General features: G+C 39.1%; 1 pseudogene; it reads right to left on the bottom strand.

Moving 5' to 3' along the window:
• Positions 1 to 41,953: 41,953 nt before the first annotated feature.
• On the bottom strand, positions 41,954 to 48,577 carry LOC127557509 (serine/threonine-protein phosphatase 2A catalytic subunit beta isoform-like; annotated as a pseudogene).
• Between the last annotated feature and the right edge of the window lie 23,512 nt (positions 48,578 to 72,089).

Below are 72,089 nucleotides of genomic sequence, written 5' to 3'. Positions count from 1 at the left end.
TTTATCTACTATGTCAAGCTGACTCTCTGTGAATCTCTTTGCCTGCCTCCTTTGGAGGCCAGTTCTTGGCCTTTGCTGTCCTTATGTCTTTTGAGGTGAATACTTGTTCCCTGAGGGTCCGTAGAGTTATTCCGAAGGGCAATAGGAGTTTACATGCAGATCTATAAGTAAGCAAAGAAGCTTGCAGACTGAATACTCTCACAGAAATAAATATTCCCATATTTCAAATTTGTATAATGCTATTATGGTTGATAACACACAAATAAATTAATTTAAAAGTATAACATAATGCATAGAAGCTCATGGAATTATATATCTTATTGTATATTTGCCAATAGTTATGTAAGGCAATACAAACATCTTTGATATTCAAAAGGGATACTTTAATATTCTCTCTAAAATGTAATATTCTCTGTTTTTTATTTACAAGATTTATACATGGGTAATTTTCCAGCATTGACAGTTGCAAAACCTTTTGTTCCAATTTTTCCCCTCCTTTCCCCCTATCCCCTTCCCCAGATGTCAGGTTGACCAATACAAGTTAAATATGTTAAAGTGTAAGTTAAATACAACATATGTATACATGTCCAAACAGTTATTTTGCTGTACAAAAAGAATCGGACTTTGAAATAGTGTACAATTAACCTGTGAAGGAAATCAAAAATGCAGGCGGACAAAAATAGAGAGATTGGGAATGCTATATAGTGGTTCATAGTCAACTCCCAGAATTCTTTCCCTGGGTGTAGCTGGTTCAGTTCATTCCTGCTCTATTGAAACTGATTTGGTTCATCTCATTGTTGAAGATGGCCAGGTCCATCAGAATTGATCATCATATAGTATTGTTGTTGAAGTGTATAATGATCTCCTAGTCCTACTCCTTTCACTCAGCATCAGTTCATGTAAGTCTTTCCAGGCCTTTCTGAAATCATCCTGTTGGTCATTTCTTACAGAACAATAATATTCCATAACATCCATATACCACAGTTTATTCAGCCATTCTCCTATTGATGGGCATCCATTCAGTTTCTAGTTTCTGGCCACTACAAAGAGACCTGCCACAAACATTCTTGCACATACAGATCCCTTTCCCTTCTTTAGTATCTCTTTGGGGTATAAGCCCAGTAGTAACACTGTTGGATCAAAAGGTATGCACAGTTTGATAACTTTTTGAGCATAGTTCCAAATTTCTCTCCAGAATGGCTGGATGTGTTCACAATTCCACCAACAATGTATCAGTGTCCCTCTTTTCCCACATCCCCTCCAACATTCCGCATTATCTTTCCCTGTCATTCTAGCCAATCTGACAGGCATGTAGTGGTATCTCAGAGTTGTCTTAATTCTCATTTCTCTGATTAATAATAACTTGGAGCATCTTTTCATATGGCTAGATATAGTTTCAATTTCTTCATCTGAGAATTGTCTGTTCATATCCTTTGACCATTTATCAATTGGAGAATAGTTTGATTTCTTATAAATTAGAGTCAATTCTTTATATATTTTGGAAATGAGGCCTTTATCAGAATCTTTGACTGTAAAAATGTTTTCCTAGTTTATTGCTTCCCTTCTAATCTTGACTGCATTAGAAAAACAAAAATTTTTCAATTTTTCTCCTTGTCTGTAGCATGAAGATCCTCCCTAATCTGGTGAATTGTTTTTTAATATTTTTCCCTATCCCTTGGAGATTTCCAAGCTCTCTGGGGCAGCCTTAGAAATACAGCCAGAATTTTCAATTCTCCCAGCTCTGGTGGTCTGTATTGTAAATTCTCTTGTAGCTCTGTTGAAGTTGGAAATACCATAACCTCCAACATTCTCAGCTCTAACATTTTTTGTTCTAAGATCCCTCCTAGTTTTGACATTTTACCTTTCAATATATTTTCAACTTGAACAATTCAAATTGATTGGTATAATCAACATTTTCTATTTTGTGATCAATGATGATCTCTAGTTCTTCTTTGGCCATAAATTCTTTCCTCTTCCACAGGTCTGAGAGGTAAACTATCCTATGTTCTTCTAATTTATTTATAATATCATTCTTTATACCTAGGTCATGAACCCATTTTGACCTTATCTTGGTGAATAGTGTTAAGTATGGGTCAATGCAGAGTGCTTATTGTTAAAAAAAAATTGGAAATCACTGTTCTATACTCTGTGTTCTAAGGCCCCTTCCAGATCTGATATTCTTTGTTCTAAAGGTTCTCCTAGTTCTGATATTCTGTGTTCTAAAATCCCTCCCAGCTCTGACATTCTGTATTCTCAGTTCTAATATTCCGTGTTCTAAAGGCCCTCCTGGTTCTGACACGCTGTGTTCTATGGACCTTTCCAGCTCTGACATCTTATGTTCTAAGGACTCTCCCAGCCCTGACATCTTGTTTTCTAAGACTTCCCTTAGTACTGTTCTACTCTGTTCTAAGACCCCTCTGAGGTTTGACATTTTATGAAACTCCTAGATTTGACATTTCACACTCTTCAGCCTCTCCCAGCTCTGATGGTCTGTATTGTAAATTCTCTTGTAGCTCTGTTGAAGTTGGAAATACCATAACCTCCAACATTCTCAGCTCTAACATTTTTTGTTCTAAGATCCCTCCTAGCTTTGACATTTTACCTTTCAATATATTTTCAACTTGAACATTCCATGTTTCAATGATCTTTTCTGCTTTGACAAGTTCCCAAGTCCCTTCTAGTTTAAGTATCAATGTTCAAAACCATTTCACGATGGGTTTTACTCTCTTCTTGACTTGATCCTCTCTTTCTGTGGGATGGGGTTGTCCCCCTCTTTCTGACTCACTTTTACATGTGCCTTCTCTTGTTAGAATATAATCTCCTTGAAGTTAGGGAATGGCTGGCTTGCTTGCATCTACTTCCTATGCAATTTTAATACAGTGCCTGGCACATAGTAAATGCTTAATACATACTGCATTTGTATTGTATTGTTTTCTATTTTATTCTCCTAGTCTGTTCTTCCAAGACAGCTCTTAGCTCTAACATTTTATATTCCAAAGTCTCTCTCAAATGTGACAGTCTGTTTTTAGATGCCTTCTAGTTTGAACATTTTGTTATTTTCTGATTACATGAAAAGTTGGAAAATGGCACTCGGATAATATTCAGACCTCGTAATCCTTTCTGTCTTGACCTGTTTCTGAGGCACCTGGGAGATTTCCTGTTTTTAACAAGGAGGATACTCCTGTCTGCTACCCCATATGTCAGCTGGGGAAAAGTAAAAGCTGGAAAGATCTGTCCCCATCCCAATCCCATCAAACTTTTTGGAGGAAGGGTGGTGACACAACCATATTTCATTTTTAAGATATATATATATCTCAGGAAATACTCTTTGACCAAGTAATTTTTTCTCCTTGCTTGTAGCATGAAGATCCTCCCTACTCTGGTGAATTGTTTTAATATTTTCTCCTATCCCTTGGAGATTTCCAAGCTCTCTGGGGCAGCCTTAGAAATACAGCCAGTCTTGGTGATCTATTCTAATATAAGGGGTGAGTGAACAGTGTTTAAGGAGGACAGATAACAGCTTCCCAGGAGAGTTGACTCCTGAATGGAAGGGAGAGAGAAAGATGGGAAGAGGGTGAATACGAGCGATTCTCAGGGGGCTTAGGAGAGAATGTTTTCTACTGATTTCTCTCATATAATGTAGAGAGCAGAGAATGGTATAGATTGGAAGCTCTGAAAAATTTATTTGAGTGATCTGGCTTCTTGACTGTTAGAATTAAGAAAGGAAGGGGAGCCTGATGGACTATCTCATTCCACTCCAACTTTACCAAAAAAGGTAGTTGAGGCCTAGTGAGGAAGGGCCTTGACTCAAAACACACAACTTAGGGGATCCTAATAGATCTACTTGCGGAGATTTCCACACTTTCTTGCTGAGAAAAAACATCATGAAGTAGTGAAAAAATATTTTCATGATCCATTATAATTGGTTTACTTTGTAATCTTGGATTTTATTTTATGCATTTGAAAATGTTATTCAGTAGGCTTCATTAGACTGCCAAAGACACACAGAAATGGTTTAAAGATTCTTTAAAGTCCTAAAGGGATGAGTGTCAGGGGAATCAAATGAAATAATGTATATAAAGAAAATTATAATGATAATAGCTGATAGCAAAATGCTTTAGTTTAGATGAATGGAAAAGCCCAAGAGATAGAATTTCTGGGAAATTAATAATCAATTTATTAATTAGACTAGCAAATCAGCAAATTGCTGATCAGAACCAAAGACAAAGACCACAAAAATCTTTGAATGTTTAAATACCTTTGGAAAAGTGGATGCCTCTGATAGGTGCATATAAAGCCTGATTAATGAACAATTAATGAGGGAGTGGACATATTAATGAGTAGATGGGCTAAAAGTTTTCAGCTCCTCTAGCTGATAATGTGATTTGACCATGATATTGAACCCTCCAGAATCTAGATTACTACCACTTTTTCATCTCTACCCAGATCACTCAATTAGAACAATGCAGGGGGAGGGGGCAGGGTGAAGGTTGGTTTGGAGGGATGGTAAGATGAGCAGCTTGGGGGACAGGGTGGTTTCAAGAGGTGATCTTAATACTTTTTTTAAGGCTGGAATTCACTTAGATTAGAGTCTATTTATACTTTAATTAGAAATAAACTGTCCTAGTTAGGTGGGGTCCTACCCAAGACTGAGGAGAATGTTCCTAGAGAATTAAGGCCAAGCTTGTCATTAGCTTTGTCCCTTAGAAAGAACTGGCTCCTGAATGAGGAAAAAGAAAGGAAAATATCTCAATCCTAATTTTGTTGTTAATATAATCAAAATTATATTGTGATTATATAATTACATATAATATAAATTTATAATAAACAAAAGATTTATTTTAAATAAATAAAACATACTTATATAATCCATATGATATAATTATAATATTCATAATACAACAAAATAAATAATAAAATAAAATAAATTTAAATAATATAAAATTTTATATAAAATACTAATATAATAAAATAATCATTTCTCTCAATATATAATCCCATTTGATCTTCACAATAACTGTGTAAGGGAGATGCCTTCATGTTCCTATTTTACACATGAGGAAATTGAGGCTGTAGTAAAAGGGCCACATAGCTAGAAAATATCTGAATAGATGAACTTTACCTTCATCACCTTCTGGTCTCCCCTTTCTGTATCTTTCCATGTCTCTTGGTGATACCCATAGACTCATATACTTGCTAAAGTTGGAAGGGATATGAGATCTAAGTAGTCTAGTCATTTATTAAAACTAGTATTTATGTACCACATTGTGGGAATGCAACAAAAGGCAAAAAAAAAAGTGCTCCCTGAGAAGCTAAAGCTGAGCAAGGTCCCACAGCTAGCAGGTTGCTGAGCAGAGACTATATCACCTGACTATTTTATCTCCCAGTTTACAACTAATCCCATTCTATTATTCTTCATGATTAGTGTCTATACCAGCTTTCCTTGCCTTTAGGGTTCTTTTTCCTGAATTGTTTTCAACATAGATTCTGAAGGTCCATTTTCATCAACAGCTCTGTGTCTCAGCAGGTGACTCATTTCCATCATTTCTTTGACTATCCTGGTCCTTACCTATGCTTGCAGTAGCCAGCTAGGAAACTGGACACACAACATATAAAACCCAAGGCTTTTCTTGAAGGCCTTGAATACAAGGTGTAAGATTGACCATTTTATGCATTAGATTTTAGCCTGTTTAACTACACAAAAACTTCCCCCTTATGGAAAATAAGAGAATATTACAGCCCTCACTGAAATCTTTTAAACACCACTTTAAACTGTGGAGGTCCTAGGGTGGGGGACTCAATGGGACATCAATCAATATTTTATTTTTTAAACTGTATTTTAAACTGTATCTGAAAAGGCTTTAAAAATGCCTTGATCAAAAAATTGCAAGAGGTCTGGTTTAATGCTGAATGGAAGAAAACACTTTGAATTTTCTCAGAAGGAAAATGTTACTGTCTCTCCAACAGAAAACCCCATCCTAGAGCACTGTTTCCTGCCAAAGCTGAGAGTGTTTTGCAGATTGACAAAAAATTTGAACTACAGAAGTCACAGCTTAGCCTTCCAAGCTCATGTCTAGGGTAACAGATAAGAGACTGTTAGTAATGGAAAGGACCTTAGAATGTAGAATGTTAGAGGGAATGGGGTCTTAGGACACAGAATGTCAGGATGTCAGAACTGGAAGGGAACTTAGAACACAGGATGTCAGAGCTGGGAGCACCCTCAGAACACAGAATGCCAGAGCAGTGAGCGTTCTTAAAACAGAGGATGTCAGAACTTGGAGGGTCTTTAGAAGAGAGAAGGTGAGTTCAATGCAAAGAATGCTAGTATTTAATATGTAAAATGTCAGAGGATAAGGATCATTAAAACAAAAAATATCAGGCACAGTGTATTGATTAATCCTTCTCCAATAAAGAGCAGCATCTTATGCAAATAGATTTGAGCTCTGGGTGATAGATATAAGTACTTTAAAAAGGGACAGGAGAAAGTGCTTGGCAATACCTTCTGAGACCCCTGACCTTCTGTAAATCATGTCAATATTAAATGTCACAGCATCTTGACACTTTCCCAAGACTTCTCATACTGAGGTGGTGGCCCTGTCAGTGGATAATGAGGTTGAGACCTATGTGGTTGAAAGAACAAGAAGGGTACTTTAATTTTAAGTTTTGGCCAGCTGGGATGGGATTGAGCAGAAAAGCCTGTGCCCAATACCTTTGGACGTACAGCTGTGAAGGCAGTTATAGACAAAGGTCCCTCTTGGTTTTCTTGTTCATTATAAATCCTAGAGGATCTGCTGATTTAATCCTTTAGACCTAGTTAGACCTTGAAATTGTCACAGAGACTCCTCAGATATGGCCTCTGATTATGAGACTTCATCTTACTTTCTTTCCCCTGTTTATCCCTGCTTTCATGGCAACTGTCATTGCCAACCCATACGTGTTTTCCCCAGAGAGTTGAGCCATCATGATTTGAACCAGTCACGTTGATATGCCAGAACCCAGATTGGCAGTTTTGGAGATAACAGGCTATTTATTTATTTTTGTGAAGCAATGGGGGTTAAGTGACTTGACCAAGGTCACATAGCTAATTTGAGGTTAGATTTATACTCAGGTCCTGACGACAGGGCCAGTGTTCTATCTACTGTGCTACCTAACTGTTCCAACAACAGGTTATTTTTGAAAAAAAATTCAGTTTATGGTTTGGTTCACATCTTGGTATTAACATTTATTAATGTCATATCAACACTTAATGCCTTTCATCTTCAAAGAGATTTACTCCCACAATGAAATGTAGGCATTTATAAAGTTTTTGAAGTCATGGTAACACTATAAAAAAATAAATTGCAGAAGCTTGATCAAATAGAAAAGTTTTTAAAGCAGATGGTGATAAATGAGGTCTTAGTTTTGATTTTTGGCCAATGAGCCATGTTTGAGGCTGGGGGAGAGATGTGATGAAACAATAATAATTATCATTATAAGATAAAACCAATTAATAATATGGTAGCCTATACTCCTTTTGCTTAACCCCACAGGCCAGAACCATATCAATGGTGAAGTTATAAGGAATCAGATTTTTATCTTGATATAGGGCAGAACTTTCTAATAATGAAGATCAGAATGGGATGTCTGCATGAAAAAGCTGAGTAGCCACTGGTCATTGTGAAGTGGAGGGAGTTTCTACTTGGCTAGAGAATAGACTAATTGACCTTTGATATGAGTTTTAAGTTGAGATTTTGGGGTTCTCCTTGAATTCTAAAATTGGGATAGAGGATATCAATCTTGTAATAAAACATTTCCCTTCCCTGCTATTTGTGGATGACATGAAAGAAACACATATCTTCCTATGGAGACAACATTTATTTATACTAGCATATTAATGTAGTATAACATGAAAATGGCAACATAGGCCAGTAGATAGAGAGGTGTTCTTGGAGTTAGGGTCACCTAACTTTAAGTTCAACCTCTCACACATCCTGGCTGTTTGATCCTGAGCAAATGACTTGGCCTTTCAGAGCCCTGAGACAACTTTGAGATTGAGAGTTGTGAAGTAAGTGCCAATCCTAATTGGTGGAGGAAGTTTCTTCACGTGGAAACTCATATTGTAAAGAAAGAAATTTCAAGTCATGACCAAAGAAAAAAGAGGAAGATGAAGAAGGGAAGGATTCAGTGTGAGATGAGAGAGTAATATATAGATAAAAGAAGAGGAAGGGAATATAGTCAGCCATGACATCCTCCTCCAAACTATTCAATAATTTAGCAAAAATACGTAGGACTAAACCCCAGATTTGTGGACTAGCCTAGGTAATCCTAGCAAATGTTTGTGGGTCCCTTAAAAATTTCCACGGAAACATGACTCTTTTTAGCAGTGAGATAATTCAGGCCAGTTCCAATGGACTTGTGATGAAGAGAGCCATCTGCACCTAGAGAAAGGAATGTGGCAACTGAGTGTGGATCATAACATAGCATTTTCACTCTTTTTGTTGTTGTTCTCTTGCATTAAGTTTTTCTCATTTTTCTCTTTTTGAGTTGATTTTTCTTGAGCAGCATGATAATTGTAGAAATATGTATCGAAGAATTACACATGCTTAACATATATTGGATTAGTTTTCATCGGGGGAGGGGAAAGGAGGGAAAATACTTGGAACATAAGGTTTTGAAAGGGTGAATGTTGAAAATTATCCATGCATATGTTTTGAAAATAAAAAGCTTTAATAATAAAAAGGAAAATTTCCACAGAAGGCTAATGAGTTTCTCTGGAATTTGAGTGAGTTTCCATGGGGCCCCAAGGAGCTTTTCCATGAAATTTCATGGGTTCTTGAAGAAAGGAATTCTGTGAGATGGAAGTGAGGAAGAAGTGGAGGCATGGAGATAGTAGATGGGATATTGTATATGAGGAACAAAGAAGAACAAAGGCGGATGGACGATTGTGTGTTTGTTTGAGCAATGTTCAGTGAGCCTGGAAAGATGGCTTAAGGCCAAGTTATTTAAAAGCTAAACAGAGGAGTCCACTTAAAACCCGCTTCTGTACAAGAACTATAGTTTTCATGCCTGGCCTTCCCTTACATTCCCTTTTGTACCACATGCCTTATAATCATAGAGGTTGCTCATCCCAACTTTGCTGGGCATTCTATGAGTATGTGGTGGGGCACACTGTTAGAAGCTTGGTCATTTTACCAATTTCCCTGATGCTGAGAGGATCAGGTCTGACTTTTCTCCCCAATCCACTCTGATGGACCTCTTCAAAGTGTCAGCTGGAGTCAATTGCTCTTTCCTGTTCATGGTGAGGTTCTGATTAGGTAGGATTATTATTTTTTTTTTAGTATATAGTTGACCTATGTGCCTTTTGTGGCACCTTTTGTGGTTCTGGGCTCATCTTCACCACAAATCATGCCCACTACGTCCTTTCCTACCCTTGCTTTCCCACCCATAACTATATGGAAGGATGAAGGAAATTCAATAGGTATAGAATCTTAGACTCATCGAGGCAAAAGTACAGTTGCTAGTACCAAGAAGACCAGCAGCATTAGGGCTTGTAAAGATGGTAACAGGTTCTTAGATGTGGATCTGGGAGGGTCCTCAGGAGCCATCTAGTTCAGCTCCTAAATTTTGCAGAGGAGAAGATTGAGGTCTAGAGAATGGAAAAGTTTTGTTCAGACCCACACAAGAAATAAGTGCAAGAATTGGAAGAAATCTCAAGTACTGAGAGGAAAAGTTCAGTACTCCAAGTTTAATGCTTTTCCCACCACACTTTACTGTCTCCAAGGATATGCATCCCATGCATTCTCTGGATTCAGTAGAAGCTAATTTCTTTTTAGGGTGAAGTAATTAGGGTTAAGTGACTTGTCAAGGGTCACATAGCTAGGAAGTGTTAAATGTCAGAGGCTAGATTTGAACTCAGGTCCTCCTGATTCCAGCACCAATGCTCTACCTATTGTATGTGAGGTTAGATTTATATTCAGTTATAACCATAGCTACCATTTTGCATAGGTCTTTAAGTCTTACAAAGCTCTTATGGTAAATTGCTCTTCAAAACAACCCAATGAGGTTGTTATTATGTTGTTGTACACCCATTTTCAGTCATGTCTGACTCTTTATAACTTCATTTGAGGTTTTCCTGGCAGAGATATTGGAGTGATTTTGCTATCTCTTTCTCCAGCTCATTTTATAAATGAGGAAATTGAGACAAACAGGATTAAGTGACTTGTCCAGGGTCACACAACTAGTAAGTTGTAACTCAGAAAGATAAGTCTTCTTGCCTCTAGATCTGACACCGTCCACTATATTAACTGCCTGTCTAGATTGTTATAAGTATTATTATTATTAATATTCTCTCCTTTTCATTGTGAGGAAATTGAGGTTTAGAGAAGGTTAGGGTGACTTGGCTAATGTCTCTCAGTTTGTAAATGTCTGAAGTAGGATTGCCTAGTATACAACAATAGAACATTACTAAACCACAGCTTTAAGATCCAGAGTTGGGCTTAAAGGGGAAGTGGTAGTTAGTTGGGGGAGTGACTGGAGTACTGGTTTTAAATCCTATCTCAGACATTTGTTATATGACCTTGGACATACACCAATATTTCTTAGCTTCAGTTTATTCTTCTATAAAATGGAGATAATCATTAATTAATAAACATTTATTAAGCCTCTATTATGTGCCAGACACTGTGCTAAGTACTGGATAATAGTACTTATTTCATGGGATTGGTTTAAGGGTTAAATGTGTTAGCATATGTAAGAACTTTATTAATTTTAAAGTGCTATATAAATGCTAGAGGCTATTATTATTATTGTTATTTCCTGTTTTTCCACTACACTGGGATGCTGGTTTATCTTGATCTGAGATAAACCCTTATCTCAGGGGCGTCTCATCTTCCTGCTGATTGCCCTGACTGGGCTGGCTGATGTGTCTGACCTTAGACATGATGATGAACTTTTCCTTTGCCCTATCTCCTGTTGTCCTAGGATTTGGTTACCGTGTGAACTTGAAACTCTGGCTTGAATGTCTGGCTGCCTTCTCAGCCTCTGACCTTACTGCTTTTCCCTGGGAGGTCCTCCCCTCCAGTCTTGTAAATTGCCCTGGCAGGCAGGCTTTAGCTTATGTTCTCGCTGGGAGGTGAAGATCCAATATATTGAGCCCACGTTATTCATTGAAGATATTAACTCTAGTGAGAGGGAGCACAGTTTTCTGCAGACTTTTCCCTGTCTGTGTTAGGTCTAGACAAGATCCATGTTCTAAGGGAGCTCAGGGTCTCTTTAGTGTTTCAGCCTGTGTATCCACAGCTTGTACATGACAGAAAAGATGGAGGGAGAAGTAGAATGATTGTATTAGGTTGTATTAGCCCTCACTGGTGATTGGGAGTCATAGAGACAAATATAGAGGGAGAAAAAGAAAAGGAAACAGGTGCTGAGATGGAGAACTAGAATGAAAGATAGGGGAAAATAGAGAGAAGAGGGAGAGAGACAGATATGGATAGAGGAGCCATAGAGACAGTCTGAGAGGATGAGGGAAAAAAAAGAGGAGTTATAGCCACAGACAGGAGCCTCACCAGCATACTCAGGTGCCTAAATCTAGTTCAGAATGTTGGGCTGGGATTTTATCTGAGTTTACTTTATAAGCAGGTCTGGAGTGAGAGTCATTCCCAGATCCTGGAGTTGGAAGGAGCACCAGTGATGATCTGAGCTAAAGGGCCCATGAACTTGTTTTAAAAATATCTTGTCAATTATATTTCAATATAATTGATTTTCTTATAATCTTATACTTTCTATTTTATGCATTTAAGAAGATTATTCTGAGAAAGGGCCCATAAATTGTATCAGACTTCCTGAAGCATTCCAGATAAGAGATTAAGAAGTTCTGATCTAGTCCAACCCCAACCCCAACTGAAAAAGGATCTCTGATGCTGTATCATGTTATCTTCCACAATATGAGTTTAATAGGTATAAAATTGAATACTGTCTTCCTGCGCTTCCATGAGTCAATGTTGATCTTGTTTCTCCAACTAGATTTTTCAAGGGCCAGGTCTTAGCTTTTCTTATATGCCTGGAGGTTCCAAGGCAGAACTAGACTCCTAATGGGTGCTCAATAAAGACTGGTTCTATTTGAATTAGTTGGAAATCTATGGGAGGCAGAACCTTCAGGCAGGGAAAGTTCTAGAGACCAAGATGGAAGAGCTGCCTTGGAATCATAGTGCTGGTGAATAGCTCCAAATGGGGAGTGAATGATCTTCAGCAAGTTTCTGAGCCCGTGTTTTCACTAGTGAAAATCAGAAATGTAATACCTTTCTTTATAAGGTGATTTTTAAAGACCAAAGGAGCTAGTTTATAGAAAATACTTTGTAACTCTTCAAGAGCTACATAAATGCAAGATACATTCATGGTTTTTCTTTGAGTCTTCTTGTACCAATTAAGTTCAATTTTCTCCTTCTTTGCCTTTGCGCAGTCTGGCTTCCATGCCTAGAATGTAATTTATTTTTTCACTTCTGTCTCCTGGAAAGACCCTCACATTCTTCAAGATGCAGCTCAGATCAAACTGATTTCAGAAAAGTTAGCAAAACCTATATGAATTGATGCTGAGTGAAGTGAGAAGAAACAAGAAAACACTCTACAAAATAACAACATGATTATGTGATGATCAACTGTGACAGACTCAGCTCTTCTGTGATCCAAGACAATTCCAATAGACTTGGGATAGAAATGCAATCAACATTCAGAGAGAGAACTATGGAGACTGAGTGTGGATCAAAGAATAGTATTTTCACCTTTTTTTTTCTTGCTTTTTCTTTCTCATGGTTTTTCCCTTTTGGTCTGATTTTTCTTGTACCACATGACAAACATGGAAATATGTTTAAAAGTATTGTAGATGCATAACCTAGCTTGGATTGCTTGCTGTCTTGCGGAGGAGGAGAGGTAACTGAGGAAGAGAGGAAACTTTTGGAATCTTACAAAAATGAACATTGAAAACTATTTTTACATGTATTTGGTAAAATAAAACACTATTGAGAAAAAGATACAGCTCCAATGCTGTCTCCTGTAAGTCTTTCTTGCTCCAGCTGTTTGCAAATATTACATGTTTTAGCTTTTTATCAGTAGCTTTGTTGTTTCTTGCAGCAGAATAAAAACTCCTTGAGGGCAGGAATTCTTTGTCTACTTGGAGGCTAGCATAGAGTTCCAAATGCAGTAGGAACTTAATAACTCTTGCTGAATTGAATTGTATTGAATTGCCCTGCCGGTCCCACAAGGATTCATGAGGATCAAAAGAAATAATAGATGGGAAGTACCATAGAAATGATGGCTGTTTTTCTTATTACTGTGCTCAAAGGGGCAAACTACATCAGTCAAGGTCCATTTAGATGCCACTTTGGACTGGTTTAAAAAACCCAAAACCAAAACACTATTATTTTTAGTGACTTATATTGGCATATATTTTAATGTTTCATGAATGAAAAAAAATTTCCTGGGGCTCTTGTACATGTAGAGAACAAAGTGAAGAAATAAATGATGACAATTTAGCTGGCCACCTAGAGTCATAATTATTTAGCCTCTAAGACCATTGGATTGGAGAACAGCAGAGGTCCAAGAGAGCGTCCTCCTCCATGAAGGAATGTCCTGATTCATGGAACTGTCTGATGGTGATCTAGCCTTTGCTTGGCCTTTTGGGAAATATATATTTTTAAAACTGATTTTCAGGGGCAGCTAGATAGCACAGCGGATGGAGATCTGGAGTCAACAGAACTGAAGACTTCAGACTTTTAACACTTGCTAGTTGTGACCCTGGGCAAATTACTTAAACCTGATTGCCTCACCAAAAAAGGAAAAAAAAAAGAGTAAAACAACTGATTCTCTTTATGTTACTCAGCCTGAAGGTTCAGGGGTCACTTAACTGTACTGCCTTATTCTGATTGACATGGGAACTTAATCCTGCTCTGGTTTTGATGTGGATGGGCTTGAGGTATCTCTCATCTCCTTTCCAGGGTGACCTGGTGGTTTGCCTCCAAGTTAATATTACACTTGCTAGTGAACATCTAATTAACTTAGCTTACTATAGCACAGAACATCTGAGCTCAAGACATCTGCTTTCCTTGGCTTCCAGGTACCTGGTATTACAGGTCTACACCTCTATTGCTCAAAGCATTTTCACAAACATTAGCTTTCTTACTCCAAGGATCAACAACCTCATTGTTGATGAGAGAGAGTAGGTGTTATTCTTTCCATGTTATAGATCAGGATACAGAAGCCAAAAGGACAACAGGGAATGACTAATAAGCAGCAGGATGTGGTGGAAAGAGCATTGGATTTGAAATCAGAGGACCTGGGTTAAAATCCTGACTTTGTCACCTCTTGGGTGAACTTGGAGAGGTGACTTTGCCTCTCTTTTTCTCACTTGCAAAATGAAGAGGTTAGATGAGTGTTCTAAATCAAGTATCATCTATTTCTAAATTTGGGATGCTATGTTCTAAAGTCCTAGCCTCTACAACTAGAAACCTGGTCTCCTGCTTCCTACTGGAGTGCTGATTCCATCTCACTTGGTTGCCCCAATTTTCCCCAAAGCTTCTTTCCCTACCCCAGGGCAATGCCAAAGCAAAAGCAGGCCGATCTATTTTTGGGGGGCACCTTCTTCTACACATCACTGGCAAGATTTCTCATCTACCTCTAGTGCATGAGTCCTACCACTATCACTACTATTGCCAACGCTACCACACGTGCAGGAGAGGTATAGATGGAGAAGGAAGAGTGCTGGTAATATAAATTCTCTTTTCTCATGTCCCTAACTGGAAAGAGAGGGGATACTAAGTTCTTGCACATGGTTAATAGCTACCCAGGGAACAGTCTCCCCCAGGGACTGGTTTTTATACGGGGCAGGAAAGTTATAGCATTATACATTTGGAGCTGGCAGATACTTTGGAGAAAAAGTTCAATCACCAAACTTTATAGAAGAGAAAATTGAACCCTAGGGAGATTAAGTAGTAATAATAATTGCTAGAATTTATATGGCACTTGAAAGTTCACAAAACACTTTGCATATATTATCTCATTTAAGTCTCACAACAATCCTTTAAAGTAGGCATTATCATTACAAATGAGGAAACTGAGGCAGACAGACATTAAGTGTTACACAGCTAATAAAGTATCTGAAATAAAGTTTGAAGCCAGGTCTTCTCAGCTCCCAAGTCCAGATCTCTATGTATTCATCACACTGCTTTTTTTGTGATTTTTTTTGTAAGCATTTGGAGGAAACTTTGAAAAAGCTTTGCCATTTATCTAGCTTTCCTCCCCAAACTAGCCATTAGGCAATGTGCAGACAACAGCTGGGTAATTGACTGAATATTTTCAGTCTCTTTTCAGATGTTTAGTGTCACACTGATTTAGCCTCTGTGCTGGGTTGGTAAACAGCTGCTAGAGCTCTGTGCTGTCAGGGAATCCCCTCAGAAATTGCCCCAATTCTTCCCCTTTTACTCTGGGTTCCAAGTTGCATTCATGTTCAGAAAAGTTTGCAGAGGGTCAGGAATAGCTCCTGCTCTGAAAGAGTGGACAGGAGCCTGCCTATTTGGTATTACTGTTATGCTTAGAAGTTGGCAGTAATAACAGCTGCCATTTACAGATTGCTTTAACATTTTTAAACCTTTTATACATGCTATTATATTTGAGCCTCAGAGCCACCTTGTGAAGTAAGAATTACGGGTGTTATTTTCCTGTGTGTGTGTATGTGTGTGTGTGTGTAAATTGGAGCATTCCCCATAGAGCTGGGTATGTGCATTGTGTGCACTGGTTCCATGGGGAGGATGATGTCCTCTGGCCTTTTGCCAAAGAGCCTGTACGACATGTCCTGTATGACATGTCTCTTCATATGGAAGAGCATGGTACCTGGCATATAGTAGATATTTGATAAATATTTATTGACTGATTGGCTTTGGAGCCAAAGTTCACATGCTCAGTTCCATGAGCAGTGTCCCAATGCATTCCTGATTTTGATACATATAGGTGGGGAAACTGAAAGTCAGGGAGCTTAAGTGATCTGTCCCTGGGCAAGGGCGAGATTTGAAACCATTTTTCACAATTCTTGATACATCATTCACTAATCATGACATCACGTTGCCTTTAATTAAAAAAATTCAGTTAGATGGCTCAGTGGATAGAGAACTGGCTCTGAAGTCAGGAGGACCTGAGTTCAAATCCAGTCTCACATACTTAATAGTTACTAGCTGTGTGACCCTGGGCAAGTCACTTAACCCCAATTGCCTTAGCAAAAAAAAAAAAAAATCAGCATCAATGACTTGACTCTCAGAAATAAAGTCAAGTTAGTTTGGTGTGGAAACAAACACAGACTTGGAGTGCTAAGCCAATGATGGATCTTGAAATGTGAAATCTGGAGTGTACCCAAAGGAAGGTGAGGAGATGGTGAGAAGTCTTGAAACTGCATTATAGGATGAATAGTTATTGGAATTAGGGTTATTTAGCCATGGGTAAGCTAGGTGATACACTAGATGGAGTCCTCTGCCTGCAGTCAGGATGCTTCCTCTCCCCAAGTTCTTATCTGGCCTCAAACAATAATAATTATATGATCCTAGGATAGTCACTTAATCCTGTTTGACTCAGTTTCCTCATCTGTAAAATAAGCTAAACAAGGAAGTGGCAAACCATTCCAGTATGTTTGCCAAGAAAATCCCAAATGGATCATGAAGAATTAGACACGATTGAACAACAAAAAGTCAGAAAAGAAGATATTTTGAGAGAAATGTGGTGTTCTGGCTTTGAAAACTCAAAAGCCTCTTTGGGAAGAAGAATTAGATTTTTTGTGGGACGGTCTCTGTGTTAAAATGATATCTTTCTAGGGTGTTCCTGAGTACTCTCCTCTTTCTTTTCTTCTAGTCAGTATAATAAGTTATAGTCAATAGAAAGGGCAATAGGAGGAAATAAGATTGAAAAGGGCAACCTGGAAGTCATGTACACATCATTTCAAAGACCCAAAGAGAATAATTTACAAATTTTATCACATATTAACCCAAATCCACATCCTGATAGCAAGTGCTGAATCAGCAGAAACTCTCTAGGCACTGTTGTCAGGATTCTGGTTCTAAGAGGTGTAAGTTCCAAACATGTTCCAGACATTCACAGTTCTAAACCAGCAGGACATCAAATGGTACAAATAACTTTGAGATGATGTAGATATGTTGAACATAAAATTTTACCAATCATTTTAACATGATTTAGACCTATTAATGAATTCAAATGAACATTTGGGTATGTTAATGGGGTTCCAAGATGGCATAGTTTGGATTTGGTCTGGTTTCCCCCAAAACTCCTTGAAAATGAAACTTTAAAATCCTGCCCCTTCCTCACCCAGCATTTTCCATCTCCATTGGTCCCATGTTGCCAAGTGCTCCCAATTCTTTTTTTTTTTTTTGCTTTTTGCTGAGACAATTGGGATTAAGTGACTTGCCAGGTCACACAGCTAGAAAGTAAGTGTCTGAGTCCAGATTTAAACTCAGGTCCTCTTAACTTCAGGGCTGGTGCTCTATCCACTGTGCTACCTAGCTGCTCCTGCTCCCAATTCTGATCCATATTTGCATGAGCAAAACTCTGCTTCTCTCCTATCCTCATCCACTTCCCCATGTCACCTGCTTTCCCCACCCCATTCCTTTTCAGTATATCCCTCCCCACTTCTTGATCTTCTCTCTTTTTTTATACTGTCTGCCCTGATGCCCTTTGTGTTTGTTAAAAGAGTGATTACTGCTTTCCATTGCCAATAGCCATCTTTTCAGGCAAAAGAATTGAGTGTGCCTGTCCCCATTTAATAATTTCATAAATTAGTTATCAATTCAGACTGCCTTGGGGCTTAGTAGCTCTACTCTTTCAGAGATTTTCAATTCAATTTAAGAAATATTTGTCATGGGGCAGCTGGTTGGTACAGTGGACAGAGCACCAGCCCTGAAGTCAGGAGGACTTGAGTTCAAATCTGGTCTCAGACACTTAACACTTCCTGGCTGTGTGACCCTGGGAAAGTCACTTAACCCCAATTGCCTCAGCAAAAAAAGCAAAAAAAAAAAAAGTAAATAAGAAACATTTGTCACATGCCCACTGTATCCCAGGCACTGGGGATAGAAAGACTAAGTGAAACAATACCTGACCTCGGGGAGCTTACATTCTGCTGGGCTGGGAAGACTGGATGAGTCATTGGCTGGATATTTGTAGAGCAGATTTTGGTACTGATTAGGGCTGATGCCCTCTGAGACCCCTTCACATCTCTTGGAGTCTTTGGTTCATTTCCACTCTGGAGAAAGGAACAGAAGGGAATGGAAAGTGAACTGGGTTTGGACTCTGAAGGCTTGGGTTTGAACGGCAACATAGCACCCATAAGATGTCACCTCATGGGTCTCATTTGTAAAATGAGGGGCATGTGGGATGGGCAAAGTAAGCTGTAAGGTTTCTTCTGGCCAGAAATCTATGATTCAATGAAAGCTGTAGTCAGGAAATCCTGCTTCAAGTCAGAGACAAGCACCGGAGAGCCGAGTCCTCCACCTCCTTAATTACTTCTTTCTTTGCAGGCCAGCTCATTTGCTTTCTGGGGCAGATCTTTCTGGGATGTTGTCTCCCACTGTTTTATGTCATCCTGCTTGGCTGAGGTCAGGAGAAAGCTGATGAATAAGAAGTGAATGCTGCTTTGGAGTTGGAGGAGAAAGGGGATAGGACCCATCTGTGGTTGTTGCAAGGTTGTGAGCTTAGTGAAGGGTCTCCTGGTGTTCTGGAGCTTCCTATGCTCCCTGGTCCCCCTAGCAATCCCTGTCCTGGTACTCAATCCTTTCTGCCTAATCATGTACTAGCCATTTAAACACTAGCATGACTTGGATTCTTAGAACTGAGAACAGAGAATGTCCGAGCTGGAAGGACCTTCGAATAGGGAATGTCAGAGGTGGGAGGGGATTTAGATCAGAGAATATCAGAGCTCGGAGGGGCCTTAATGGGCTGGGAGGACATTTTGAATGGAGTCAGAGCTAGGAAGGTCTTTAGAAATAGAGACTATCAAAGCTGGAAGGACTTTAGAGTACAGAATATCAGAATGGAAGGGGCCTTAGAACACAAGAGTGTCTTAGCTGGAAAGGGACTTCGAACAGGAACAGTCAGAGCCGGGAAGGGACTTGGAACAGAGAATGTCAGAGTTCGAAGTATCTTATAACAGGGAATGTCAGAGCTAGTACACAGAGTATAAAGGACCTTAATATAAAGGATATCTGCAATGTAAGAGCCTTAGAAAAGAGGATATTAAAACTAGAAGGAATCTTAGAACGGAGACTGTCGGAATTGGGAAGGATTTTAGACTTAGAAAGAATCATGGAGCCCAAAATGGTATAGCTGGAAGGATCTTAGGCCAGAATATCAGAGTTGGGAGGGCCTTTAGGATATAGTCAGAGTTAGAAAAGACCTTAGAACAAAGAATACCAGAGGAAAAACTTGGCACAAAGAAGGTCAGAGCTGGGAGGGGCTTTAGAATATAGGATTTTATAGAAAATAGAATAGAACTGCAAAACAATTTAGAATGTTAGAGCTATAAGAGATGTTAGGACACAGCATCTCAGAACTGAACATAGAATATGTTAGAATATAGGATGTCAGAGAAGGATGACAACTTAGAACATAGAATGTTAGAGCCACAAGGAACTTCGGGATCATCTAATTTGACCCCTCCTTTTAAGAGATATGACTTGAAATGACTTGCGCAGGGTCACATAGCAAATTAGTGTTGGCGTTCCAGTTCCAGTCTTTCTTTCCATTGTACTTCCCTTCCTGAAGAAGGGAAATCTTCAGTTCTCTGCCCATTTTTCTGTGTTCCTGGGTGATGTCATCTAGGCTCTAGGGAAATGTCCATCTTGAGCTTCTTTCCATTGTAGCCAGCACACATACATTGCATAGACTGTAATAACTGTACACAACAATTTCTATTGATGGCAAAGGAAGGGTCATTTCATCAGCAGGAGCAGAGGTTGTGAACAAATATTTTAGGACAGCTCTTTGTGTAAACACATCTGGCCCCAAGAGCAGAAGAAAGGAAAAAGAAATCTTGGGTAAATGCAGATGAATTCCCGACAAGTTTTCTTCTTTATAGAGGGCACATGCATGGAATGCTGAGTGAGTCTTTGGTAGCCAGACTTGAGGAGAATTAATTTCTCCACTCCTGGGCTTACATTTCAGGATCTTGTGAAGCAAGCAGGGAGACAGCTATACAGAGCAGCGGTGGGCATGGGGGAGGGACTGAGGAGGTGTCAGATCTGTGGGTTCTTTCTCTAGATTTTCATGCTCTCCTGTGATGCCCAACTGACCAGTTTCCTCTCCTCTCTTCTCCTCTCCTGTCCTCTCCTCTCCTGTCCTCTCCTGTCCTCTCCTCTCTTTTCCTCTCCTCTCCTCTCCTCTTTTCTCCTCTCCTCTCCTCTCCTCTCCTCTTTTCTCCTCTTCTCTCCTCTCCTCTTTTCTCCTCTCCTTTCTTCTCTTCTTTTCCCTCTTCTCCTCTCTTCTCCTCTCCTCTTCTTTCTTCTCTTTCTTTTTCTCTTTTCTTCCCTTCCCTCTGCCCAGAGAGGGTATCATACCCTTACCTGTGGGTACTCTTCTCAAAGGAATACAAATTTTGGTCACTTATGAGAATCTCATAAGAAATCTTGGAGTTAATGGGCTAGGTTTCATTAAGCTCATTGACTGGCCAACATTAGGTCCCAGGTCAAATCTCACTTGGTCATTGTTTGGCCTTGATAATCTTGGAGTGAATGTAAATAGTAATTGTTTCTGTTTTGGTCTGAAACTCTAAGGGGCTTTCCCTCTCATATGCGTGTATGTACATATACATGCATATGTAATGCACCTATATCCATTATATATATATAGTCACAGATATATGTCTATATAGATATATATGACTAGGTAAAAGAGGTCATTCTCTACCTCATTTCATACCTAGCCTTAATCACTGTTAAAAATGTTAGCTTTGGGGCAGCTAGGTGGAGCAGTGAATAGAGCACCAGCCCTGAAATCAGGAGGATGTGAGTTCAAATCTGGCCTCAGATACTTAACACTTCCTAGCTGTGTGACCCTGGGCAAGTCACTTAACCTTAATTGCCTCACAAATAACATAAAACAAAACATATACACACTCAAAACATGTTAGCTTAAAAAGGGCAAGGTCTCCCACTGCATCCAGGGGCATCTGCCATCCTCCTGATCTATATCTGGCCATTGGACCCAGATGGCTCTGAAGCAGAAAGTAAGGCAGGTGACTTTGAACAGCCCTCCCTCATTTAAATCCAGTTCACTCGCATGTCATGGCATGTACTCTTTGAGAATGAAGGACAAACAATAACATGCTTTTCCTAAAAAGCAAAAAGAGATTGGGGAAGGCTACCTGGGGAACTCTTGAGTGCCCAACTTTTTTGGATTAATTAGAGATGGTAGTCAATTAAGTGATTTTCTACAGAGCCATACTAAATTTGAGGAGCAAAGAGGAGAAATTGGGCTGAGATTTAATTCAACTCAGTTCAACAAATTCAGTATCAAGGAATATCTGAATGAAGATCTAGCTCAGTACAACTGCCTTCTTTTTACAAATGACTAAACTGAGATCCAGAGAAGGAAAGTGAGTCCTTTATGATCTTTTTTGACATTGTTTTATTGTTTCTTGACATTGTAAGGAGTCATTAGTTTATATTTGTTTAATTCTAATTTTTAAGGAATTATTTTCTTCAGTAAACTTTTGTATCTTTTTCCTCATTTGGTCAATTCTCCTTTTTAAAGATTTTTTTTCTTCAGTGCCTCTTTTATCATTAGGTCAATTCTGGTTTTAAAAAAAGGAATATTCTTTAATTTATTTTCTACCTCTTATCAAGTTGCTAATTTTCTTTTCATAATTTTCTGACATCACTTTAATTTCTTTCCTCAATATTCTTTCTATTATTCTTTTCTGTTTCTTTAATTCTTTTAGAAATTCTTGTTAGGCTTAAGTCCAATTAACATTTGTCTTTGTTTATAGATGTTTTTATATTGTTTCCTTCTGAATTAAAGTCTTTTCCCACTGTAATAGCTTTTTATGGTCAAACTTTAAAATTTTTTGGTTATTGTTGTTTGCTCATTTTTCCAGTCTATTTTTTGACTTTGAACTTTATGTTAAAATTGGGCTCTGCTCACTTTGGGATGGAGAGGCACTATCTTAAACTTCAGGATTTTTTGTGCTGCTATTTTCAGAGGTATCTCTGAGGGTTTGAAAAATTTTGGTGCTTCCAAGTATGGTCCAGGGAAAGGTATACTTATCGCTCTCCTGATCAGTGCTCTGGTCTTTACCACCCCTGCAGCCATAAGTGATAGTGCTCCCCTTGGCAATGGAAGTGATATCAGACCTCCTTATCTCTTATGAGTGAACACAAGTACTCTTCTCCACATGTAATTGTAACCCAGAACTGTGTATATAGGCAATAGAGTTATGACTCAGCATAATCAGCTAAATCAGTGCCAGCAAAGGCACCAGTTATGCCCCAGTTTATGTACAGAATGCCCCCATAGCTGCCACTGTCATTGTGGCCTCCAAGGCTCATAGCCCACAGCTGGTGTTGCTGTTGAGCTTTGGGTCAGTCCCCATCCTGGTGTCATGGACTTTTTCTGCTGATCTCCTAAATTATCTTAGACTAGAAAAAAATCTTACTCCAAACTTGTTGGCTTTGCTGCTCCAAATTCAATTTGAGGAAATAATTTAAAGTTATTAAGAGGGGAATTCTGGGAGAGTTGAGCTGGATGGCTGCTTGTACTCCACCATCTTGACTCTGTCACCTAGATTAGATGATCTCTAAAGTTGTTTCTAAGTTCTGATGTTCTGTATTTTGAAGTCCCATTGAACCAGAGCTTCTTTGTGTCATGACCACCTTGGATAATCTGATGAGGGGTTCAGAGATCTCTCCTCAGAATCATGTTTTTAAATGCATAAATGGATAAAATAAAATCTACAGGGTTTTAGAGGAAGACAACTTATACAGGAGCTTCCAAAAATCTTAGTACATTTTTAAGTTCTAGTATTACAGCCATCAAAATATTTAATTAAAAAAGTTCTCAGACCTAGATTACAGATATTTTGTGTTCCAATTTCTCCCATCACTGACATTATTCTAATATTTTATGTTTTAAGGTGCCTCCCAGTTCTAGCATTCTGTGTTCCGGTGCTGCTTCCAGCTCTGACATTTGATGACTCGGTGAGCACAGTGAGTTTGGCTTTCATTCCTCTCAGTAGTAAGCCTCTCAGTAGTAAGGCTCTCTTTGTTCAGATCTTCACATTCCCCAACTCATCAAGCGGTTCAGCAAAATATGGCCAATTTTGGTCTCTTACTGTCTGATCGGCCCCTCTATCTGTGCAGTCTCGCCAAAGTCATATGTCATTGGGGACTCAGTATTTTCGAGTGCAATTTCTCTGGCAGGAAAACTGCAGCCAATCAATCCTATTCAGTGGCAGGAGTGGCGGAGATATTAGTGTAAGTGCAGCCCATCTCAAAATCACATTCTCTGTGCCCCTCAACTGCTGGCATTTAGACAAGGGGGAGGAAGTTGTTGACCTAGTGACAATGGAAAGACAAAATGGAGATTCATAGGTGCAGAAAATGCTGCAGCTGGAAGGGACCTGGACACTATATAATCCAACTCTTTCATTTTACAACAGGAGAAACTGAGGTCCAGAGAGGAGGGGTAGCTTGCCAGAGTTGATGGGTGAGTAATTCAGGGCTAAGACATTAGTGTCTTTGGAGAAGAATAAGGAATAATGGCTCAAAGAAAGAAACATGATGAAGTCATTTCTTTCCTTTAAATTTCCTCACTTGCTCAGTTCCAGGATTTTAAACTCTCTCTCTGGACTCTCCTGAATCAGAAAGTAACTTTCAATTAAATATACCAAGCAATTAAAAAATTTCTTTTATTTACAGGACACTGTTTATAGAAAGGAGCAAACAAATAAAAATGAAAATATCATTTTCTCTCAAGGAGCTTACATTGTGAGCAAAGAGCATGTGCACAAATCATAGACTCTTAAATGTAGGGTTGGAATGGAATTTAAAGGTCATTTACTCCAACATCCTCAGGCCTTGAGAGATTAAATGATTTACCCAAGATTATACAGGTAGCAGGGCTGGAATTTGAATCTGAGACCTTTGCTTGGAATCCAGAGCCCTCCCTACTATATCTCTCCAATAAAGGTCCCTAAAGTCTCAGGAAGAAGAGACATAAAAGTTGTAGAACTCGCTAATCCAAGCACAATGTTGATCTTCATATAAAAGCTTTTAGAGAATATTTTCTTTAAGAGTCTTTGAGCCCAAGATGTGGGCACTTCTGCTTCCCCAATTAACTCACCTAGAAGAGAGACTATCGCTCCATGAATCTCCACATTTGGAATCAGTGTTTTTCAATTGGATGTTAAACATCACATTTATCAAAAACTGCTTATCAGCCATATGCCCCAAATTTAAGCTTCAGGTAAAACGTTAAGCCTCCGAGGTCCCAATATTGATTCTGCCAGATTATCCCTTTCCCCCCAACAGGGCCCAGTTGGAGATTGTAGAGCTTTAAGTTTTGCAAAGTGATTTCCATAATTTTATCTCATTTGGCCTTCATGAGAACCATATGAGGGAGGTGCTATTGTTATCTCCATTTTGTAGATGGGGAAACCAATGCTAGGTGAAGTTAAATAATTTCTCTGAAGTCACACTGCTAATAAGTATCTGAGGAAGGATTTGAATTCAGGGCTTCCTGAGCCCAAGTCCCCATATATTTTATTATATCCCCATACTGCTTATCTGATCTAACAGAGTGGCTGAGAATTAGAAGGATGAAATTATTTAAAGTCCCATAGTCCCAATTAAAATTTTACTTCTTTCAGGAAATACCCTCCTTCTGTTAATTATGTCCTATTTATCTTTTATTTAGTTTGTTTTGTATATATTTGCATGTTGTCTCTCTCCTTAGATTGTAAACTCTTTGAGGGCAAGGCCTGTCTTTTGCAGCTTTTTGTATTTCTAGTGCCTAACACTTAGTAGATACTTAAGAATTATTGATTAATAATTACAATTATTTGTAATTACCAATTTGATTAAATTGGTCCCATTCTCCGTCCCATTCTTACGTGCACATCATAGCCACTTCTAGCCTAATGTACCACTAGGTTATGTATCCCAAACTCTTCTCATGGTCCTTCATCTATGTATGTTCTTCTCCTTGTCCTCTCCTACCTAAAATGTGTTATCCCCTCCTCCTATCTGGTCTGCCAGTTCTCCCAGAATGGCCTTACTCCTGGACTTCTCTTAGCTTAGAGCATCTCCCTTCCAATAGCTCTTCCTAAAAATTCTCCCCGTACAAGTCCTCAGCCTGCCCTCCCTAATCTCCCTTCCCCTGTGACCCTCAGGAGCATCACCCCCAAGACTTCCTAAGGCCTTTGCCGCCCCATGCTTGCTGCCCTGGCCACCAGATCATCTCCATTACTGTTGTTTTGTTTTGTTTGGCTTCAAGGGGCAGAACTTAGTCCAAAAGGCAGAACTGGCCACAAATGTCATATTGTGTGAATTTTGACTGGCTGTAAGGAAACCTTATTAACAGTTAGAACCACCATCCACAAGTGGACTAGGAGGCTTCAGGATTGTGAGCTTACAGCAAAGGCTGGGGGACTATTTGTCTGATCTGTTACAGAGGGTGTTTTCATTCACGTAGGAGCTGGAGTGGAGGGCCCCTGAGTTCCCTTCCCATTCTGGCATTCTGGTATTCTGTTCCTGTTCCTGGATCTCAGGCAGCCTGTCAAGATCTGGAGGCTCTGACAGCAGAGCATCTGACTTCCATCCTTCTCCCAGAAAAGCCAGATCATCTTGCTGTCCCCAGGGCATCCCTGTTGTTCTCTATAGACATCCAAACACCGTCCCGCAGCTTGGCACTGGCTGCTAGGTGGTAGGAAGGGCTTTAAAATTCAAGCAAGAGAGTTAGAGTTCATCAAGCATTCCCATTAAGACCAGTTTTCTTCTCTGCTATGGTTGTTTCCCCGCCAAGGAAAAGTGGATTGGAAAGACAGTGCTAATGTAATTTGCCAGTCTGAATAGAGATCAGACAGTAAAGAATGGTAATGAAGCCATGGGAACAAATCATTCACATCCTCTGCAACACAGGCCTCTTTACATCATGATTGCTTTCTCCACATTTGGAACTGATTAAGGCAGAATGATAGCAGTTAATTATCTTTTCTTTCTTGCTTGCAAAAGGCGTGCTTCCCTGGCTGGGCTGCAGGCACTGCGGGTGTTTGTAAATGGCCAAATTAAATTAAGGAAAGGGAAGATCAGGAACATTCGGTTGCTCTCGGAGTAACCTGGGGAGAGAAGAGAGAATGTGGCTATGGCATCCGATTACGTGGGGAGTGTGGTCATTTGATGCAGTGGAACTAAGCAGTCATTCATGGAGAACTTAAAATGGGGATGAGGCAAACAGAGCTGATGCCAGAGGCAAGAAAACCTGGGTTCAGGTCTGAGCTCTGCATATGATGGATGTGTGACTGTGGGCAAGTCCCTTTGCCCGAGATCAAGGTTGTAGGTCCTATCTACACTGAAAGGAGGAGTTTCTTCACTCTAAGGTAATCACAAATCCAATCCAAGGAACAAAACTGAGTAAGAGGCAGATTAATGTACTGGGTCATATGCTGAGCCAGGAACCAGGAAGATCTGAATTCCAGTTCATCCTGTGACTTATAATTATTATGTAAGTGTGGGGAAAACCATTTGCCCTCTATGTATCTTAGACCACTCTTGGACTTATCTATTGAGTCATAACTAGATTTTGATTGGCTTTTACATAGGGAGATCCTTAAGATGATGAGATTACAGACTCACCTTCTATTCATTTATATGTGAGACACATTGACCTTATATAGAATATTTTTCAATGAATATGTGCTCATCAGTGTTACATAGGCAGGTGTGAGACTATGCTGGTTATTATACAAGGAATTATAGCTTTTTATTTTCAAAATATATACATGGATAATTTTTGACATTCACCCCTACAAATCCTTCTGTACTAATTTTTGGTTGGTAAGTGATTCAATATTTGTTAAATATGTGCAATTCCTCTATACATATTTCCACAAATATCATGCCGCTGCACAAGAAAAACCAGATTTAAAAGGGAAAAAATGAGAAAGAAAACAAAATGCAAGTAAACAACAACAAAAAGAGTGAAAATACTATATTGTGGTCCACTGTCCTCTCTGTGGTTGCAGATGGCTTTCTTCATCACAAGACCATTGGAACTGGTCTGAATCACTTCACTGTTGATGAGAGCCATGTCCATCAGAAATGATCATTATATAATCTTACTGTTGCCTATACAATAATCTCCTGGTTCTGCTCATTTCATTTAGCATCAGTCTCTCCAGGCTTCTCTGAAATTATCTGGCTGCTCATTTCTTATAGAACAATAATGTTCCATAACATTCATATACCATAACTTGTTTAGCCATTCTTTACCTGATAGGCATCCAGTTTCTTGCCACTAAAAGAAGGGCTGCCACAAATATTTTTTGCACACGTGGGTCTCTTTCCCTCCTTCACAATCTCTTTGGGATGTAAGCCCAGTAGAAACACTGCTGGATCAAAGGGTATGTACAGTTTGAGAACCTTTTGAGCATAATTCCAAATTGCTCTCCAGAATGGTTGAATCAGTTCACAACTTCACCAACAATGTATTAGTGTTTCAGTTTTCCCACATCCCCTCCAACATTTGTACATTGTCTTTTGCTGTCATCTTAGCCAATCTGAGAGGTGTGTAGTGGGACTTCAGAGTTGTCTTAATTTGCATCTCTCTGATCAAAAATGATTTAGAGCATCTTTTCATATGACTAGAAATGTTTTTAATTTGGGAAGTGCACTTATTGACCTAACTTAGCGAACATGGTTATTACTAAGTAATAAATATTCCGTAATAAGAAAGTGTTGTTCAGTCATTTCATAGATGCTTTGTGATTCCTTGTTGATTTTTCTGGGGGGCAGATGCTAAAGTGACTTGCCATTTCTTCTCCAGTTCATTTTACAGACGAGGAAAACAAGGCAAACAGGTTTAAGGGACTTGCCTAAGAGTCACAAAGACAGTAAGTATCTGAGTCTAGATTTGAAATCAGAAAGATAAGTCTTCCTGACTCAAGATCCAGTTCTCTATCTATTGCAGTACCTAGTGTAGTAAATAAATAATAAGCACAAAATGTTAAGTAATTTTAGTAGTACTAATGTACTAGCTAGGGGTAGAGAGCAATGTGTTAACTGATGTTCCTTTCTGCTTTTAGCTAATGTGATCATACAATCTTATACTTGGACAATTGTAAAGGATCTCAATCATCTTATTAAATTTCTACACAAAGGAACTCCCCGCCATAATATACTTAGTCTTTTTTTCTGGGGGGGGAGGCAATTTGGGTTAAGTGACATGCCCAGGGTCACATAACAAGGAAATGTTAAGTGTCTAAGGCCATATTTGAATTCAGGTCTTTCTGACTCCAGGACTGGTGCTCTGTCCACTGTGCCATCTAGCTTCCCCACACCATAATATATTTGACAGGTGATGGGCCACTCTCTGCCTGACCACCTCCTGAAGAAGCCTCATTCCTCTTTGAGACAGACCCAATTATTAGAAAGGTTTTCCCAACATCAAACTTTAATTTGTCTCTTGGCAACTGCTCTACCTGCAGCTCTTGCTTCTGCTTTTGGGGACCAGAAAGACCAAGACTAATCCCTTCTCCACATGACATCCCAACAAGTACTCAAATACAGCTATCAAGTTCAGCCCCCTGCTCTGTAAGTGAAATGTTCCTAGTTCCTTCAATTCATCTCCATGTGGCAGGCACTCAAGGCCCTTCATCCTTGGCCTCTGCTAGTTGTTTTCAAGGCTTCTCAGAATTTTTCTTAATCTGTAAAACCCAGATGAAGTCGGTCTGATAGGGACATAGTGCTGAGAGTCTTTAGTGCATTAGACTCTGGCATCTCCTGAATAGAAAGACAGGTACAAAGAAGGTCTTGGAATGAACAAACCTGAAAATTCTCTGGCTATATAAAGAGCCTTAAGGCATGCCTTTGATGTTCCAGATTCAGGCTGTTTAGAGTAGCAGAACAAACTCTGACTCCTGAGTTCTGGACGAAGGATAGAAGGGGGTTTCATTAATACAGACTACGTGAGGGCTGGGAATGTGCATTGTTGAATCAGGGTACACAGGGTAAGAGTTGAGGTGCAGCCCATGTTCAGTCCGCAGTTTGGGAGTAACTAAAGGAGAAGCTTTGCTTCTGGATTTCAGGAGCATAGGAAGGGTTCACTGGGGCTAGTCAACATCTCAGCATTCTCATGGAGCTTTGTGTCCTGATATAGCATCTCCATTGGGTTCTGGAGCCCTTACATCTAGTGTTGTCAGCATTTGGAGAGCAGAGAGGAGACATATTGGCAGAATGCTAAACCTCCAAATCAATGTATCAAGTAGTTATTGAGGGCCTACTATGGTTCAGGTGCTGTGCTTGATACTGTGGATGCCAAGATAAACATCCAATGACTCCTGTCCTCAAGAGGGAAATCATATATTAAGAATATATTCAATGTTGTCGAAATAAAGAAATACAAGGGATGACATGAACAGGGAAGGCAGAAGTCAGGCAAAGCACCATGTTGGTATCATAAAGAGAATACTGAAGGAATAAGAGATGTGGTATCCGGGCACCGGGGAAAAGGGATGCAAAGGCATGAAAGTGGGAGATGTCACGGGTGAGGAAGGAGAAGATCCGCTTGTCTGGACTGCAGAGGGACGGATTCTAAGTTTGGGAAGGGAAGGGGGAGATGTATCCCACAAAATGCATCGCACAAAGATCCCAGGAATGTATTTCCCATAAAGGGAGCTATGTATGTATGAGTTTGGGGTCAGACCGAAGGGCATTAGAAATGAGTCACAGGAGTTTCTTTTTGATCGCAGAAGTCATTGGAGCTTATTGAGTAGGGGAGTGATGTGGTCAGAGCTACACTTTAGGAAAATCTGCTTTGGTAGTTGGTGGAGAGTGGATTGCAGTGGAGACAGCCTTGAGACAGGTCTTTATTCTGAGAAAGAGACTATCTTGGGTGACTTGGTCTTGGGCAGAGAAAGAAGACCCAGTGTTTGGAAAGCTCTTGGGCTTGTCTGTGGTGTTGGACTGGGGAAAGCATATTCACCACGGGAAGCCCGTGTACTGGTGTCCTGTGAGGGGGTGTTTGCTTACCAGTGAGCAATGGTTCTGTTTATCCGGATGCTGCCTGGTGAGTGTGTCCATTGAAGCCCACAGGGATGACGCTCCCCAGTGCATTTTGGGAGTATACTCATTAATGTAAAATGGTGATGGTGAGGGTGTTCATTAGCATCTGCAGGCCCATGCTCATTGATCTCTAGAGGAGGATTGCGCTTCTCATCAGAAAAACAAAAAAGCACAGAATCCACAATGCTGGCTATTTTGCTTTCCTCTGGGCCCAGATACTGAGGGATCCTAAACCTGCTTGAGATTCCAGGGGAGAAGGCGGGGCATCTGTTATCTCCAAAGGCTCTTCGTGACCTGGACTTCAGATCCAGAGAGCTGAGGGACCACTTTGCGGGGCCCAGAAAGCAATTTGTAAGCAACAAAAGGATGCATTAGAGAGAGAGCTGAGCAGGCTGAGCAGGTGGGGATTGGGGCTGGGGAAAGAAAGGGAAAGGAACCACAGTGAATGGAGAGCAATTTCCAAAGCAAACCGGTTCTGCAGAGAAATTGGGCTTCGGTCTGGGGCCAATGATCTCCAATCAAGTGAAGGAATGATTAGAGATGTATGTGGGTTTTGACTGGGCCTGGCAAAGTTGCTGCCCAAAGCCGGATGCCCGAGGCTGACAATGAGACTCCTACATGATCAGCCTCCTGCTTCTTTCCCACTCCTGGAGCAGAGTTGAGGAGGCCTAAGAAAACCATGTGGGAGTGAACATGGCAGATTCCCTTGACTAAAGTCCCTTCCAGCTCTGGGACTCTGATGCTTTAATAGCCACTTACATTCCCGAATTTAGGTCTGTTGGTGTTTTGGAAGGTCATTTAGTCCATCTCCCTGCCTGAGGCAGGCCCAGTGTGCCCAACCTTGATCTTTCCCTGCACTTTTTAGGTAGCCCCTTGAACTTCTCTCCTTTCTTCTCCTCCCTTCTCTGCCCAGTACTTAGGACAATGCTGTGCACAGAATTGGTGTTTAATAAATGCTCGTTGAATTAAATAGATTTAAAGGGCCTGTTTCTCCCTGGCCACCCACACCTTCTTGTCACACTGAGATATTGCTTTTATGGGATGGGTTGGGCCTGAGCTTGTTTTGTAAAAATGGATTTTTTATAGATATGAAAATTGGCAATTGGCCCTGGGAGTTTTACAGAAAATAATATTCTATTCTATGTGATTAATGATGAGAGCAAACACACGACAGTATTGCTCCTTCCCCGCCTCTCCCCATTAAGGCATCAGGATCCCCATACTTGATACAAATACCAATCACCAGCACATACCAAGTCTTCTTCCCTGACTCTGGCTTGAGAAGCTTTGCTATGTGGATGGGGGGCTTAACAGACTTTGGGGGAGCCTTTCCTGATTCCTCCTCCTCCCCCTTCCCCATCCTCAATGCTTTCCCCTTTCCTCAACACTCATCTATCTTGTATGCAACATGGAAAATATGGGAATTTGTTTTGCTTAACTATGCATCTTTTTACCAGGGTATTATTTGTCTCTTTTTCTCTTCCCTCTTAAACTGGGCAGAGTGGGGTTGGAAGAAAACAAAACAAATACATCTTAATTAAAAAATAAAATGAAAGAAAAATACCTCATGTGTCTAGTTATTTACACGCTCTCTTCCCATTAGAATGACAGTTTCTGGAGAACGTGGATGGTGTTTTCGGTCATCCCATCATGTAGCAAGGTGCTGGGCACCATAGGCAATGCTTAATGAATGTTTGTTGACTGACCAATTGATGCCGAAGTTCAAATTTTGCCCCATGACTTTGGGGCAAGACTCTTTGAGTAGAATCTCTTTGAGAATCAGGTTCCCCATTGGTAAAATGTAAATGAATGAATTCTTATCAAATGAAGAATTCTTCAGGTGGGAAAGATAATGGAGACTCTAATTCCCATTTTATAGGTGTGGAAATTGAATGTCCAAGAGTGGAATTGGAACATAGTATATGTCTGTGTATATGTACAAAAACAAACATATTTATACACACATACACACACATGCACACACATATGGCATACAACAACCCACATTTATATACTCCTGTACCTATACATATACACATGTGTGTGCATATACATGTATGCATGTATACACATATATGTATTTATGCAAAATCAGTGTCATTGGTTGCTAGAAATAGACAGGACCTTAGTAATTATTTGTTCCAATTAATTTCTTTATTTGCCAGAGGAGGGAATGAGGCCCTGGAACTGCTGAATGATTCCCATGGCCATGGTAAGTTAGAAATAGACCTGGAATTTGAACCCAAGTTTTTGACTGCTTTGGTATTCTTTCCATTACATCACTCTGCCTGCAATGTGTCACCTTGACTGATGACAAATGGAAAAACTAGACAGAAAAAGGAAAAGGTCTGCAGCACAACCTTAGTAATAATAGCATTTAATGTTTGTAAAACAGTTTATACATATTCTCTTATTTGCTCTTTGAAAAACAAACTTTGTGTGAGGTAGGTACTGTTATTATTCTCATTTTACAAATCAGGAAACTGAGGCTGGGAAAATTTAAATGACTTGCCTAGGATCACCCAGCAAGGGAATATCTGAAGCAGGATTTGAACTCATGCACATTCCGACTTCAAGGCTCTGTCCATTGCAGTACCACACCAAATGTGACTAAGAATACTGTTATTCTTTGTGCATGAATGTTCAGTCTCAAGCCCACTCAGCATTCTGGAGCAACTTCTTGTTTCAAAGTTGTTTTGTAAATTTGAATATTTTGTTGTTGTTGTTAAGTTATTTAGCTGGATTCAACTCTTTGTGACCCTCTGGTCCATAGCCATTCATAGGATTTTCTTGGCAAAGATTCTGGAGTGTTTCCTCATTTCTTTTTCCAGTTCATTTGACAGGTGAAGAAACTGAGGAATATAAGAGTAAGTGACTTGTCCATGGTCATGCTAGTAAAAGGCTGAGACTGGATTTGAATTCTGGTTTTCCTGACTTCAGACCTAGTACTCCATCCATTTAGTCACCTAGCTACCAAACTTAAATGTTCTTTTATTGTAAAACTGATGAAATATTTACTAACCTTGTGACCTCAAGTAAGTCCCCTATAACTCTGTGAGCTATATATAGTCTCTTCATTTGTAAAATGGCAAAATAGCAAGGTCATCCATACCCTTCCTAGGAGCTTTAGGATTGGTGTAAGGACCAAATGAGATAATATATAAATATATAAGTATAAATAATTATAGAATTATTTAATGTAAATATATATTCTATTTTACCTTATACCTATTGATATTTTGTTTATCTTATGTTACTAATAATTATGAGTATATAATATTTTATATTTACATTGTTAAATATAATGCTATATTATATATACATAATATGATAATGATAGCAGGTGTTCATTTAAATCTAGTACAATCTTGTGAAGTAAGTACTATATTGATAATTCCCATTTAAGAACCAGATGAGTAAACTGAGGCTCAGAGAAGATAATTGCCTTGCCACTGAATTATATAACTAGAATGAATCACAGACAGAATTTGAACCTTGGTCTTGCTGACTTCACACTGCTTCTTAGCTAAAGAACTTTATAACTATAGACTCATGAATATTGAGTTCTGTTCCCAGTGAAAGTTTCCGGACCAAGTGCCAATTTCCACATGGACCAAAAAAAAAAAAAAATCCACTTCTCAGTCCCAGCCCAGCCTACCCAAGCCATATTTCAGCATGACAAGAAGGTGTGAGTGACTAGGGAGGAGATCACAGACTACTGTCCTTTCCCTTCTTAATGAGTGGGGCTTTATGAGTTGCTGTGGCTGACATCAGCTGGTGATCCAAAACAGGTGAGAAGCCCTTCAGTATTTTCCAGGGCTGGACTTCGTTAGTAGGCACATAATCTCATAGTTAGATCTTTCCAGCATGGTTTCATCTGTTCCCAAATCGGGTGATCACGGAATATAGAGCAGGAAGGGACGTCGGAGGTCATTGAATCCAAACTTCTCATTTCCCAGGTAAAGAAATAGAAGTTCAGAGAAATAAAGTGATTTGCTTGAGGTCACACAGGTAGAAATCAGTGGCAGAGTGGACTTTGGACGAGGGCCTTCTGATTGTAGATTTGAAAGTAATTAAAAATCTGAAATGTACTCCCCAAATAAAGATCAATAATAACTTCCAGAAGCTACAGTTGGTTCTGAAAGACTAGGCTGGGCTGATTGGTGATGGAAGTGTCAATCTCACACATTGCCTCTGGAACTCTAGGTTTGATTGACAGATATACAATCTCTCACAGTGCTGTATCCAATGAATCTTTTCTCCTCTGTGTCTGCTGTTTCAGATGAGCTGTCTGCATTTGGTACAGAAGGCTGATTCCCTCCTTCCAGGTTAGACTCCTGGTTTCCCCTAGGGGATTCCTTGAGGGTATTGACTTCCATATAGCAGCAAACTTGTTGACACTTAAATCTCTGGACTTTCCTCCTAGAAGGATGACTCACAACTCATAGTCTCAGAAAGTTGTTGGAGGCCTGGAGAGATTAACATTTTGGGTAAGGGGCAGATGTGGGTCTTCAATCTAAACAAACTCCTTGACCCCAAGTTTAACTCAATATCCACTAAATTCTATTCTTTGGATATTTCAGAAATTGCTTCGGAATATTCCATGTTCTTCTACCTTTTCCCTTTAATAATTTATTCACTTAATATTCTTTCACTCAGTTAAAATTTTGAATTGAAGTTATGGTAACTATGAGGAGTTTAAAATTATCCAAATTACAATAAAAGAAACTGAGCAGAGTTCTGAGACAATGGTACTTTATTAAAGGTTCTATGGTTCCCTTTAATGAAGTGGATGTTAGATCTTCCTCATAATCTGAGATGTTCTTAGTCCCTAGGATCTTATTTTTATAAGATTTGATGCCCAAATATGGAAAAAGATGCATGGTAAGATATAGAATCTCATTGGTTGGTGGGCCTTGCTCTTGAGGGTCAAAAAGACACAGATTGGATGAAACGTGGGGCATCTCCACTGGCTAAGTAGTCATAAGATGGTCACGTGTTCACATTGGAAAAGAGAGAATGTTCTAAAGTATAAAAATAAGGTGGGGGGCTTTCCTTGTAATTGAATCCACCATGCTGGGCTTGTTCACCATGACAAAGTACAAAAGGATGGGGGAACCTTAAGCAAGTGAATTTTGAATCCTCAGTTCACAGCTTTGGATCAAATATGCAGAACTTATAATCACCATCCTTATGGAATCATGTCAAACTGATTAATACTAATTGGAATAAAGTTGGGGTCCTGATGAATCATATCTTACAGCCATAGTAGCTACTATATGGGATTCCTTGGTCATTCTCCCTAATTTCTTAAAGTCATTTTCCACCTAATTTCTTAATTTCCACCTCTGATTTGACACTTTGTTCCCTTCTCAACTTCTGCCTTTATTTTGAAGAGTTTTGGGGTTAATATTGATGAAGTTGTTTATGCAAGTCCCATAACTTCTCATATTTTCATCTTGCTTACATCTCATGACCTACTTCTTCATACAATTTTGGCCACAGATGGCGACGGTCACCGACTCACATAAATGTTCCATTTCCCTAATTAGAAACTTGTAGCTTCCCCTATTTAATCTTCTATAATTTTACCTTTCCCTAGATTTCACTCCTTCAACACCTGTTCTTTGCTCTCATCAAAACCTTCTTTTTCTTTCCTTTTTAAGTGCTTTCTCCAACTTAATTTTCCTTCCTTTCCAATCTCACTCCAAGAGTTAGCCATTTCATCTTCTCAGCCCTATCCTTTGTCCTGATAGAACTTTTTTTTGCCAAACTTCAGTCCAAAATTATTCTCACTTCCTTCCTTCTTCTCTCCTACGCACAGGCTTCTAAAAGTAGCTAGATGAATTTCATAACCATGATGCTTGGGTACATTACAAATTCTGAATTCAACCTCAACTCTTTGGCAAGGTCGTCTCTTTATTCCTCCCTTGTTGAGTCCTTATCTCAGGCTCTTCAAATGCTATTCTAAACCATCTATTATAAAGTGCTTTGAGATTTGCCAAATGCCTTACAAATATTATCTTCATTTATCCTCAACAACCCTGGGAAGCTATAATAATCCTGTTATTAAACCTCAATTTACAGATGGAAAAAATGAGGTAGATAGGGGCTAAATACCCAGAATCACACAGATGCTAAGGTTAGATTTGAACTTCAGATCTGGTATCCTAATCACTGGACCACTAAACTTCTTAAAAGCACTTGCTTACCAAGGTTGATATGAAGATCAAATAAAGTAAAATATTTCAAATATTTTGCGAACCTTAAAGTGCCATGTAAAAGTTAACTCTCATTGGGGGCAACTAGGTGGTGCAGTGGATAGAGCACCAGGAAGTCAGGAGGACCTGAGTTCAAATATGGTCTCGGATGCTTAATACTTCCTGGCTGTGTGACCCTGGGCAAGTCATTTGACCCCAATTGCCTCAGGGGGGAAGATTATCATCATCATTAACTATCATATTTATATCATCTTCCTTGAGCCCCAGTTTTCTTAGATGATTGACAAGGCAAAGATTGAACACAGCTAGGTGGTACAGTGAATAGTACTCTGGGCTTGGAGTCAGAAAATCTGAGTTCAAATCCACCTTGCATATTTACTAGTTGCACGACTGTGCAAGATTTAAATCTGGCAGCCTCAATTTTCTCATCTGCAAAATGGAGATAATAATAGCATCTACCTCCCAGGTTGGTATGAAGGAACAAATGAGACGATATATATAGAGCATTTGCAAACCCTGAGGTGTGATATAAATGTTATATATCATTGTTATACTTTTCCCTTGAGCCTCAGTTTCCCCATGTAAAAAATGCGAGTACTGGGCTAGCTGACACTTGAAGTCTTTGTAGCTCCAAATTTATGATTCTATGTGAGAGATTGTTGGGGGGAAATCAACACTATTGATGCAAGGATAGGATTTCACCATATCCTTCTCTTTATTGGAATCTCTTTTGTTCATTCTTCCATCCAATAGCAAAACCATAAAGGGCCATGAATCTAGGAAATTCATGAACTCCTGGAAAGTTATAGCTCTTTTTTTTTTTCTTAAGAGAAAAAAAAGGATTCATTTGCAGTATGTGAAATGGCTTGGTGTGTGTGTAAACCTAACCCATTTTATGGGGCCATTATGGTGCAGGTTGGAATTCTATTGCCATATATCTGCCTGTAATTACATGCGCTTAACTGGCGCTCAAACCTTCTGTTTTGAGCAGTAAACCCGGGAGGATGCTGTCAGGGTCCGCCTGGTCCCTGACCCCATCCTCTCTGCCCTAGGCTCCCTGTATGCTTTGCCTCGTGGACAAACGGGGGATGCTTTCTGGTGCAAGCCTGCAGAGAAACCATTTTATGTGTCTCTCTCACTGTGTTTTTAAAGCCTTTTTATGTTTTGTTTAAATGTGTTTTTTAAAATGTTATGTTCTGGAAAGGGATATAGTCCCTTTAACAGAGGTCAGGCTGTAAAAAGTTGTTGGGGAGTTGCAGTTAGTGGTTAATGAGGAAACTAGCTTCCAAGGACTTAAGATTTCCTTTCTCTTTCTTCAGATGGGAAGGGATTCCTGGACTAACCGCAAATAGAACTACCTTCTCTGACATCTAAAAATTGCCACAGACCAGCAGCTGGGGATGGACCTGGGAGCCAACTTTTAAAAACAACATTCATTTGGGATAAAAGGGAAAAGACCATGAATAGACGGCTGTGGGGGGAGAGATCCCAAAACAATGCTGTGGGAAGATGAGGAAGGAGATACAGATCTGAGGGCATTCACTCTTTGGAAGGGAATTCACTCCTTGGAAAGTTGTCATGGGACTGCCTTGGGGAGGGGGGCTGGGAGGAAGAAGTTCACATTAGCTGGTAGATTCTCATTGTAATTCATTATTCCTGCTAATCAGAAGCTAAAATCAATGGTTTTTGAGATGGTAACTCAAAAGAATAAGTTATGTTAATGATCTCTATGTTTCTGAGCCCTGAGAAAAAGCTCTGGTTACCCCATCTCAGTCAATGGTCCTTCCTAGAAAGTCAAGATAGGCATTCCTCTGTGTATAGCTTTCCCACAGTCTCAGACAAGATTATATAGACCACTGACTCCCAAGAGCAAGGATGGTCCATGTTGTAGAGTTATTGCCAAGTCCTTGAAATCTATATTTACCCCAAACATTGTTATTTTGCACACTGAACAAGTGGCACATAGATGTTTTGCTACATTTTCAAATGTATATAGAGGTTGTTGTGACTCATTAAATACAAATTTATTTAAATATTGGAGCATTCTTAGAAGTTTTTGGTCATTGTCTGTTTTTTTAACTAATAGCTACTAAAAATAGTAGATGGAATTGTGAAATATTTGGACCCAAGAGTCTCAGCTTAAATCCCACATTTCACAAAAAGTCTTTCCCAGTTCTCCTTAAGCTTAGTGCCTTCCCTCTGAGATTTTCTCCAATTTAAACTGACTATATTCATACATTGTTTTCTGAATTTTTTTTTCTCCCATTATACTTTGAGTTTCTTGAGAACAAGGAATTTCTTTTACTTTCCCCCCCTGTATCCTCATGGATACAAAGTATAGTGGTTGGCTTATAGTAGGTAATTAATAAGTGCTTATTTTTATTTTATTTATAATAAATGTTTATTGACTTGACTTGTAGAGTTAAGTCTAAGGCTGATTCACAGAATCCAAGAATCAGAAAAGTTTCAGTCTGGAATAGAGATCAGAGGCTGTATAACCTTCCCCACATTTAGGAAGGAATCCCTTCTCAACTTTCCTGACAAATCCTTCTTTTATAATGCCAGAGAAACTGAACAAGATAGAGATTTGAGAGTATTTAATAATTTATTAAATGAAGAGATATACTGGGATAAATGGATCCATGTTTGGTCCCAGGGCTGAATGAGACTATCGTCTCCAAGAATTCAGCAAACAATCAGAGTTCTCAATGACTCAAATACACGTGGCTCAGACGCAGAGGTTAGACTGAGGTAGGGGTGAAGTCAGGGTGCTGAGATCTGGAACGGGACTCTGATAGGGTGGGGTGAGCCACCGGAGATGGGATGACATAATCAGGGGGAGACACTCAGACACCTTGATAAGACAGTATCTGATATTCTGATAGCTTGGGATTGGGAGAGCATTCTGATATTCTAACACATAAAATCTTTTATCCTTATCGAGTATTCTAGTAATGAGGGAGGGGAGGGTTTGCAGAACTGAGAAGCAGGGAAACTGAGGCAGGACTGAGTCAGGATAATTAGAGAGTCAGGACAATAAAAGAGAACTGTGGCATAACACTTTCTCCAACCCCTCCCTTCAATCTCCCTTTGAACAATTCCAGGGTCCTCCTAAGGAGAGGCAACTTGGTAAAGTGGAGAGAGCAAGTCAAGAGAGCCTGATTCAAATCACTTTCTCTTTTAGTTACCTGTATGATCCTAAGCAAATTCCTTCATCTCTCTGGTATCTGGTTTCTCCATCTATAAAGAGAGAAATTTGGACTAGACATCCTCTAAGATCTAAATCTAGAATCTCTTCCTTCTTTTGGACAGCTCTAAGTGTTAGGAAGTCTTCTATCAGATTGAGATAAAAATCTTTCTGTCTGTAATTTCCACCTATTGTTCTGATTTTTGTCCTCTGGAGTCAAAGAAAGGAATTTTAAATCCTTTCCCATACAAGTATGCTTTGAATATTTGGAGATAGGAAATATAGTTCCTTTAAATTTTTTCTTCTCTAAGTTAAAAAACCCAGGTCTTTTGATCAAACTTTGGAGGGTGTAGTTTTTTCCAATCTTTTGGCCATTCTGATTATCCATCATAGGGGCCATGAAGTTATTCTAAACTGTTTATGGAAGTATTCTTTCTATAATTATCCCCTTCCACAACATGACTTTCCGTATAGCAGTTTCAATATATTGCTCAGGTTGGCAGAAGAAATTAAATGGGGATTTTTTTGAGAGATTTGTGTAAGTTACAGATGATATATGAAAGCCAGTCAAACAAACAGAAAAAATTTAGAAACTCAGAAATGCATCATTTCCCTGGTCCCTTTCTACTGTTCACAAACAGACACAGACTAAGAGGTTCTTCACTTAAGGGATCCTGTTCTAGATCTAGAAGACAGGACACACTTCCATAATCTAAGTTCTTACAGGATTAGTCCTGATGGAGGCACATGGATGCAGCCAGTGGGAAAGTAGGATGTTAGAACTCAGTAATATGTTCTTCATTTGTTCGTTAATTCACTCATTCATGGTAAAAATCAATAAGCCCATGAGTCAAGAAGCATTTAGTAGGTACATGCTTTATGCTAAGTATTGTGCTAAACACTGAGGATATAAATAAGTAAATACATTCCCTGCTTTCAAGGATCTTACATTCTTTTTTATTTTAATTTATTTTTTATTATTATAACTTTTTATTTACAAGATATATGCATGGGTAATTTTTCAGCATTGACCCTTGCAAAGCTTTCTGTTCCAACTTTTCCTCTCCTTCCCCCCATCCCCTTCCCTAGATGGGATCTTACATTCTAATGGGAGTTGTTGTTGATTGTCTTTCATTCTTTTTTAAATTATTTTTTAAATTAAAGCTTTTTATTTACAAATTATATGCATGGGTAATTTTTTCACATTGATCCTTGCAAAACCTTTTGTTCCAAATTTTCCCCTCCTTTCCCCCACCTCCTCCTTTAGCTGGCAGGTAGTCCAATAGATGTTAAATATGTTGAAATACATGTCGAATGCAATATATATATGTGTGTGTGTGTGTGTGTGTGTGTGTGTGTGTATACATACATATTTATACAGCTATTTTGTTGTATAAGAAAAATCAGATCAAGAAGGAAGAAAAAAAAAACTGAGAAAGAAAACAAAATGCAAGCAAATAACAACAGAGAGAGTGAGAATGCTATGTTGTGTTCCATACTGTGGGTGTAGATGGTTCTTTTCATCACTGCACAAGTGGAACTGGTTTGAATCCTCTCAATGTTGAAGAGAGCCATGTCTATCAGAATTAATCGTCATATAGTCTTGTTGTCACGTATAATGATCTCCTGGTTCTGCTCATTTCACTTAGCATCAGTTCATGTAAGTCTCTACAATCATCCTGCTGGTAGTTTCTTACAACAGTATTCCATAGCATTCACATATACCATAATTTATTCACCCATTCCTCAATTGATGGGCATCCACTCAGTTTCTAGTTTCTGGCCACTATAAAGAGGGCTCCCACAAACATTCTTGCACATACAGGTCCCTTTCCCTCCTTTAAGATCTCTTTGGGATATAAGCCCAATAGAAACACTGCTGGATCAAAAGGTATGCACAGTTTGATAATTTTTTGAGCATGGTTCCAAATTGCTCTTCAAAATGGTTGGATCCATTCACAATTCCACCAACAATGTATCAGTGTCGCAGTTTTCCCACATCCCCGCCAACATTTGTCACTATCTTTTCTTGTCATCTTATTTAATCTAGATTGTCTTTCATTCTTGAAGACATCTGGAGAGTGATATCTTGACTTGTAAATAAGATTTAATTAATTAATTAAAGATGGAAATGGGGATGAGTTTTAGCTTCAGTTGATTTGCTCAGTATTGAATTTGGTTAACACTGTTTGGTCCATGATGGGCACAGATGCAGACACAGATCCTAGTTTGTTACACAAACATTTCTATTCTCATCACTTTGTAAAAAAGTTACCAAGTATATTTCCAGGTATTTTGTGTAGCTTTTCTCCTATGGGAAGTGGTCTGGGCTGTGCCATAATTATATGAGGCTCTCCACAATAGGATCTGAGGTCAAACTGCAAAAAATAATATTTTAAAGTATCATCTAGTTCCATGATAGCAGCCTGGTTCCCATAATAATAGCAGTAATTGGGTGAACTGAAAATGGTAGCCATATTCTAATTATGACGCTGGTTCTTCCCTTCCATCACAAGTTGGTGAGCACAGGAAACCAGTGTGAGTCCATTTCTGTGCTTAAATGTTTCACAAACATTCCTTTCCAAATGTATAATCAGTCCCTCATGGAGAAATGCCCCATCCACAATGATCATCAGGATTGGACCATAACAAGTCACAATTGGGCCCTCGTGTGGAACTTCTTGCAGATGATCCAGGGCTAGGATGGGATCTAGTTTATTAATGGGTGGAAAAAGGCCACCATGGAGGCAAAATATCTATCTACTAAAGCTGTGTGTGGGAGATGATCAAAAAGAGAAGTGAAGTATTTCTAAACATTGCCATTGCCGTACTTTTTCAGGCATTCATCATAAAAGTTATACACTTATGTAATTTGTTGACTCTTGTGGTTTCCCTTCGATATTGTGATTTGCTCTGGATATCACATCTTTAATGATACAAGAAGAGTTACAATCTCCACTGAGTAATGGTCTCTGTCCACATAGTTACCCATAAAAAGATAGTGTGTGTCTGGTGACTTTTCACTAATTCTAAAGAGTCCAATCAAATTATGGAATTGGAAAGTACATCATCGCAGACAGTGAAGGGACAAAAACCTCTTATATGTTGGATTATTTTAGGAGGATTTCTTTAGCCTTCTTGCAGAGCATGTACACTTGAAGAGGACCAATGATATTATAGAAAAATATCTTGATTTTTTGAGTGGAATGGATTTAAGTGAGGCAGATTTGCACAGAGTCATTACTCTCACTCTTTCAGAGTCATCAAAGTCTAGTGATAGAAAAAAAAATAAAAATGACAAGATATCTTTGATGTTGGACCATAGCACTTGGTTCAGTCACCAATGGATTTAGGCCTGTTGGTTGCCCTCTTGGTGTGGTAAAGAAAGTTTTTGAGTCAGGATTAGATAAAATAAAGAGTATGGTAAAGTATACTCTTGGTTATAAAATTTATAAAATTTTATTTTATCTATAAAATTTATAAATTATTTGCAAATAATTTATAAATTTATAAAATCAAAGCTTTGGACTAGAAGATTTCTAAGGTTCCTTTCAGCAAGAGAAGGGAAAATAAAGAATATATTGGAGTATATCCTCAGTTTCCTCATTTGTAAAATTAGGGGTTTGGATTAGAAGCTTTCCGAGGTTCCTTTCAGCAAGGGAAGGGAAAGGCATTGTCTTTGAGGATTTATTTTTCCAAATGTTCTCATTTGAAGGAGTTATCTTTGAAGAACTGTCAGGGGAAGAGGGCTTTGGCTTGTTCTGCTTGGTCCCAGAGGAAAGAATCAAGAACAAAGGGTGGGAGTTGAAAGGAAAGTAATTTGGGCTTGAAATATGGGGGAACTTGCTTAACAAGTTAATATCCAAAAGTGAAATAGGCTGCCTTGAGTGGTGATAGGTTACTCCAAAATGAGGGTCTTTAGGTAAAGAATCAGTCACTTTTATTTCCTTTGTTCTGCAGTGGGAGTTCTCTTTTTTTGTCTATAAGTAGGGATAGATGGCTGCTGAGGTCCCCTGTACCTCCTGGGATTTCTTTTTCAAAATCTAAATTCCAACAGGTGTGAGTCTCAGCGTATCATGTCAGAGTCAGCAAGCCCGCATGCAGCAAGCATGGTCTGAATATAACCTCAGCGTCTGGGAAACAAGAGAACAAGGGGATACTACAGACTGAAGATCAAAGCCTGGAATCTGCCAGGCAAGAAAGCTGCCTGAAAGAGGCAAGGTCAACAGGAAGCCCTATGGAGCAGGACAGGAGAAAGAAGTGACAGGAAGACACTGTGCATGGAATGAAAATCCACTCTGGGATTCTTTTGTGGCTTAGTGCCTCCCTGTATATCTGAGAACATAAGCAGAGCTGATAGCAGGAGGGAGAACAGGAACCCCAGGGTATACAACCAGAGCCTTTGCTCCAGTCCACTAAGGGCTTGAGGGGCAGGGTGATGCAACAGATCCTGAGATCATAACAAGAAGGGCATGAAGCCAGTGTCACTAAATTGTGCAATACACGGAGGGAAGAAAAGTATTGGATGAATGGAAAAATAGGAAGGAACCAAACTTTAAAAGCCAAACAGAATTTTATCTTCGATCCTAGAACTAATAAAGAACTTCTTGAGTTTATGGAATAGAACTTGTGCTTTAGAAAAGTCCAGTTGTTGACAGGGGAGAAGCTGGACTGAAATGGAGAGAGACTTATGGCAGGGAGATCAACCAGTATGCTATTGAAAAAGGCCAGATGTGAGGTCATGGGATTCTGTATGATGTTAGGTATTAGAGGAGAGAAAGGGATGCATACAAGAGATATGATGAAGATAAGAATCAATTTTGTTGTTCAGTCATGTCTGACTCTGTGACTCCCTTTGAGGTTTTCTTGGCAAAGATAGCAGAATAATTTGTCATTTCCTTTTCTAGCTCATTTTACAGATGAGGAAACTGAGATAAATAGTGAAGTGACTTGCCTGGGGTCACACAGCTTATAAGTAAATGAAGTCAGATTTGAACTCAAAGAGATGAATCTTCCTGACTCCAGGTTCAGAGCTCCTAGATCCACTGTACTACCTAGCTGCTCTAGAATTAATAAAATTTGGCAACATATTGGCTAGGGAGGTAAGAGAGAGCAGTTAAAGATTTTGCCTAGATTGGGAAATCAGTCTGGAAGGATGGTGGTCCCCTCCATAGTTAGGGGGAAGTTTGGAAGAGAGGAGACTTGAGGAGAAAGAAATTGAGTCTAATTTTGGACTTACTGAGTTGAAGATGTTTATTGGACATCCAATTTGATATTCTGATAGACATTTGGAAATGCGAGATCAGGAAGAATTGTAGGGCTGGATAAATACATTTGAGAATGATCTGCTTAAAGATGATAATTGAATCCACAGATGCTGATGAGATCATGAAGTGAAAGAGTAGAGAGAAAGAAGAGAATCCAGGACAAAGCCTTGGGGGACACTCAACCATAGTGTGCATGACATTGATGAAGATTCATCAAAGAACAATATGCTAGGCAGGAGGAAAACTAGGAGAGATCAATGTCTTAAAACCCAGAGAGATAATAGACTATCGAGGAGGAGAGTGTGATTGACTATGTTCAAAGGCTTAGAGAGGTCAAGAAGGAGGTTGATGAATTGACCCACTGGTAGTGTTGGGGAGGGAAGTTTAAGTTGAATGATGAGGTTAGAAGTCAGACAGCAGAGAATTAAGAGTGAGAAGAAAAAAAGCACAAGGATCTCTTCTCAAGGAGTTGAGCTATAAAAAGAAGAGATATATAGAAAAGTTAGGTCAAGTGAAAATTTAAGAATGAGGGAGACCTGTATGGTTTTGTAAGCAGCTGGTAAAATCCAATCAAAGGGAAGAGATCGAAGATTAACAAGACAGTGGGGATGTAGCTCAGTTTTCCAGTCTGTAAAATAAAGTCCTTTCCAGCTATAATTTTCTATGTTTTAAGGTCAATTATATATTAAACATTCCAATAGGAAGTGGTATAGAACAAAGAACATTGACTTTGGAGTCCCAGACGAGGTCCTTGGTTCAAAATCCTGCCTCTGTTGTCAAACTGAATGATCTTGGGTAAAAGTCATTTAGTTTCCCTGGGCCTCAGTTTCCTTGTCTATAAAATGAGAAGGTTGAGCTAGAACAAAGCTTCTTAAACTGTGGCTCATGATCCCACATGGGTTCTCAATGTGGGGGCTTTGAAATTTTATGATTTATGATCAGAAAATGTTTGATTTGTATACCTATTTTATATAACTATATACCTGAGGTTGTGTAAAAATTTCTCAGGTGAAAAAGAGTTGTGAGTTTTAAGTTTAAAAAGTCCTGTCCTAGGAGATCACTGAGGTCCCTTCTGTATTCTAAGGTCCTGTCTATTTGTGGCAGTCTATGTTCTAAGGCCACTTAGAAGTCTTGCCTTTATTCCTTTTCTCTTTCCCATTCCCATTATTATGGGGATGTATTCTGGCTCTTACACATTCAATTGATTCTTCCCTAGTCCAGGAGGGGAGAGTAAGAGAAGAAGAAAGAGGCAGCAGGGGAAGGCTTTCAGCACTGTATCACTTTTAATTTGCTCTGTGTTCAGAGACTATAACATTGAAGCAAGCGAGTGAGGTGATAGGGAAAGGAAGAGAGGGGGAGGGAAAACATTCTCTTTGGGTGTGAGTGTCTGTCTGTCTCTTTATAACTGTTTCTTTCTCTGTCTCTATGTTGTGTCTATTTCTGTCTCTGTCTTTCTATTTCTCTCTCTGTCTTTCTCTCCCCTCCTTTCTCTTTGTCTCACTGTCTCTCTCTGTGTCTTGTGTCTTTTTATTTTCCTCCCTCTCTCCCCCATCTCTCTGTCCCCCTCCCTTTCCCCTCCCTCTTTCCCTCTTTTTCTTCCCCTTCCTTCCTCCCTCTTTCCCCTTCTCTCTCTCCTTTCTCACTCTCTCCTTCCCTCCTTTCTTAGCTAGATTCCATTGAGTTTAGCAGCGCCCCAAAGGTAACTCACCTTCCCTTCCCTCCTTCCCTCATTCAGTATGAGTTTCAGGGTTGTCTGGAGCAAGGGAAACTAAAAAAGAAAATGTTCTCTGTACTTGGCCTTGGGTGGGATGGGGTGAGTTTGTGTCTTCTCTTTTCAAAGTAGAGGATTAATACTTTCTAATAATGAGGACTCCTAGGTGGGCTCGGGTTCAGCGGCCATGGTCTAACTTATGAGCAGATGCTGCGGCACATGGAGGCCCATTGCTTTCTCAGTCTTGTTCACTGTGTGCATGCACGTGTGTGCATGTGTGTGTGCATGTGTATATGTGTGTGTGTGCACATGCATGTGCCTCGTGCTCAGTTCTGGGGAAGGGGAGACCTTGCAGAGCCTGTCTTCAGGTCCCTTCTATCCCCTTCCCCTGGCCTTCTTCTCTTGCAGACTTCCTTCCAGGTAAGGGCCTTTGCCCAATGGGATGTATCCTCGGCCTGTTGCTGATCCCACTGGGAAGCATCTGTCTCCTAGGGTGCTTGTGAGAAACCCCTGAGATATTGTAGGTAGAGTGCTTGTAGAGGTACTCTTGTCTGGACTGTGCTCAGTCCCTCAAACCTAGATGGAAGCAACCCTCCTTTGCCCCTCTGTTGCTACCCCTGATTCTCTGGGTCCACACCACCTTCACCTTTGTGTGCATGAGAATCCCCACATTCTCAGAGCGAAGATAGGAAGAAAGGAGGCTCCTGTAGCTTAAGCTGTTTCTGCACTCAAATTCCTTCTCTATCATCTCTGAAAAACAGCCATGCAGCCTCTACTTGACAGTCTCTGTAACTAGAGAGATCATCTCCCCTGTTCAAGTAACTTTTGAGCAGTTAGGTACAGTTGGGCCCAGAGTCAGGAAGACCTGAGTTCAAATTGACCTTATATACTTCTTAGCTATGTGAATTAGCCTCTGTCTGCCTCAATTTCTTCATCTGTAAAATAGAGTGATAATAGCACCTATCTTCCAGGATTGTTGTTAAAATAAATAAATAATATATAAACTCCCCAAATTGAGTGCTTTCCTTCTGTTGATTATTTACCAACTATGTGTTTGTACATAATTGTTTATATGCTGTCTTTGTCATTAGACTATGAGTTCCTTGAGGGACTGTCTTTTTCCTTTCTTTGGATTCCCAGTGCTTAATACAATGTTCCTTGTATATGATACTTCATGTATTGACTATAGGCATTTTCAGAGTAGTTGTCCATGCCTGGAATGCTCTCTCTCCTCATTTATACCGCTTTGCTTCCTTTAAGCTCTTACACAAATTTCATCTTTTACAGGAAGAGCTTTATTAATGTTTATTGACTGTCACTTAAAATGACTTGTGATCTCCTAACTACTAAATCTAATTTTTTTTTTCAATTTTTAACCTTCTTGATCTCTACTGCACTTAATACTTTTTTTTCTGGATACTCTCTTATCTTTAGGTTCTTTGTCACTGTCCCTTCTTGATCCTTCTCCTTTCTGTTTGATCAGTGTTTCTCAGTCTTCTTTATTGGTTCTTTATCCTTGTCATGCCCACTACTTATCTCTGTCCCTCCAAGCTCCGTCCTAAACTCCATTTTCTTTTTCCTTTATAAAAAGGAAACTTTTTCACATTTGGTCATCTCATTAGCTTGCATTAATTCAATTATCATTTCTGTGCAGATCTAAACTAGCCTTATCTTTTTCTCCTGAGCTGCAATTGTATATCTGCAACTGCCTTTTGGACCTCTCACACTGGATGTTCTGGGCATCTCAAATCCAATAGGTCCAAAACAGAACTTAATGTTTTTCTCCCCAACCTTTGCTCCTTCCTAACTTTCCTATTAATTTTGAGATCATCAGCATTCTCCCAGTTACCCAGGTCTATAAATCCAGTGTCACTCAACTTCTTACTCTCATTTAACTTAAATATCCAAATTCATTGTAATTTCTATCTTGATAGCATCCCTCTTATACAACCTTTTCTTTCTTCTGACACACTTTCTGTCTCGGTGTAAGCTTTCATCACTTCTCACCTGGACTCTTGTAATAACCCTCTGGCTCTTCCTTCCTATTCATTCTTACTCTCTTCCTCCTTCATTTCTTAGTTACTTCAAAATACTTTCAAGATACCTCAAATCTTATTTTCTGCAAAAGATCTTTTGTGGTTTGCTCAGATACTAATATTTTCCCCCTTTCAGATGGTTTTCATCTTATCTGTATATGTCATACTTTTTTTCTCATTATTTACAAGTTGTCTACTCCATTAGACTGTGAGATCCTTTAGAATAGGGACTATTACTTGCCTTTCTTTGTATCACTAACACTTACCATGGTGCCTGACACATAATAAATGTTTAATAAATGCTTGTTGATTGACTGGCACAGTCATACATCTGTACTCCAGGCCAAGCAATTCAAAGTTGTCATGAGACTTCAAGGACTAGGGATAATGGAAGACTTTGAACATTGTGTTAACTGCCTTTAACAGAAGAGATATTTTAATCTACTGTTATTCTGCCTGAATTCATTCTCCAGTGGTTGCCTACTCCAACTTTTGCTTACTCTCTATATCTCAATGATGTGGATCCTTAATTACCAAAGACAGATCTAATGATGTCAACTTGCCCTCCCCTCCCAACTTCTCAATGAATTCTAGTGACTCCCTATTACTTCTAGGATCCTAAACTCCTCTGTTTGATATGTAAAGCCCTCAAGAACTTGAACATATCTAGTCTTATACATTGCTTGCTTTCACACACTGATCTATGTACATATTCTTCACACACTACACTTGTAAAAGATTTTTTAAAATCATTTATGCTTTTTTACATTTGTTCACAATATTTTTTTTATTGTTATATCTTTTTATTTACAAGTTATATGCATGGGTAATTTTATAGCATTGATAATTGCCAAACCTTTTGTTCCAATTTTTCCCCTCCTTCCTCCCACTCCTTCCCCCAGATGGCAGGTTGACCAATACATGTTAAATATGTTAAAGTATAAATTAAATACAATATAAGTATACATGTCCAAACAGTTATTTTGTTGTACAAAAAGAATAGGACTTTGTTCACAGTATTTTCATTCCTTAATACATATATAAGTTTCATATGGTGGTAAGAAATACATACTTTCTTTAGTAATCCCATTTAGAAAATGCCATAAATATTTTAGCTGTAGTTTGAGCAACACTTTGTTCCAAATCTATATTTTCCATTTTGTTTATATTTGTTAGATTTCTCCAAAATTGTGCGAGGGACATTGAAATCTCCTGCCCCTTTTGTATTATTGTTTATGTATTCTTGTAGTTCATTTAAATTTTCCTTTATGAATTTAGATGCTACGGACTTCGGAGCACATAAATTTAAAGTTGATATTTGTTTATTGCTTATGATTCCTTTCAACATAATATAGTTTCCCTTGTTTATCCCTTTTTATGTTTTGAATGTTTGCCTTTTACTTTTCCTGATAGAATAATTTCAACTGATGCTTTTTAAGATTCACTTGATGCATTGTAAACCTTTTTTCCCTAGTCCCTCATTTTTATTCTGTCTATGACTTAGTTTTTAAGAAATATGTGTGAGGTGTTTTTTTGGTAAACCAAAGATTATAGAGTTTTGTTTTCATATCTTGTCTGTCACTTTTTTCATTTTATTGTATTGTTTAATTCATTTACATTTAAAGTTATAGGAATTAGATTTCTATCTTTCTTCATTTGTCTTTAATAATTTTTTGAAATTGGAATTTTTTCTCTCTTCCTCTGTAAACCCAATACTTTGTCTTTCCAGTTATTTAATACATTTTATAACAAACATATTCTGATTGGCTCTCTTTCCCTTATTCTCAAACTGCTCCCTCTTTTCTCATAGTTTGCTACTTTTTTCCCTGTTTTTTGAAGTTTTGTTAACATGTCAGTTCTTTTAGCTAGCTTCCTTCCTTTTATAGAGATATCTGACTCTTCTGCCCCCTTTTCTCAGTTAAATAGTAAAATAAAATGTTCCTTTTCTCTTCTTTCAAAAGTTTTGTTCAATAGTGTTTTAAATTTCATTCTCTGTGCCTTTTTCTAAAAAGGATTTCTTTCTTTCTTTTCCTTCATTATTTATCTCCCCTTTCTGTCTATTCTAAACCTTTATTTTTTTGATTCATGGCCCTTATATTTATTTAGTCTTTCTTTAGTGTCTGTATTCCTCATAGAATTAAAGCTTCTAAGGAACCAATTTTGGGTTCTCTCTTCTAAACAATTTTTATTCATAACCCTGTAGATCTTGGTTCTTAATCCCCCTTTTGTCTGTTATGCCTCATTCTTTTTTTAATAATAGCTTTTTATTTTCAAAATACATACAAAGATAGTTTTCAGCATTCACCCTTGCAAAAACTTGTCTTTCTAATTTTTTCTCTCCCTTCCTCCCACTTCTCTCCCCAAGATAACAAATAATCCAATATAGTTAAACATGTTATATCTCATCTGTTTTTCTTAAATAATACCTTTTTTATTCTCAAAATACATATAAAGATAGTTTTTTTTAGTAAAGCTTTTTATTTTCAAAACATGCATATTCTCCAATTGATAAATGGTCAAAGGATATGAACAGACAATTTTCAGATGATGAAATTGAAACTATTTATACCCATATGAAAAGGTGTTCCAAATTATTGTTGATCAGAGAAATACAAATTAAGACAACTCTGAGATACCACTACACACCTGTCAGATTGGCTAAGATGACAGGAAAAGATAATGATGAATGTTGGAGGGAATGTGGGGAAACTGGGACACTGATGCATTGTTGGTGGAATTGTGAACGAATCCAACCATTCTGGAGAGCAAGTTGGAACTATACTGAAAAAGTTACCAAACTGTGCATACCCTTTGATCCAGCAGTGTTTCTACTGGGCTTATATCCCAAAGAGATATTAAAGAAGGGAAAGGGACCTGTATGTGCCAAAATGTTTGTGGCAGCCTTTTTTGTAGGGGCTAGAAACTGGAAATTGAGTAGGTGCTCATCAGTTGGAGAATGGCTGAGTAAATTGTGGTATATGAATGTTATGGAATATTATTGTTCTGTAAGAAATGACCAGCAGGATGAATACAGAGAGGACTGGCGAGACTTACATGAACTGATGCTAAATGAAATGAGCAGAACAAAGAGATCATTATACACTTAGACAATGATATTATGTGAGGATCAAATCTGATGAAAGTGGCTATCTTCAGCAATGAGAGGATCCAAGTTCGAATTGATCAGTGATGAACAGAACCAGCTACACCCAGCAAAAGAACACTGGGAAATGAGTGTGAATCACAACATAGCATTTCCATTCTTTTGGTTATTGTTTGCTTGCATTTTTGTTTTTCTTCCCAGGTTATTTATACCTTCTTTCTAAATCCGATTTTTCTTGTGTAGCAAGATAATTCTATAAATATGTATACATATATTGTATTTAACATATACTTTAACATATTTAATATGTATGGGACTACCTGCCCTCTAGAGGAGGGGGTGGAGGGAAGGAGGGGAAAAGTTGGCACAGAAATTTTTGCAAGGGTCAATGTTGAAAAAATTACCCATGCATATGTTTTGTCACTAAAAAGCTATAATAACCTTCCCTCCCCCAAACATATGCATGGATAATTTTTCACCATTGACCCTTCCAAAACCTTGTGTTCCAAATTTCCTTCCCCTTCCCTCTGCCCCCTCCCTAGATGGCAAATAATCCAATATATGTTAAATATGTTAAAATATATATTAAATCCAATATATGTATACATATTTATACAATTATCTTGCTGCACAAGAAACATCAGGTCAAAAAGGAAAAAAATGAGAAAGAAAGCAAAATGCAAGCAAACCACAATGAAAAGGGTGAAAATGCTATCTTGTGATCCACACTCAATTTCCTACTGCTTCTCTTTGTGTTATACCACATTCTTATAAAGAAAAATTTCTACTGTTGATAGAGAGGCTATTGCCCCATAATAAAAAATCATTCATTACTTACCTTTGACTTCTCCTTGGTCTTTTCTCTCCTCCCCTTCCATTTGCCATGAAATCTCCTCACTGTGTCCATGCATTTCTTGGACTCTTCTGGATATCAGTAGCTTTCAAGAGTTTGAATTCCCTCCTCGTGATTTAGGATGAATAGTCTCTCTATGACTAAACTCCTGCAGATTATTATAAGGCTCTCATCTTCCTTTATATAATATCTCTCTTCTTTTATGGGAGCATTCATCAGTCATATCATCTTCCATCACTGAAACAAGATTTCCCCCTTTTCTTTTCCCATTTTGCTCCCTCTCTTTGTGTCCTCATTCTTTCTTCTCCAAGATCTCTCCCTAATAGAGACTTCAAGAGATCGCTTCATTTGTGTTTATCTTTGAATTGATTAGGACACATCAGAGTCCTCCCCACCTTCCTTCTCTCCTCTTTTTTTTTATGTACTTCCCCATTCTATAATCTGGTCCCACAAAAGCACTGTTTTACTTGTAGGCTGTGTGTTGAGATGTTTAATCAGATCTGTTTTCCCACCTTCACTTCTATTTATCTTCTGTGGCACCTTGTGTACTTTTAGAGAGAAATCTCTTAATTGGTCTCTCTATTGTTATTTTTGGTGGTGGTGTTCTTGGCAGCTGTATTTGTTTACCTTTCTTGCATTTCTATTGTCTGGGTGCTCACACTCGATTCTCATCTACTGTCTCCATGCTTTTTGCTGGCTGTTGAACATACTAATAATTCTCTTCCTTTTCCTGTGTCTTCCTTCAAGACTCAGCTCTAGACTTTTCCTGTCTTCCTTTACCTCACCCCACCTCCCCCTAGCTCCCAGAACTGTCTCCTCAAAAATGTCATCCATTTATTCAGGATACAGTTGAATTTGGAGTCTGCAGACCTGGATTTGATGGTAGTTCTGTCACTTGCTAGCTGTGTGACTTTGGGATGTCCCCTTCTCTCAGGGAGTCTCAATTTCCTACTCTTTAAAATAAAGGGCTATGAGACCTTTAAAGCCCTTTCTAGTTCTAAATTCTAGGGGCTTATGACAGCAGTTAGTGCGCAAGAGGATGGGATGTCACCTTCTCTCAGGGAGGCTTAATTTCCTTCTCTTTAAAATAAGGGGGTTGAGCTATCAGACCTTTAAGGCCCTTTCCAGTTCTAAATTCTAGGGGCTTAAGACAGCAGTTAGTTCACAGGGAGATGGGGGCCTCTGATATGGTGTATACCCAGAATTCAAGGATGATTTCCCCTCAAACTCATCTCTGAGATGTTTGCAAATGCCCAGTTGCTAAGTCCAGAGTGCTTTTCAAATCTAATCAAGGTCTCTGCATGCATGATTAGGGGTATTACAAATCAAATCAAGTTGATGGTGGACCCCCGAATTACAACAGGGAACAAAAAGTGGAGCTAATGTGAGATAAGGAAAGACATAATTAATTGTGGCACGTCCTTGGAAATGAAGTCATAACGGAGGCAGTGTGGGCGGCAGTCTGCAGGGAAGATGGAGGAAGAGGAGCTCAAGAGTCAGATTTTGTCGGTGTCTCCTGACCCTGTCTGGGGCACAGCATGCCCCGACCAGCTGGCAGGAGTTTTCGTTTGGCTCATTGGTTTTGTTCCTCACTGGAAGGACTATCTCAGCAAAAGAGTTTATCAATTGGTCAGTCTCCTGGGAGTCTGGCCACTGTGACTCAACTCCCTAGAGCTTGGCCACTGAGACCACAGAAGAGAGCTTAAAGTCTTGATTCTGTAGAGCTGAGGAGCAGACACTGGGCCCAGGCAACTCCAGTTAAGGCCAGACAACTTGTGGGCCCAGCCCAGGCAGCTTCTGTGCTCCAGGTCTTTGTTACTATCTTTCTCTGCCTTTGGATCTCTTTTGGTCTCTCTCTCTCTTTCTACCTGTCTTTGCTCTCTCCTCTCTCCTGTTCTTCTCACTTTTTCTTCTTCCCTTCCTCATTCTTTCTTTTTCTTCCTCATCCTCTTATTCCTCTCTCTCCTCCCTTCCTTTCTACCATCTCTTCTTCCATCCCTTACTCCTTTCCTTTCCCCCCTCTCTCTTCCTTCCTCTCTTCTCTTCTCTCTTCCCTTCTCTTCTCCTTTCCTTCCTCCCTTCCTTCCTTTTCCTCCTCCCTTCCTTTTCCTCCTCTCTTCTCTTCTCCCTTCCTTCTTTTTCCTCCTTTCTTCCTTCCTTTCTTCCCTCCTTCCTTCCTTCCTTCTTTCTTTTCTTCCTTCCTTTCTTCTTTCTTCCCTCCCTCCCTCCTTTCCTTGTTCCCTCCTTCCCTCCCTCCGTCTCCTTCCTTTCTCCCTCTCTCTCTCCCCCTTCTTTCATTCCTTTCTTCTTCTCTCCCTCCCTCCCTCTTCCTTCCTCTCTCCTTTTTCTCTTTTCCCATCCTTCCCTTCCTTTCTTTCCCACCTTGATTTCTTCTTTTTCTTCCTCTCTCTATCTCTCTTGTTCTTTCCTTTACTTTTTCCTTCTCCTTTCCTTCCTGCTTTTGAACAGACATGGTAGACAGAAAAGGAGAAATTAAGGTTCAAAACTTATTTCTTTTCTCTTACTTGCAACACGATTATGGGCAAATCATTTCACTTCTCTGAGCTTTAATTTCCTCATCAACAAGATGGGGATAATAATATTTGTAGCAGTATTTCATAGAATCATATGAGAATCAAATGAAATCCTGTTTGTGAACCCTTAAACACAACAGAAATGTTGGTTATGATCCTTCCTCCCTTGGTTGCCCTCGCTACAACTTTCTGAATTTCAGCCACCATATAAACACAGCTTTCACAGCCCTTCCCCTCTTTGATGTGGGCAGGCGTGCTACCGCACCTCCTTCCCAGCACTGCTCCACTGGGATGTTAGGGGGGATATGGCCAACAAGATCGGCTCTTGTAGCTTGGCAGGAGCGTGCTTTCTGCCTTCAGAGATAAGGGCTTCCTGGAAGTCCAGGCTATCCGTTATTCTGCTGATAATGGGAGACAGGTTGAGATTACAATTTCTGCTTCATTGTCAGCCATCAGGGATGGATGGGGTGGAGGCAGTGCCTAGAAGCACCCACCTGCAGGCTTCTCTTAAAATCCTAGAATGGCAGAGCCTGAAAGCATCTTTGCATTTGTCTAGTCTAGTCCCTCCATTCACAGAGGAAAACAAAACAAAACAAAACCCTGAGGTTCAAAGTGGGACAATTATTTTTCCAAGGTCAACAAACGAGTCAATGGCAGAGCCGGGACTAAAATCCAAATTTCTTAATTCTAGTACCTTCCTTCTCTTCATTATTTCCTATTTATCCTGTTTATAGCTTGCTAAGTACCTTGGGACATGTTTTATTCCCCATTAGATTGCCCTCCTTGAAGAAACAGGGACTGTCTTTTCTCTCTCTCTCTCTCTCTCTCTCTCTCTCTCTCTCTCTCTCTCTCTCTCTCTCTCTCCTCTCCTCTCCTCTCCTCTCCTCTCCTCTCCTCTCCTCTCTCTGTTTCCCTAGTGATTTAGCATAGTGCCTGGTACATAATAAATGTTCAATAAATGTTTATTGATTGATTGATAGATTTCCATTGCATCAGCTTGGCATGGGACAGGAAAACAGACAGGACAGACTATGGACTTATTAGTCCAGGAGAAGCCCACATCGAATATTCAGATCTGATCCAAATTCCTTGAGGCCCCCTGTCCCTCTTTCCTTTGTTTGCCCCCCCAAATTTAATGCCCCAAGCTTCTTCTCAAGGAAACTCCACACTTCATATTCCTATCCCCTAAATAGGAAGAAATGTCCCAGAAAAGTGTTAGATTCTCCTCATGTGGCAAATCATTTCACTTGATTTAGTCAGTTGACAAACACTGAGGAAGCACTTGGATTTGGTGATAACCTAAATCTGATTATATCATTCCCCCCCTCTACCTTCCATTCAACTAATTGCTGTGGCTCCCTATTACTTTCAGAATCAAATATAACATCTTTTATTGGGCTGTTTTTGGAGGCAAGGCAATTGGGATTACATGACTTGTCCAGGTCCCACAGCTAGTAAGTGTTAAGTTTCTAAGGCCATGTAGTTGCATTTTTTCCCAGCCATATCCTATTCCTGGAATGCTTTCCCTTCTCATTTCCACCCCCTGGCTTCCTCGGCTTCTTCCAAGTCCCAGTCAACATCCCATCTTCTACAGGAAGCCGTTTATAGGCATCCTTAAGGTTAGCTTTCCTCTAAGAAGGGGAAAGATTTATTCCATATATATCTTATGTGTATAATTACTGTTTGCTTGCCATCTCTCTCCTTAGACTGTGAGTTCCTTGAGGTCAGGAATTGGTTTTTGCTTTTCTTTGTATTTTCATAATTTATCATGGGATTTTTGGCACACAGTTGTTGTTTAATGAATACATTGACTATTGATTGACTAATAAAATCTTTTATTAGAATCTTCATGATACAATGCAATTAAAACTATATGTGCAATCTGCTTTCAAGATCTCATAGCCTATATTACAGGGGGCAAGCCATTGCTCTGATCCTCAATTTTTTTTTTTCCTGTGTGAAATAAAGGAGATGGTTAAGGTCCCTTCCAACCTCTGAATCCTATGACATTGATTCTATGAATGGTCACAGAGATTCTAATTACAGTTCATTCTGCCTGTGTGTGTGTGTGTGTGTGTGTGTGTGTGTGTGTGTGTGAGAGAGAGAGAGAGGAGAGAGAGAGAGAGAGACAGAGAGAGAGGAGAGAGGCAGAGAGAGACAGAAACAAAGAGAGAGGAGAGAGAGAGACAGAGAGAGAGACACACACACACACACACAGAGATATATATATAGAGAGAGACAGAGAGAGATAGAGAGAGACAGAGAGATAGAGAGAGAGAGACAGAGAGAGAGAGAGAGACAGAGAGAAACAGAGAGAGAGGAGAGAGGCAGAGAGAGACAGAAACAGAGAGAGAGGAGAAAGAGAGAGAGACAGAGAGAGAGACAGACAGAGATAGAGAGGCAGAGAAAGAGAGAGAGAGAGACAGAGAGAGACAGAGAGAGGCAGAGAGAGACAGAGACAGAGAGAGAGGAAAAAGAGAGAGACAGAGACAGGGGAGGGAGGGGGGAGGGGTGTGTGTCCTATTCTGTCCTAGTGATTTCACTCCCCCTTTTCTCCTGCTAAGGCCAAAGCACATCACCAAGGCACCAAGGCACTTTCCTCCCTCTCTCCCACACTTGTTCTTTCCCTCTCTTGCCAATCCCAAGCATTCGACTGCTGCAAACCATCTCAACACAAACACCTCTCCTACTCACTTCCTCGTCTCACGCGAACACACAAACACAACATGCTCCCTCTGCAGCCTCCTTCCGCACTGCTGACTCCCCGCTCCCAGTCCCATCTCTGCAGCCCCTGGAGGCAGCTTCCAGGAGCTTCCCAACACCCCCCGTGCAATTGTAAACACCGCCACCCCCTGTAGCTGCTCCCTGGAGTGCTGGGAGACTCGAGTGGGAAGGGAATCTTCTTTGACAAGGCACATCTGCGCCGCACTTTCCCCTCCCCAGTCAAGTGGCAGCCTGAGTCCCTGATGAGTCTGAATAATAACAGAAACTTGGAAAACATTTCAAAGAGCGCAAAATGCTTTCAAACCGGGACTTCTGTTGGTTCTCCCGCTAGTAGAGATGTCACAGATATTATCTCCATTTATCAGATGGAGAAACTGAGGCACAGAGCGGTTAAATGGACTGACCAGTTATACAATAAGTACTTAGAGTAGAAGTACATGTATGTGTATGTAGACATCTACATACATGATACACACACATACATACATTGATGCTTTTCAGACATTCAGTTACGTTTGATTCTTGGTGATCCTGTGGACAAGAGCTCCCGCTATTGTCCCTGGGGTTTCTTGATACTGATAGAGTTTGCCATTTCTTTCTCAAGTGGATTAAAGCAAGCAGAATTGAGTCAGTTAGCAAATGTCTACCTTTATCTATATATGTATGAATGTATGCATCTACATATATTTCTATATGTATGTATCTTTCACCTCTGTCTATCTATCTGTATGTATATGTATAGGTAGGTCTAGGTTAAATTTCTCTTAGTCAGACTGGAAACAGATTTGGAAAAACAAAAAGAGGCTCCAATGTGGGCCTTAAGACCCAGGACAATCAACAGCTCTTTGCCCCATCCCTTTGCACACCCCCCTTCCAGCATCCTGGATTTGGGGTGGGGAGGTAGTGTTAAGGCTCCATCAATGAACTTAAGGCTGCCTGGACAAGGGGGCCTCTGTAGATTGAAGTCACTAAGTCATATTTTTCTTTAAAAAAAGGAAACAGCTTGGGTGTTCAGTGTTGATGCAGAAACTTTGGCACTTGTCTTGGTGAAATTGTTCATTTTCCCTGCAGGGTGTTAAGAAGGCTACCTCAGGGACCCAGGCTGCTCATCAGCATAATAATAGGGTCTAGCACATTCTACGGGGCCTTTCCCTAACTGGGCGGCAGACTTGCTGATTTGCTACCCAATTATCATTCTGCAGCTGTTAAGTAAAAATAAAAAGTTCAAAATGACCAACTCCTGGCTTTCAGAGACACTAATCTACATTATTAGGTCTAATATTTATTTTTACTATTTTAAGTCAACTACCTTGTGATTTAGCAACTGTACTCATTTCTAGAGGAAGCTGGTGGAGAGAAGGGCCGAGGCAGGCTGAGAGATGGACAGGGAGTCTACAGGCCTGGATTCAAGACCCGTCTGTGGCTAAGTGTGATATTCAGTTGTTGAGTATCAATCCAGCAAGCTGCTTCCCTTCTTTGCACCTCAGTTTCTGAAAAAGATGGTATGGGATGAGATGGCTTTTAAGGACCCTTCCAATTCTGACATCCTGGGTTCTAAAGGCCCTCCCAGCTCTGACACTTTGGGTTCTAAGGACTCTCCCATCTCTGACATCCTGGGTTCTAAAGGCTCTCCCAGCTCTGATACTTTGGGTTCTAACGGCCCTCCCAGCTCTGACATCCTGGGTTCTAAAGGCTCTCCCAGCTCTGATACTTTGGGTTCTAAGGGCCCTCCCAGCTCTGACCTCCTGGGTTCTAAGGGCCCTCCCAGCTCTGACCTCCTGAGTTCTAAGGGCCCTCCCAGTTCTGACCTCCTGGGTTCTAAGGGCCCTCCCAGCTCTGACACTTTGGGTTCTAAAGGCCCTCCCAGCTCTGACATCCTGGGTTCTAAGGGTCCTCTCACCTCTGACTCCTGTGTTCTAAGGGCCCTCCCAGCTCTGACATCCTGGGTTTTAAGGCCTCTCTCAGTTCTAGCATTCTATATCTTTAGCTCCCTCATTCTATATTCCCAAATCTCTTCTGTCAGTTGTGTAGTTATACTTAGGTGCAACAAAGCGAATGTACTTCAGATACAAGAAATGTGTCTAATCCAATTGGGAGGATTGAGATGGTAATTACAAATAGAATTTATAATCCAAACTCCATCAGTACAAGGTTGCTGGTGATTAGCCTGGCCTCCAGGTCAGAGAATTTCCTTTTTGCTTTTGTCCCAGGCTACCCAGCAAAATGACAGGTATACACAAAATATTCAATGAATATTGCATTGCATTGAATAAATGAATGAATGAAAGAAGAATAGAAGTCATATACTGAAAGACATAGGAATAAAAAAGGGAAACTGGCTTAGATTTATCATGTCCTGTAGCGCATGGTGGGATAAATGAGTATTCTAATCCTATTGGGTAAGGTTCTGTGGTTCTGGTTCCACGGCAGTTGGAAACTCAGGGATAAGTCTCGGGTTTGTAAGTCTCTGGGAGAGAATAGGCTTTGGGAGCGGCACTATCTGAGGCTGTGGGGAAGCATAGAGTGGAGATTAGAGAATAATTCATTACTGGGCAAATGGTAGTGATGAAAGAATGGTCCTTTGGGTTGGCACTGAGACATTTCCAGGGCATGGGAGGTCAAGTGCAATCAAGGACTCCAGCTCTCCTGGCACCTTTTCAGCTCCCCCAGAATTCCATTCTTCTCTTTTATGCCTCTTTGTTCCCCCATGGGGTAGTTTTCTGATTCTTCTCTAGAGCATAAGAACTGTCAAATGTAAATGGTTTTCATGGGGGAGGCTTTCACACAGAGATTTCTCTTGCTTTCTCTGATAATTTAAGGATTTGTGATTAGGGCTAGTGATGGCAAACACTCAATCTAGGCCACCACAACACTCCTGATGTAGCCAGATTCTATTAGAAATAGGAAATATGTGACAAAGCTGATATTTGATAAAAATAAACAAGATATTAAGAAATAACAAAGTAAATAAAAATTTAACAAATATTGAGCAAAATGTTAAGAGAAGCATTACAATAAATTACAATAAACAAAACATTTCAGAAAATAACACATTACACAAATATTTGACAACATGAAATATTTAAGAAAAGAAATAACAAATTAAATAAATATTTAACAAAAACAAGTAAAATATTTAACAAAATATAACATAGCATGAATAATATTCAGTTGATGGTGCAGTAGATCTAGAACTAGTTGTATAATAAGACTGATGTGAATTTAAATTTAGCCTTACCCACTTACTAGCTATAGTTCCCTGCACAAACCATATAAACTCTATTTGTTTCAGTTTCCTCATCTTTAAAATGATAATAATAATAGCATCTACCTTCTGGGGTAGTTGTAAGAATCAAAGGAGAAAACATAAATAAAAGACCTGGCACGTAGTGGGTGCCATATAAATGTTTATTCCCCCTTTCATACATCCCAATTTCTAGTCAAACTAAACTTTCTGTTGCTCTCCATATGTCACATTTTAAATTTCCTACCTCTATGTCTTTGCACATGCTGTTCCTTCCATACCAGGAATGAAATCCCTCTCATAAGAGGCTTTCTTTAATTCCTTTCATTAACAGTGTTGTTCCAATCTAATAATAACATTGTGTTTATTTTTATTTATCTGTGTACCTCTTCTTTACTCCCAGGAAATGGAAGCTCTTTGAAGGTAAGAACTATTTTATTTTTGTCTTTCAAACTCTAGTACTGGCCATAGTGTCTGGTACATAGTAGGCACTTTAAAAATACTTATTAAATGTCCTTCATTCAAAGTATTTGTGAAGAAACTGAGGCACAAACAGAAGTAACTTGCTTCAGGTTGTACTCAAAGTCATTGATTGGAACTCACATCTCATGGTAATGATACTTGAGTCTCTAATATTAATTCTGTAACATTTTCCATCCTGTCAATAGACCTGTAGTACAGCTAAGGACGTGATTGCTATCCCATTTTCCAGAAGGAGAATCTGAGGACCAGGGAAATTCACAGAGCATCACTGACAGTTCAAAGTCAGCACCCGTCACCCCTGGTTCCCAGGCCCGGGTTCTTTCCTGAGAAGAGGCGGGAGGAGGGGAGTTGGAGGATGGAGTTGTAACAGGAAGGAGATGCTGCTGCTGACCTCTTTGTTCTTTCTATTTCTTAAATGGTGAAGGAAAATGAGAGCGAAAAGGGAGAGGCAGCATAAAACATCCCTGGCAGCTTGGCGGCCCTGGGTTATGGGAAAGGGGAATCGCCTTTATGTGGTCATAAAGACTTTTATTAGAGATCTACATTAGCCAATGACAGAACAATTAGGACTTCGGCTTATTGGAAACCTCCATTCCAATGAAATGGACTCAGTGAACTGGCTGGCTGAGGTGATGTTCAGCCCACGATATCTTTTGCTCTTACTACCTAGTTCAGGTTGCAGACGGCTTTCTGCTCTTTTCATTCTTTTTTTTTTTAAAGCAATAATTTATAAAAATACCTAATTTGTCATAGCTAATAGGGGTAATTTGGTGGCTTAGTAGGTAGAGCATTGGTCTTGGAACCGGGAAGACTCATCTTTATGAGTTCAACTTTGTCTTCAAGATTGAGCTATGTGACTCTATTTGCCCTATTTTCATCATCTGCAAAATGAGAAGGAAATGGCAAATGACTCCAACAGCTCTGCCAAGAAAAACCTAAACAGGATCATCAAGAGTTAGACAGGACTGAAAACTACTAAAGAACAATAAATAGGGGCCAGGCAAGTGATAGGTCCTGGAGGGCCAGAGAGGAAAAATGAAGCATTCTCTCCTTTCAAGAAGATTACTTTCTGAAAAGGGTGGGGATTGAGTTAGATGGGAAAATGTTATTATAGCTATTGATCTATCATGATATGTTTTGATATCTATTTATTCATCTATCTACTTATCTGTTTATCTATTTTTATTGATAGAAACATATATCTATATTGATATGTTTAGATATAGATCTATTTATATCTATACTGATATGTTTGCATCTATATATTGATATGTTTAGATATATTTATATTGTTATATTTATATATTGATATATCTAGAAAATCTATATATTTATATCTATATTGATACATCTATCTATATTGATATGTTTAGATAGATATCTTTATGTCTATCTGTATAGATATATCTATAAGTTTATATATAGAGATATTTCTCTATGCATAATATAAAACTCATTTTTTATATGCTGATATAGATGCATATATGAATACACACACAAAAATATACATGTGTGTATACATATACGCATATGTGTATATTTACATGCATGTATACCCACACAATGAATATATGCCAATTCATAGATATGTATCATGTGTTTAAGTATGTGCATGTATACATGTGAACAAATTAAGGCAGGAGATACAAAGTATTTTGAAGGTGGAATACTTTGTGACTAGGGGAGTTTTCTCTTTCTATTTTCTCTTCTTTTGCCCCTATCTCCACTCTGGCATCCTGTTCTAGGTAAACATCCCATACTCCAGACCCACCAAAGCTCAAGTTTTTGTCTCCGTCTAGATAATTCTCTCATCACCTACTACTGATTGAAGTCAATGCCTTTCTTCACAGGCCAAAATCATGGAGCACCAAGATATAGTGGTAAGAAGGCTGACTTGAATCAAAAACTTGGATTTGTGTACTTGCTCTGGTCTTTATTACTGGCACTGTTTTAAACACATTGCTTAGACTCTCTGGGCCTCGGTTCCTCTATTTGCAAAATGAGAGGAGTTCATTTCGGTGATTTCTAAGGTCCCTTCCAGGTCTAGGTCTATGATCCTAAAGTTCACTTTCTCTGTGTTTCTCCCTTGATCACATGGCCAGAGTAATCTCTCCTACATTTGGACCTTGATAATATCTCCTATATTCCTATACATACATATGTGTACATACATATATATATATTGTACAAGGTGACTTCTCAGAGACTTACACACCTCTATGATGAAACTGAATATATAGTACATATAGAGACATATATCCTTATACATATACATATATATGTGTATATATATGTATATATTATATATTCAGTTGCATCATAGAGATGTGTATGTATATGTACATATATGTGAATATATAATATATACACACATATATGTATATGTATAAGGATATGTGTCTTTATATGTACTATATATTCAGTTGCATCATAGAGATGTGTAAGTCTCTCAGAAGTCATCTTGTACAGTCTCCTTTTATAGATGAAGAAAACCTTCTTGACTTCCAGAAAAAAGAAATGATTTACATATTTATAGCACAACTTAACGACTAGAACAAAGTCTCCTCTTGTCTCTCATTTCAGGGTTATGTTTACCATCCCATAATATTGCAAACAATCATGCTTTAGCATCCTCCTGTGGCAATCAGACTTAGACCTGGGGACCCAGGAACTGACCTTGGCTAATAACTGCCCTCAGAGTTGTCATCATCTTCCTAGAACTTATCTGCTAAGTCATATACAAATCCCATTTGTTAGTGGAGGGAATTTCTACCTGGAGTATTCCCTTCATTGATAAAATCTCAGATCCCTCTTAGATGGGACTAAATGCTAAACTAATGGGACTAATGAGAATGATTGCCTAGGCTATATTGAAAACTGAACAGATTGTTAAATCTGGAGAACAAAAAGTTTAGTAGAGACAGCCCTTTTCAAATATTTGATGGGCTGTTCTGTGGAAGTAGGGATCAAATGTGTTCTTTCTGGTCCCAGAGGATAGGACTAGGAGCAATGAGTGGAAATTGCAGAGAGGCAAACTTAAGTTTGAATTAAAAAACAAAAACAAAAACAAAAACCTGTGAAGACTGAGTTAGCACACTGGATACCTTAGAATCAGCCGGAGTCAGGATAAGCAAAAGTCCTTGGTCTTTATTCTTGGTCTTTAGGGGTAGAAGTGAAAGGAATGGACACAGGATCTCCGCAACCTTCCTTTTCCATCTCCATCGCCAAAGTGACTCTGGCTTGTCTTACTCCACCCCAAATCCTTCCCACAATTCTCTGTATATACCAAAAGATCGAACCAAAGTAGTGGGAAGGGCCATTTTCCAAGCATATGCTAATAGAGTACTGTCCAATTGGTAATTAGCTTTAAATGCTCAGTTGTACGACCTCAGTGCATCAACTCAGAGTTTCAGCCCTTTACAAAAACCAATCTCAAACTTCCTATTAGTGGAATGGATAGGGTAATGGATATTGATTTAGGAAGACCTGGATTTAAACTCTGCCTCAACCATTCTCTGGCTCTATGACCCAAAGCAAATAATTTATCTTCTTTGTATTTTAGTTTCCTTTTGTGTAAAATGAAGGGTTTGTGGAGTCCTTGAGGCCCTTCCAAATCTAGATGGTTGATGTTATGAATTGGACCCACAAAAAAAAAGAAGGGCATGCCTCACAAGAGAGTGAATTCTTCTCCACTGGAGATCTTCAAGCAAAGGCTGATTGAATACTTACTCCAATAAGTACAGGAGAAAAGGAAATGATATTATCCAGGTGTGACCTGTTCTTGAAACCTTGCTGGCTCTTGGTTATCACTGCTTCTCTTTCTAAATGTTCACAGTGCTGGAGAGGATGCTCTTTGCCTCTGAAGTTCTTTTGAACTCTGATATTCCATGATTCTATTGAAAAAAAATTACAAAATGTGAAAGGTTCCGGTTAAGATGGCGGAGAGGAGGCTCACAGTTGCATAAGCTCCGCGCTTTCTCTCACTATCCACTTCATTACAAGCCTCTGAATCAATGCTTGACTGAAAAAAACCCACAAATAGTTACCAAGAGAAGCCATCCTTGAGATCCGCCAAGAAAGGTCTGTCTTTACTGGAGGGCTGGGGCGGTTTTAGATCGGGCAGCAGCAGTGAGAGCACGGGAGCAGACTGGAGAGGGGGTGGAGAGTGATCGTAGCCGTTTCTGCGGGGAGAGCTTCGCTACAGGTTTGGATACTTTCCTCCGGCAGCAAGTCAACAGCCCAGCAGAGAAGCTAAAAACACCGGGGCTGAAGAATACAACCCCAAACAGCTGGAGTCTCTCAGGACCTGGCCGCCCCCCCCTTCCCCCCCCCCCCCCAGTGACTCAGCACGCTCTGGGATCTCAGAGCGCAGGCGCAGCACAGTCCTGCTAGTGCCTCACTGCTGCCCCCCTGCAATCTGTAGAGGAAGCTCGATAACACACCCAGCCTCTCCCCCAAAGAAAGACTCCAGTTTTTTCTGTTTTTCTTTGGTAGTTTGTCTCTGATTAATAGACAGAATGAGCAAGAAGCTGAAGAGGACTTTAACCCTTGACAGCTTCTACACAGATAGAGAGCAGACTCTAAATCCTGAGGAGACTAAAAACAGGCAGTCCCCAGGTGATTCCCCAAAGGAGGAGATTGTCTGTTCCTCAGCACAGATGAACCTCATAGAAGTGATTAAAAAGGCTCTCACAAGGGAGCTAGAAGAAAAATGGGGAAAGCAGAGTGAGGCTTGGGAAAAGGAGAGGGAGGCTTGGCAAAAGAGCCTGGAGAAGTCAGTTAAAGAGAGAGTGGATAAAGAAGTAAAATCCTTGAAAAATAGGATTAGTGAACTGGAAACAGAAAACAGCTCTCTAAAAACAAAATTGGCGAAATGGAAAAAAATTCCACAGAACAAAAGAACTCAATGGGACAATTAGAGAAAGATTTTAAAAAAGTGAGTGAAGAAAATACTTCACTGAAAATCAGAATTGAACAAGTGGAATTGAATGACTCGAGGAGACAAGAAGAATCAGTCAAGCAAATCCAAAAAAATCAAACAATGGAGAAAAATGTGAAATACCTTCTGGGGAAGACAACAGACCTGGAAAACAGATCCAGGAGAGACAATCTGAGAATCACTGGACTCCCAGAAAAACATGATGAAAAAAAGAGCCTGGACACTGTCTTCCAGGAAATTATCAAAGAGAACTGCCCAGAAGTCATAGGAACAGAGGAAAAAATAAACATTGAAAGGATTCATCGATCACCCACTGAAAGGGATCCTAAAATCAAAACACCAAGGAATATAGTGGCCAAATGCCAGAACCCTCAGATGAAAGAAAAAATATTGCAAGCAGCTAGAAAAACCCAATTCAAGTATCAAGGAGCCACAATAAGGATCACCCAGGATCTGGCAGCATCCACATTAAAAGATCGAAGGGCCTGGAATATGATATTCCGAAAGGCTAAGGAACTTGGTATGCAACCAAAAATAACTTACCCAGCGAGAATGAGCATCTTTTTCCAGGGAAGAAGATGGACATTCAACGAAGTAAGCGAATTTCATCTATTTCTGATGAAAAAACCAGAACTTAACAAAAAGTTTGATCTACAAATATAGAACTCAAGAGAAATCTAAAAAGGTAAAGATTAATCTTGGGAACTATATTTTGACTATATAGATGTATAAAGAATACATGTATACCTTGTTCTAGAAATTGATGTGGAAAGGACATTGTACCAGAAAAAGGGTAAAGTGGGGGTAGTACATCTCATGAAGAGGCATAGGAAACCTATTATATCTGAGAGAAAGAATGGAGGGGGATGAATATAGTGGGTATCTTACTGCCTTCAGAATTGGCTTTAAGTGAAAAATCTTAAGACATATTCAATCTATGGTGAAACTTCTCCCATCTCATTGAAAAGTGAGAAGGGAAAAGTGGAAAGGGAAGGAATAAGCTAAGCGGAAGGGAATACGGGAACTGGGAGGAAAGGGGTAAGATAGGGGGAGGAACTCTAAGGCGGGGGGAGGGACACTAAAAAGGGAGGGCTGTGAGAAGCAAGGGGTGCTCACAAGCTTAATACTTGGAAGGGGGGAAAGGGGAAAGAAGGAGGAAAGCATAAACCGGGGTTAACAAGATGGCAAGTAATACAGAATTGGTCATTCTAACCATAAACGTGAATGGGGTAAACTCCCCCATAAAGAGGAAGTGGTTAGCAGAATGGATTAAAAGCCAGAATCCTACAATATGTTGTTTACAGGAAACACACCTGAAGCGGGGAGATACATGCAGGTTAAAGGTAAAAGGTTGGAGCAAAATCTACTATGCTTCAGGTGAAGTCAAAAAAGCAGGGGTAGCCATCCTGATCTCAGATCAAGCTAAAGCAAAAATTGACCTAATTAAAAGAGATAAGGAAGGACACTATATCTTGCTAAAGGGTAGCATGGATAATGAAGCACTATCTATATTAAACATATATGCACCAAGTGGGGTAGCATCTAAATTCTTAAAAGAGAAACTAAGAGAGCTGCAAGAAGAAATAGACAGTAAAACTATAATAGTGGGAGATCTTAACCTTGCACTCTCAGAATTAGATAAATCAAACCACAAAATAAATAAGAAAGAAGTCAAAGAGGTAAATAGAATACTAGAAAAGTTAGATATGATAGATCTCTGGAGAAAATGTAATGGAGACAGAAAGGAATACACTTTCTTTTCAGCAGTTCATGGAACCTATACAAAAATTGACCATATATTAGGACATAAAAACCTCAAACTCAAATGTAGTAAGGCAGAAATAGTAAATGCATCCTTTTCAGACCACGATGCAATGAAAATTACATTCAACAAAAAAGCAGGGGGAAGTAGACCAAAAAATAATTGGAAACTAAATAATCTCATACTAAAGAATGATTGGGTGAAACAGCAAATCATAGACATAATTAATAACTTCACCCAAGAAAACGATAATAATGAGACATCATACCAAAATGTATGGGATGCAGCCAAAGCGGTAATAAGGGGAAATTTCATATCTCTAGAGGCCTATTTGTATAAAATAGAGAAAGAGAAGGTCAATGAATTGGGTTTGCAATTAAAAATGCTAGAAAAGGAACAAATTAAAAACCCCCAGTCAAACACTAAACTTGAAATTCTAAAAGTAAAAGGTGAGATCAATAAAATTGAAAGTAAAAAAACTATTGAATTGATTAATAAAACTAAGAGTTGGTTCTATGAAAAAACCAACAAAATAGACAAACCCTTAGTAAATCTGATTAAAAAAAGGAAAGAGGAAAATCAAATTGTTAGTCTTAAAAATGAAAAGGGAGAACTCACCACTAACGAAGAGGAAATTAGAGCAATAATTAGGAGTTACTTTGCCCAACTTTATGCCAATAAATTCGACAACTTAAATGAAATAGAAAAATACCTCCAAAAATACAGCTTGCCCAAACTAACAGAGGAAGAAGTAAATATCCTAAACAGTCCCATCTCAGAAAAAGAAATAGAACAAACTATCAATCAACTCCCTAAGAAAAAATCCCCAGGACCAGATGGATTTACATGTGAATTCTACCAAACATTTAAAGAACAATTAACTCCAATGTTATATAAACTATTTGAAAAAATAGGGATTGAAGGAGTCCTACCAAACTCCTTTTATGACACAGATATGGTACTGATACCTAAACCAGGTAGGCTGAAAACAGAGAAAGAAAATTATAGACCAATCTCCCTAATGAATATTGATGCTAAAATCTTAAATAAAATATTAGCAAAAAGATTACAGAAAATTGTCACCAGGATAATACACTATGACCAAGTAGGATTTATACCAGGAATGCAGGGCTGGTTCAATATTAGGAAAACTATTAGCATAATTGACTATATCAATAACCAAACAAACAAAAACCACATGATCATCTCAATAGATGCAGAAAAAGCATTTGATAAAATCCAACATCCATTCCTAATAAAAACACTTGAGAGCATAGGAATAAATGGACTTTTCCTTAAAATAGTCAGGAGCATATATTTAAAACCATCAGTAAGCATCATATGCAATGGGGAAAAACTGGAACCTTTCCCAGTAAGATCTGGAGTGAAGCAAGGTTGCCCACTATCACCATTATTATTTAATATCGTATTAGAAACACTAGCCTCGGCAATAAGAGTCGAGAAAGATATAAAAGGAATTAGAGTAGGCAATGAGGAAACCAAACTATCACTCTTTGCAGATGATATGATGGTATACCTAGAGAACCCCAGAGATTCTACCAAAAAGCTATTGGAAATAATTCATAATTTTAGCAAAGTAGCTGGCTACAAAATAAATCCCCATAAATCCTCAGCATTTTTATACATCACCAACAAAACCCAACAGCAAGAGATACAAAGAGAAATTCCATTCAGAATAACTGTTGATACCATAAAATATTTGGGAATCTATCTACCAAAGGAAAGTCAGGAATTATATGAGCAAAATTATAAAAAAGTCTCCACACAAATAAAGTCAGACTTAAATAATTGGAAAAATATTAAGTGCTCCTGGATCGGCCGAGCGAACATAATAAAGATGACAATACTCCCTAAACTAATCTATTTATTTAGTGCTATACCAATCAGACTTCCAAGAAAATATTTTATTGATCTAGAAAAAATAACAACAAAATTCATATGGAACAATAAAAAGTCGAGAATCTCAAGGGAATTAATGAAAAAAAAATCAAATGAAGGTGGCCTAGCTGTACCTGATCTAAAATTATATTATAAAGCAGCAGTCACCAAAACCATTTGGTATTGGCTAAGAAATAGATTAGTGGATCAGTGGAAAAGGCTAGGCTCACAAGACAGAATAGTCAATTATAGCAATCTAGTGTTTGACAAACCCAAAGCCCCTAACTTCTGGGAAAAGAATTCATTATTTGATAAAAACTGCTGGGATAATTGGAAATTAGTATGGCAGAAATTAGGCATGGACCCACACTTAACACCATATACCAAGATAAGATCAAAATGGGTCTATGACCTAGGCATAAAGAACGAGACTATAAATAAATTAGAGGAACATAGAATAGTTTATCTCTCAGACTTGTGGAGGAGAAAGAAATTTGTGACCAAAGATGAACTAGAGACCATTACTGATCACAGAATAGAAAATTTCAATTACATCAAATTAAAAAGCTTTTGTACAAATAAAACTAATGCAAACAAGATTAGAAGGGAAGCAACAAACTGGGAAAACATTTTCACAGTTAAAGGTTCTGATAAAGGCCTCATTTCCAAAATATATAGAGAACTGACTCAAATTTATAAGAAATCAAGCCATTCTCCAATTGATAAATGGTCAAAGGATATGAACAGACAATTTTCAGAGGATGAGATTGAAACTATTACCACTCATATGAAAGAGTGTTCCAAATCATTATTGATCAGAGAAATGCAAATTAAGACAACTCTGAGATACCACTACACACCTGTCAGATTGGCTAAGATGACAGGAAAAAATAATGATGAATGTTGGAGGGGATGCGGGAAAACTGGGACACTAATGCATTGTTGGTGGAGTTGTGAACGAATCCAACCATTCTGGAGAGCAATCTGGAATTATGCCCAAAAAATTATCAAATTGTGCATACCCTTTGATCCAGCAGTGTTTCTATTGGGCTTATATCCCAAAGAAATACTAAAGAAGGGAAAGGGACCTGTATGTGCCAAAATGTTTGTAGCAGCCCTGTTTGTAGTGGCTAGAAACTGGAAAATGAATGGATGCCCATCAATTGGAGAATGGCTGGGTAAATTGTGGTATATGAATGTTATGGAATATTATTGTTCTGTAAGAAATGACCAGCAGGATGAATACAGAGAGGACTGGCGAGACTTACATGAACTGATGCTAAGTGAAATGAGCAGAACCAGGAGATCATTATACACTTCGACAACGATATTGTATGAGGACATATTTTGATGGAAGTGGATTTCTTTGACAAAGAGACCTGAGTTTCAATTGATAAATGACGGACAAAAGCAGCTACACCCAAAGAAAGAACACTGGGAAACGAATGTAAACTATCTGCATTTTTGTTTTTCTTCCCGGATTATTTATACCTTCTGAATCCAATTCTCCCTACGCAACAAGAGAACTGTTCGGTTCTGCAAACATATATTGTATCTAGGATATACTGCAACATATCCAACATATAAAGGACTGCTTGCCATCTAGGGGAGGGGGTGGAGGGAGGGAGGGGGAAAAAAATCGGAACAGAAACGAGTGTCAATATAATGTAATTATTAAATAAAAAATTAAAAAAAAAACAAAATGTGAAAGGGAAAACACAGAAGGACTAGGTCTGTTGCTGTGTTAAGGAGGGTGAATGATATTGTATCAAGAAGGAAATGCAGAGGCTACTATTCCTTTCTTCTTCTTCTTCATTGCCTTCTTCAACACTGTCA

This window comes from Antechinus flavipes, chromosome 3 (assembly GCF_016432865.1).
Source record: "Antechinus flavipes isolate AdamAnt ecotype Samford, QLD, Australia chromosome 3, AdamAnt_v2, whole genome shotgun sequence".
Classification (NCBI taxonomy): Eukaryota; Metazoa; Chordata; class Mammalia; order Dasyuromorphia; family Dasyuridae; genus Antechinus; species Antechinus flavipes.
This window is presented reverse-complemented; position numbering and strand designations above follow the sequence as displayed.